Genomic DNA, 65,637 nt, shown 5'->3' with positions numbered 1-65,637 from the left:
ATTGTCAGTCACTGATTTACGTAGCAGACTAGAAAAAAAAGAATAGAGAAGAATGTCATCTAGACGAGAAGAAATAAGGAAGCAGTAAAAACGCAATAATCATAGAATGTGTATTGTGAAATATTATTCTAAATAAAACTATAAAACATGGAGTATCAACTTTATATAGAGTGGTCAACTCAATAAGAATACAGAATTTACACCAAGGAATAAAATCTTGAAAATTATAGGTATACGGTATACATCCAATATTGTATATTATGTGATATGATATTTATATAAATATTCATGATGAAGAAAATAAAAAGACAATTTTTTTAGTTTTAATGTATTAGTGGGAAAATTCTGTGTGACCAGTTAAAACAAGCACTTAACTGTCTGGTCATAGTGAGCGTAAAACTACTAAGAAATCATATGTTATTTAAGTATAGAAAAACAGTATTTTTATGATAACTAATAATAGACTATAAGAAATTACTTAAAATATGTTACATGTAAATATATAAACACTAACTTAACACTAATAGAAAAGTAAATAAAATTATTATATAGGTACTAGTTACCTTGGAACATTACTTAACATATTACATAATTACTAGATATACATATATTAATACAATAAATACATTAATTTGCAAAATGTTGAATAAGATTTCTTCAAAAATCTAACCCTCTTCCTTTTTATTTATAATTGGAATGTGTAAATTAGCATCTTCAAAATTATCTAAATTTTCCCTTAAACCAATATTATGAAGAACAGCTGTTGCACAAATAATAGCAACAGTTGTTTTGTAAACCTCGGAGAAATGGAAGACGTTTTTACCAAGTCCCAAATAGCCTTTCAACATTTCGCTTTCTTCTATGGGCAAAGTTATACCTGGTTTCTTGTTGATTCCTAGCTGTAGAACAGAAGTCAATAGAATTGGCCTACATCTATATGCATTGTCTCCAAGAAGTAAATCACGAATATCACGCCTTTCCATTAGCATTCTTAAATTACTTCGATTGAATATAACACTATCATGACTTGACCCTGGATATCCAACTATAATATCCATAATTTCCCTTTTGGGACCTGAACATTTAGACTAAAAAAAATTTTTGCGATTTTGAAATACTTCCACATTATTGCATTATTCTTGATTATCTGGCTTATTGTAGGTTGGCTAACACCACGCAAGTCTTCATTTACCATCTGAAAATTACAAGTCGTATAAAACTGTAAACAAATTAGTAATTGAACAACGGGGAGAATGGGTAAACCACGATTGGTAGGTTTTGCAAGTCTTCAATTTATAAGAGGTAAAATAGTTTCTGTAATTGTAGCCTTGTTAAACCTATATTGGCATAAATCCCCCCTCGCTAAACATTTCTATTGGATTTCCTGCATCCCGTATATACCTTTTTGGAACTCGAAGACGATTTTCTTCTTCCACATGGTCCAAAATATCCTCAAACTCTTCTAACATATTCAAAATTCAAAACTGTTTAATCAGACAAAACGGATTTACAAGGGATTTATTTTGTTTACTAAAAAAGTTAGGTTAAGAAACTATCCACAGATTACATAAACTATCCAAAATGACAATCTCCAAAATGAAAATCGCAATCTCCAAAATGACGTTTGCTCGTGTGTTCTGTGGATTCCGCTCTCGAGAGCCCAAGACCGTCTTGGCGTCTCGAGATGCAACTATAAATACCAGCCTGAAGGAATAAGGAATTACAAATTACAAATTTTTATTTAGAAATTTTTTACCTTAGTGTCCTCTACTGGACTGATGTATTACTATTATGGGTCAACGTTTTGGTGGTTGTATAAAGATAGATAAATCAATTTTCTAAATGTTTAATGTATGGAGTATGGATATCCCAAAAATAAAATAAAAGTACAAGAAAGGGTATATCCAAGAAAGAATTAAGGTAAAATCAAAGAGTATTCTACGTTATCTAAAATATAAAAATATGGGAAGCCCCGACAAAAATCTGACACCTGATATCAAAGTGATAAACAAACATCGGCGCATGCGGCAGCGAGCACTTACACTTAATTTTTCAGTTCATTGCTAGATGGCCTTTTACTAGGGATGCACTGCAAACAAATATTCCAGCAAAACTAAAGTGTTTTTTCTTATTCTAAATTCTAACAAATAAATAAACCTGTAAAACTGTATAAATAAAATCGGTCTTCGATTTAAAAAAAAAGATCGATTATACCAAAAAATCGTTTGATAAAAATCACGTCGATTTGATAATAATCGATTCGAATCGTACATCCCTAGTATGGTGTGTAGTTTAAGGTTATGTTTAAGGTTAATCGTGGGTTATTAAACTCGCACAAAAACAAAACAGAAAACAACAAAAAACAATGCAAACAATGCCAAATAAACCTGTAAAAAAGTACTTTTATTATTCAAAATGAAATATCATATAATTCAGTTGGTATACGAATATTTTTTGATTTATTTATAATGTTTGGTGTCAAAAATATGTGAGAAATGAGGTAAACAGTTTAAATGTCTTAATAAATTCGTTTTTAATTTATTAACCTTTCAGGTATCTACCTAATGGTAGGAAGAAATTAATTATGTAATGGTAGGAAAAATAATTTCACTTTAATTATGTATTAGAAAATCAGTAATCTTAAATTAGGATGCATCAATGGAGAAGAAGGCAATTGTAATCACAATACAATAATAGATCTACAAATACCAAGCAATACATTAAATCAAAAATCTCAGTAAGTTTTGTTTTACATGAAAATAATTATCCCATTTAATTATGCATTAAATTTTAGTGTCAGCTTATTGATAGCTCGATTACCAGTCAAATAGTTTCGATGTTTTCTATACTATGAAGAAAATTTGATCTGATTAGATTAATTCAGATGTAAATTTATGTTATACGGTAAGATATTTTTAAACAAACGAAGAAAGTTCTCTTCAGACAAGTTCTGGTCTGAAATTGCAAGTATTAACGAAAAAGTTATACATGTAGTTTTCTATTCATAAATGATATTATTGATTTTATTCTAGGTGAATGTATCGAGTCATATATTATGCAGAATATATTGTGAAAAATGGTAAACTAACTAAAAGTGCTAACAAAATTTCTTAGGAAGTTATCGATATACCTAATTATTAGAAGCTGTAACAAATGTTCAAAGAGTCAGAGTATACTTTATTAGAAGTGTGTTAGATAGAATTATACACTTTAAAGAAAATATCTTTTATTATTGCAGGTAATGCATATTGTGTAATGCATATAATATGTGAAATCTATTATTACATACAAAGATTGAAAATTATTTAAACAGCTACCTGTATGTTGTCTCACAATCTCATTTAGTGAATGGGTTATTAAAAATTGAACATATTTACACACAGAATATTGTGGATATGGATATCTGGAAAGCATGTTATAACCATTTTTATTTTTAGGATTTATGAAATGATTACATAAATATACTAACAACAAATTGCAATGCATCTGTATATTAGAGACAAAGATGAAAGAGAGTAACAAGAATATATGTATTCAAAAGAAAAATATCAAGACCATTTGTAGTAATTAAAATTAAAGAATAAAATACATAAAATGTACCATATGATCGAAAAAAAAACGGCGTCCAGTTGGCTGGGAAATGACGATCAATGACATTTCCTATATAAATTTACATATAAAATGACAGCGACCTTCATTTCATAGCCATCGTTGACGCCGTTTTTTCTCGATCATACGGTAGTTTATGTGTGAACAAATTCTCATTTCATATAAAAATTGGAGCTCTATCTAGAGTATATTTGAATATAAATGTTTTTATGTATTGGAAGGGGGACTGTAGTTTTCAAATATAATAAAGAAAATAGACTAAAAAAACATGTGTGTAAGTTCTTTTTTAAACTATTCTGTAGTTACGTAAATGTGTTTCAAATAGGTTGCTTTTCACAATAAAGTCAATACACAGTAATTATGCTTTACTTTTTCAAAACACACTCTTGTTTTTTATTATCAGAGAGTTATTAATATTAGAAAATTTAGTTACATGAATATAATAGGAGCAAATATTATGTTTCAAGTTTCAAGTAATTAGAATATGATATGAGTCATAATAGCTTAAATATGATTGCTCATAAAATACCTAGTATATACACATTTAGATATATCTCTTTAAATATAAATTAGTATTGCCACCATGCGATTAATGGGAAATACAATATGGTCGTGAAAAAAAAAACGGCGTCAGCGATGGCTATGAAATAAAGATCGCTGTCAATCTATGTGTAAAATTTTATGGAGAATTTCACCGACCGTTATTTTCAAGCCATTCTGGACGCCGTTTTTTCCGACCATACGGTATTTCTAGGTATGGAATTATGTCTCTAATATGTAGTTAGGTAATTTTTTCCATTTGCCTATTGTTAATTATAACGTCGTCAAACTATAAAATTTGCTATATTTTTTAGTTAATTTTTTTTAGTAATATCAAAACATGTTTTGAATAGTTTAATTAGTAATAAAGCTACTAACATGTTCAGTTATTTTTTTTTCTATAAAGCTTTTTTGATAAAAAAATAAGTATACCTGCTAAGACGTTAAATTGCCTGAGAAATTACGATCGATGCCATTTACCATCCACTTTTACACAATAAAATGCCATCGATCGTAATTTCAAAAGCAGAAAACTTGCCGCCGTTTTTTCCAATGAAATGGGCGGTGGGGAGAAAATTACAGATTCCTGTATTATATTAACGACTAACGACATTATTAATCGCATGTACACAAAGCATGTACACTATTAGAAATCGATCTAATTTCTAATATTATCGAGCTTTTAAAATTCGAGAAAGTGATCGGAGATTGTGTTTAAAGTGTTGTGAAATGTTCGTTAGTGCATATTTTTGTGTCGGTAATCGGTATCGGTATAGGCAAATCACGATGGAGTATAGAAATCCGGAGAAGGTGGATATGCTAAGAGCATAGGTACTTTCTGGCAGGGGAAAGCGCTGTAGAAGCTCGGAGACTTTATTCCGAAGAGTATCCGAATAGATAAATCCCTAATGCTCGAACCTTTGTAAGTATGGTTCAGCATTTGAGGGATTCGGGAAAAGCAACGAAGAATTGCTGCAAAACGTTAAAAATTCCATGCTCAGAAGAAGGAGAGCATGTATTGGAAATGGAGGTCGTCATTTTGAACAATTATTATAATAGCATGCAGTCAAGAAGCGAAGGGTATACCGGGTGGTGCATCATCGTTGGAAATATAGGATATCCCATGCAAATTTTGAACTGTCGAGATATTGGATCCCCTTGTGCAAATTTGTAATGTATCTTTAAAAACCATTTACGATTTAGCTCTAAAATTAATAGGGGAGCCAATATTTCCACAGTTGAAAATTTGCATAGTGTTGTTAAGAATTGTAGTGAAGTGATGTTATTAAGTGTAGTGTTATGTGCAGTTTTAAGAGTGGTAAAATGGAAAAAAAGAAAGCTCTGCAGTTGTATCTCTCTGCTATAGGGATATCTTTTTTTATTGTTTGGTAAGTTTTTTTTCTTTTAGTTTATTTTGTGTAATGTGAAAAGTAGGGCTACTGGCGATCACCCACTTAAAAAAAGTAACGCACCTCTGCAGAACCTCTTGGGTGGTGTGGGATTTTTCAAGTACTTTTTAAGTCTTTCTAGTCGATGTGGCAACAGCGGGCGGCGAACAAGCCGAGATCCGCGAGATCTCCCCCCGCGCCGGGGGATCCGCGAGATTCCCCGGCGGCTCTCAAAATGTCGCAATTTTTTTTTTAAACTTTCAAAGTTAAATAACTCGGTTATTTTCAATCTATTTTAAAAATGGTAAAGAGAAAATATGTTTCTTTTGGCCAGATCTACCACCCCTTAAAATATCTGCACTCATTTCTGGGACACCCTGTATAATTTGCATTTCAAAGCAAATATAGCTGCAAAAAATTACGCCTGCATATTTTTGCCAGAAATAAACTGGAAATGTAAACTGAAATCGATCGGCCACTATGTAAATCATTTCGATTGCAGCAATCGCGAGTTGCACTGTCGCTAATTTGGCTGTTTTCCCGCTAGATCTAGCCGTTTTTTTTCGGTTTAGCGCTAAAAAATTTCATTAGGGGGCTAGCGGTTTTTTTAACGCTTTTTTATTCAAAAATTAATAATAAATATGTAAAATTGTCACAAAAAATATTGCATAAATTTAAACGATTTTTTTGAAAATCATATGTATCATATATATTTATAAAGTACCCAGGCCTAGAATCGCCTAGAGAATCTTCGAAGTCTTGTTAAATCTGTCTCATCTAGAATTGCCATGTTAGGTATTTCTGGGACATTCCCGAATTTAGGTATGTTGTCCGGGATCCCGGATTTTCATTATAGGTACTATCCCGGAGAAAGCGCCAATCAAATTATAAAATCAAATGGTATAAAGAGCACAAAGTAAAAACATACATACTTATGATTAATATATCTTATTCCATCACATTTTTCGATTTAACTTCTTATTCCTTCGTTTACATCTAATTATTTACCTTAATTGAATGTTATTTTGGTAATTATAATATACTTTTGTTTATGTTACTGTCAAATAAATCAAGTTTTGACCATGTTCTCTGCCATGTTTTAATTAGATTCGTATTAAGCACAGAAAGTTTATCTATGCTTATCCTAAATCGCAAAACCATATTTTTTTCTTACCTGGGATAACTGGCTGTGATACTACATCTGCAATTTTCAGAAAAGGTAAAGTATCAGAATTATTTTTTTTAAGATTCGATTGATATCGCTATCGATAAGTACCTATTTAAAGAAATTGATTATTCTCCTCAATCGATAGTCACAGCAGGAATTCGCTTTCTCGTTGCTGTTTACAGATCTCCCAAAGAAGTAAATTGTACAGACAACTACAGATATTTATCTATTGTAAAAAATATACGGAACAATAAACAAATACAGCTATTGTCTTCCTCCGACATCGGCCTCAGCTCAGCAACACTTTTGTATCGAGCCTACCTGCTAGGTAATTAATTGAATCCAAAAAACTCAGGGCTTGGATAACAACTGATAATACTTTGGAACCAATTCAAATTTTACTGCTACCTGCTCCGGAAAAATTCCTTAGTAGTATTTTTTGCTGAAACTGCAAATTGCTGAAAATTTAACTGCAATAAAGGCTATAGTGGTATTGTGGATGCAGAAAAGTAGGATTTGTTCATTGTTCACCAGCTTGTACTAAATTCCTAGGCCAGTCTTCCTCGAATGTTGATGTAAATACTCTTGACGAGCAGGGGCGGATACAGAGGAATATATTTAGTGGAGGCCCAAATAAAAAGTAATGTAGAATCTTGATGTAGAATATGCTTTTTAGGGCGCCATTTTTAACCCAAAAGCCTATTATTTTACCCAGTTTATAGATTTTAGAGATTTATAGATTTAAACCAATCCAACACACCTTCATTTCAAAAATTTGTGAACATGCACGAAGAAGACGGAGAACAAGAAATCGAAGAAGAAATGACTGTTGAAGTTGATTTCATCAGTTATAAATGAGACTAAAATATCAAAGAGAAATATAAATATCTAACTATATAGAATGAAATAATTAGAACATAAAACTCCTTCAAAAACGTTAGAGGAATAGGCCTACCGGGGAAACCACGTTAAAAAAACGTGCCGAGTACAGTACTACCGAGTTAGTACCTCATAAGTGGCGTAGAAATGTGTGTATAATATACCGGGTGCGTCTCAAAACTGATGGCTCACCCCTATAAGTCTTTTTTATTTTTTCTTATAAAAACAAGAGATTTGGTATGTTATATGACATAAATTAGGATTGATTGACGTATTCAATTGTTTTTGGTTACATCCTGTTTCACCGGCAATGACTGCAACTTTTCATTTTTAAATGACACCCTCGGTATTTTTTTACTTAATTCGATAGAAAATGACACTCAGAATAGAATGACATAGTATATGTCAACTTTTGATATTTTCTCATATGGTTTATTTGAAATTGTAACATATGCTGTTCATAACGACATTTTAACTCGAACATGACTCGAACTACCAAGTGTGTGGTACCAAATTATTCAAAATCCAAAATCCAAATATCCTAATGAGCCACCCTCGTCCCATTTGAAAAAATTGTGATATGATTAAAAATACGATTTGGGCATTTTTTAACTTTAAGGGCAAAACACTAAAAACATTAGACGATCAAATCTATTTTTCCAAGGCTCCTTAATTACAAATTAGTGTTGTTAACACAGTCATGGCCCTCTAGATTGAAATTTAAAATACCATTTTTTAAAGCGAAAATGTTAAAAGTTTCCTATCGAAAAAGTACAAAAATACCGTAGGTGACATTTATAAATCAAAAGTTGTGCCATTTCCGGTGAAACAGAGGAAGTGTCCAAAAACCATTGAATACGTTAGTCAATCCTAATTTATGTCATATACTAACATACCAAATCTCGTTTTTTTATCCAAAAAAAATAAAAAAGTTATAAGGGTGAGCCACTTTTGAAACGCACCCGGTATACATAGAACATAACTCGATCGTCATTTTGAAACGTATAATATCTCAGAAGTGGTAATTCTTAGGAAAAAAAGTATAAAGACCATTATTGTAGATAATTTTATAATCTACAATTTTGGTCTGAGCTTTTAATTTTTAACTCTATGATGGTCTGAGCTAGTTTTTTAAACTTACCGTTTACGAGAAAAATCCAAAAAAAATATTTTTGACATTTGTCCTTAAATAACTTTTTTAGCAGACGTGGGATCGATTTTTTTAAAAATATAGAGAGTTCTACAGGGTGTCCTAAAAAAAGTTACACATCAAAGTTGTGTTATTTGTAATGGAACACCCTATATACAGGGTGGCGCACCTCATTCGCCTCGGTTGATTATACGAAAACAAAGAGATGTAGAAACAAAATATTTTATGAGTATATATCTGGGGAGGCAGTGTGCACAATTTAAAATTATTTTGAAATATACAGGGTGTTTCAGAACTAAGACCTATAGCAAAGTTAAATTTTTTCTTATGGAACACCCGTTATTTTATTTCAATTTTGGATTCTTTATTATAAGGATCTTTCTCTATTATAAGGATTAAATATCTTTAAAATCTTTGGTTTTAAAGGTTTATTGTAGCATATGCATGCTACAATAGAGTAGGTTATTAACACCCTGTACATTACTTTTCAGAATTAATTTTTGTGCGGAGTTTAAAGGTAGAGAAATAAACTTTAAGGAAAATTGTTATTGCTTCCTTTAATTTATACAGGGGTACCAAAAATTGCTGATCTATTTTAAGGATTTATTTTATATAAAAACTTCGTTATTTCAAATGCAACACCCTGTATTTTTTAAAATAAATCGAAGCAGATCCAAATGCTCTTTCAAACTATATTAGGATTTCCTATACCTATCTAGCTCAGATTTTAAGTAAAAAGCGATTTTTAAATAAAATTGCAATCAAGATGGCTGGTGTCGCGATGGCAATTTTCTAGATGGCAATGCCAGGATGATGGTGTTACCATGGCAATTTTATAGTGACAGTTAGTAACTATTTTCAAAATCGACATTAGTTTATGGACATTATTATTTATAATTTATAACAGTTTACTTAAATTTACCTACAATAGTTTATTAAGTATTATTTTTTTTTTGCGTTGAGGAGGGAAGAAATCTTGCATAAGACACCCAAAGTTGGGTAGTGCGGGATTCCTACCGGCTAAAAAAAACCTCCTCCAACTACCGCTTTACACTGGAATCCGCTCTCGCATTGCTTCAGTGCAAAGGGTTTTCTAGATTTATCTTATCATGCTCTTTGTCTCTCTTCCCTCTCTTTACAATTTATGATATTTCGGACTATCCGATATATTAGCGTCCATTGTTCTTCCCCTTCAACTAAGTATATGATAAATGTGGGTATGTCGAATTCCTTACCGGCTTCCATACGGAATTGTTCCCTAAAGCACTGCCATCGCTCGCACGCAAACAATGTATGCTGGACATCATCGACCTGACCGCAGTAGGTGCATGATGCACTATCAACCCTACAACAATCATACAATTATTTTTAAAACGCCCATGGCCAGACAATGCTTGACTCATGAAGTAATCCACTTCTCCGTATGATCTGTTCAACCATAATTGAATATCGGGTATAAACTTGTATGTCCATCTGCCATATGTTCCGGTATTCCATTTGTCCTGCCACTGTTGAAGAAGTTTTGTCCTCGCTAAATCCTTATAATATCCATCACATGGTATCTATCATACCGTTCCTGTATGAGCAGTTCAATAGGTGATATTTCAGATAAAACCCCTATAGCCTCTCCAGATACCGTTTTGTATGTGCTGCATACTCTAATAGACTTGTGTCTAGCCCTAGCAGGCAACTATTAAGCCCGACCAATCACGTTAGAGTTTTTGACAAACACAAATGAATTAACACACTTCAAATAACCACGCTAACCAACCTGATTTGTCAAGCTTAAAAGTTGTGTGCTAGGGCTAGACGCACTTCTCTCTAATAGCCATGATACTGTTGCGGACCCGTGTGGACTCGACCTAACCTAACTATATGTCCCGCCCTCAGGGTGCATCCATACTATCTTAAAAACGGCGTATCGGCGTAACGGCGTAATGACCTTGAATCGATTTCCAGTAATTCTATTGGCTGAAATTTTTGATAAATGAATTTGACAGATAAAATTTCAGACAGATGAATTTTTCAGCCAATAGAATTACTGGAAATCCATTCAAGGTCGTTACGCCGTTACGCCGATACGCGGTTTTTAGGATAGTGTGGATGCACCCTCAGATGACCTTAACATCGCATTAAAGAATAGACACCATAATGATTCATTCGTTCGAGAAGAATCGAGTCCCACTGGAATGGACTAGTACGAGAACATTCGAAACCTTCTCTATGCACCTAACGATCGATATACTATTCTAGATTTCTTTTGCTGTAATTATAAAAGCCGGCGGCTGTGGCCTAGAGAGGGCAGTTATAAATAGACAAGTACAGTTGACGCGCTAAAATTCAAAAAGAAATTCTTAGTTATAAATCGTTTGTAAATAGTTCTTTAAGTCTTTTATCGTTATTGTTTTTGTTAATTAGTGTTAAATAAATTGTGACTTTCTATCCACACGGAACCGACGAAAAACGTAACAATTGGTGTCAAGTGTGGCGTGTGTGATAAACTAGAAAAATAAAAAGACTGAAAATGGCTTCGAAAAAATTGTTGAAAGACTTGAAAGTGTCGGGATTAATATGCATATTGGAAGAGAGGGAGTGCGAGACAGATGGAAAGAAAAGCTTTTGGCAAGCCAGACTGAGAGAGGTTTTGATTGAGGAAGGTGAGGATCCTGATACATTTTGCTTTGAGCTGGAAGGTGACCTTGACTCGTCATTGAAAAATTTGCAAGACAATTTAAACGACAATTTGAATAGTAAGATAATTAATTTAGAAGATAAAATTATGGAAAATTCCCAGGATTTGCAAGAAACTTTAAATGATAAAATGAATATTTTAGAAGATAAGATCGCAATAATAAGACATACAGGCCAGTTTTAATAATAAAATACTGAATTTAGAAGAAAGTTTATATAACAAGATAACAGAAAACTCCAGGGAATTAGAAGAAAAGATAATAGATACACAGGACAAAATAGCACAGATTGAGGACGATGTTAATAGAAAAATCGAAATTTTAAAAGAAGAAATAGCGAAGTCAAATTCACCAAAATGTCAAGAAACATCGGAGGGACCGAAACTAGTCGAAAATAGGTATACCTCAAAATCAGTTATGAAACCTCCGCAGTTTGACGGAAAAACCGCTTGGGCCAACTACTTTTGCCAATTTGAAGCCGCTGCGAGAGCAAACGGCTGGACAATCGCTGAAAAAGCTACCGCTTTGACTATCGCACTGCGGGAGATGCGACTGATATTCTGCAGACACTGTCACCATCGGAATAGGGAGATTATCAGCAATTGGTACGACATTTAGAAATGAGGTACGGCCAAGCTCATTTGGAACATGTCTATCATTCCCAGCTAAAAAATCGCATTCAAAAGGCAAATGAGTCTCTGCAGGAGTTTGAAGCCGATGTAGCCCGTCTCGTTCGCCTTGCGTACCCTGCTACGCCCGAGAATGTTATGGAGCGGTTGGCAGTACAGGCATTCTCCGACGGCTTACGTGACAACGAGACAAGACAAGCGCTTCTCCTAGCCCACCCAACGCACTTGGTGGATGCTTTAGCACGTGCCCTAGAATTCGAGGCCGCGAAACAAAGTTCTCGGTCTTTAGGAAGAGTACGGGCCATCGACGAATGTTCCGACGAATCTGTGGAAGGGGTTGTTCGGAAAGTAATGGACCAGTACATGGGCAAGAAGGGACCGATTCGTTGCTGGAACTGCGGACAGGTAGGACACGTGCGAAGCCGTTGTAAGAAGAAGAACGAAGAATCGGCTTCGTCGAGGTCGGAAAACTACTAAGGGTCGAAATGAAGGGGCACACGTCGACCTGTACCCAACATGCCCCAACGAAAACTGCTCAAGTCGCCTCGCTACAACACAAATTCAACAGCATTTTTGTGGATGGTTTTGTTGATGGAGAGTCCCGGACCATGCTGTTGGATACAGGTGCGACGAAAACTATCATCAGACCGGACATTCTTAAAACATCGAAGAAGGTTAAAACAACACAATGGAGACTACGTACTGCTACGGGGGGCTCCGCTGCTGTCCATGGAGAAATAAACCTTAATTTTGTTATTGGGAGCACCAGTTTTGAACATCCAGTGTTAGTAGCAGATATCAATGATGAACTTATTCTCGGAATGGACATCATGACCACTAAAGGTTTTGAACTAAACTTCAAACAGGGAATTTTGAAAATAAATGAAGAAGAAGTGGTCCTACATCGAAAATGTGAGGAGACGCTTCGCTTGGTTTGGTTTGAAGGTTGGTAGCAGAAGATGTTTCGATTCCTGAGCGCTGTGAGATATTTTTGGATGGTTGCCTGGAAGGTAAAATGAATAATGGGAGTATTATTCTGTTGGAGCCAAGGAACCATGACAGCGAAATAGGACGAGGGATCGTTGTTGGAAAAGCCCTGCTGCGAGCGAAGAAAACTGTACCGGTGAGAGTAATGAACACGAATTATTATTCTGTATCCTTGAAGAAGGGAACCCTCAGTCATTCGAAGCGTGGAAGCCTCCAAAGTTTCGACTTCAAAAATTCCGGACAAAATGGTGAAGGAGTTAGTAAACGTTAAAGGATTATCTCCCGAAAATAGAAGAAAATTGAGAAACCTGATAATCAAGTATCAAGATGTGTTTGATAAAGAAGAAGCAGGACAGAGAGGTCGTACCAATTTAGTGCAACATAAAATTGATACCGGAGATGCACGACCAATCAAACAAAATCCGAGAAGACTTTCGCTCGCCAAACGTGAAGAAGCTGATAAAATCCTTCGAGAGAAATGAAGGAAGAGGGTGTCATCGAACCATCTAACAGCCCGTGGACATCGCCGGTAGTACTAGTAAAGAAGAAAGACGGTACCACCAGGTTCTGTGTTGATTATCGGCAGCTCAATAATGTTACCAAGAAGGATAGTTATCCCCTGCCGAGGATAGACGATACTCTAGACACGCTGGCAGGGTCAACGATATTCTCTACGTTAGATCTGAAGAGTGGATATTGGCAAGTCGACATGGCGCCGAAAGACAGAGAGAAGACAGCGTTCTCGGTGGGCTCCGGACTGTGGCAATTTACCGTCATGCCTTTTGGATTGTGCAACGCGCCAGCTACCTTTGAGGGATTGATGGAGTCTGTGTTAAAGGGACTATCCTGGACTACCTGTTTAGTGTACCTGGATGACATCATAGAGGTTGGGAAATCCTTTGACGATCATCTGAAGAATTTGGAAGAAGTTTTCAAGCGACTAGGGAGCTCTGATTTGAAACTTAGCCCCAAGAAATGTCATCTGTGTCAAGAAAAGGTACACCACTTGGGCCATGTAGTCTCCTCCCAAGGAGTTGCGGTAGATCCACAGAAGACCAAGACAGTGGATGAGTAGTGACAGTAGTGACAGTGGATGTAGTAGTAATACCTAAAGATAAACATGAATTACGAAGCTTTTTGGGATTATGCACATACTATCGCCGCTATGTACAGTCCAAGAATCCACAGGGCAAACTCCAACCAGCATCGTTATGGGACGGGAAGTGCGCCTACCTTGTGACCTGAAGTTTGGTTGCCGACCGGGAGAAGATGTCGCCGGAGAAGATTATGTCCATAGACTACGCCAAAGGATGGACGACATCCATCAGCGAGTCCGCCTAAATATTCAAAGCGCTAGTGACCGAATGAAGGAGCACTATGACATTCAAGCTGAACATGGAGGGTACCAACCAGGGAATTTGGTGTGGCTGTACAACCCGCAGAGACGTCGTGGATTATCTCCGAATCTACAATCCTCGTGGGAAGGCCCATACGAAGTCATGGATAGGATTAATGACGTCGTATACCGTATCAGAAAATTGCCAAAAGGAAAACCGAGGATAGTTCATTTCAACCGTTTGAGCCCCTACCAAGGCGAAATAGAAGATCGTGCTGGGACCGTGAGAACATGCAGCTTTGATCCCCCTGATTCGGAGATGTCCTTTGACGATTTTATGGCCCGATTCAACAGCAGTGAGAAGGCTCGCTATGGTGTAACCGAAGAAGATCAACGAGACCTCTTTTCCGTGCCTCCTGATTATTCGCTCACTCATTGTGTGGCCCGAGATTTGCGGATGTCCAGAGGAATCGCTGCGACGTTCAATGAGAAGTTTGGGCGTGTCGGAGAACTACACCGACAGGATCCAGAGGTTGGAAGCGTCTTGAGGCTAACCGACAATGAACATGGTCAGGCAAGGCACATTTTCTACCTAGTCACCAAGGAATGGTCCCCAAGTAAGCCGACTTATCTCAATCTATGGAAGACCCTGATTGAACTGAGAGAAGCCCTGCTAAACAACAACATTACACGATTAGCCATTCCGAAGCTGGCGTGTGAACTCGATGATTTGAGTTGGCGTACAATCCGGAACATGATTGAAGTCTTGTTCAGATTTACGGGAATCGAGATCCTCGTTTGCTGCTACAACCCAAAGCTGAGATCGGGAGAGAAAACTGTAGACTGCTATTTCTACCAGACTTCTCAATGTACCAGGGGCCAGCTTTGCAAATACCTTCATTCACCGTGTACATCTCGGGACGAGCATGTACCTAAGAAGGGGGCAGTGTTGCGGACCCGTGTGGACTCGACCTAACCTATATGTCCCGCCCTCAGATGACCTTAACATCACATTAAAGAATAGACACCGTAATGATTCATTCGTTCGAGAAGAATTGAGTCCCACTGGAATGGAGTAGTACATACGAGAACATTCGAAACCTTCTCTATGTACCTAACGATCTATGGACTATTCTAGATTTCTTTTGCTGTAGGTATAAAAGCCGGCGGCTGTGGCCTAGAGAGGGCAGTTATAAATAGACAAGTACAGTTGACGCGCTAAAATTCAAAATAAATTCTTAGTTATAAATCGTTTGTAAATAGTTCTTTAAGTCTTTTATCGTTATTGTTTTTGTTAATTAGTGTTAAATAAATAGTGTTTAAATAAATTGTGACTTTCTATCCACACGGAACCGACGAAAAACGTAACAATACGTAGTATTCTGCGTTGTCTTTGTGTATGTTTTCGATTCTTAATGACTTTATGCCATACCGGGGCAGCATATAACAGCTGCGAGTGTACCACACTAGCAAGCATTCTCATTTTGGATGCCCTAGCTCCTCCCACGTTTGGCATGAGTAAGGCTAAAGCGGTGACAGTTTTTTCAGCCTTGGTGATCGTTTTATTAATATGGTCAGAAAAATTAAGTTTGGTGTCCAGCCACACTCCTAAGTATTTCAAAGAATTACTTGGATGAATTACAGCTCCTTGTATATAGAAATGCACCGGGGATATTTTTCTTTTTTTGGTCAATAATACTGCTTCTGTTTTATGTGAAGCTACGGTGAGTCTATTATTCTCCATCCAATTTACAACGCGCTGGATTGCCAAGTTGACGGTGTTCATCAGTACAGCTTCATCGCTTGCAAAGTATTCATTATTTGATCAAGAGAAATAAAGCAGTATCTGCTGGCGGAATGAATGGATATGTTACTAGTGATTTTATTTTGTAAAGAAAATTGCTTCTGGGCCTCAAGAGCTCAAAGATATCTAAATAGCATATGTAACCGTCCTGATAAGGGTTCCTTTGGAAGACTACTTGTCCTATTTCGCAAAGCTGGTAGTGTGTAAACTATTGTAAGGGTAAATTAAATAAAAGTAAACTGGTATAAATTTAAATAAGTCTATAAACTAATTTCGATTTTGAAAATAGCTACTAACTGTCACTAGAAACTTACCATGACGACGCTAGCCCTCTTGGTTGCCATTTGATTGAAAATTTGCTTTTTATTTAAAATCTGAGCTAGATAGGTATAGGAAACCCCAATATAGTTTGAAAGATCATTTAAATCTGCTTCGATTTATTTAAAAAAATACAGGGTGTTGCCTTTGAAATAATAAAGTTTTAATGTAAAATAAATGCTTAAAATAGATCACTAATTTTTGGTACCCCTGTATAAATTTAAGGAAGCAATAACATTTTTCAGTAAAGTTTATTTCTTCGCCTTTAAACTCAGCACAAGAATTAATTCTGAAAAGTAATGTACAGGGTATTGATAATCAATTCTCTTGTAGCATGCATATTTAAATATCTTTAAATACATATCTCAAAAACGAATGATTTTAAACATATTTAACCCTTATAATAAATATCTTTTTTTGGGCCCAAGAATCCAAAAATGAAATAAAATACCGGGTGTTCCTTAAGAAAAAACATAACTTTGGTATGGATCTTAGTTCTGAGAAACCCTGTATATTTCAAAATAAATCAAATAACAAAGTTTTTATGTAAAATAAATATTTAAAATAGATCAGCAACTTTTGGTACCCCTGTATACTCTACCTTTAAACTCAGCACAAGAATTAATTCTGAAAAGTAACGTACATGGTGTTGATAATATATTCTATTGTAGCATGCATATTTAAATATCTTTAAATATCTCAAAACCAAAGATATCAACCATATTTAAGCTTTATAATAAATACCTTTTTTGGGTACAAGAATCCAAAATTGAAATAAAATACCGGGTGTGTTCCATACGAAAAAATATAACTTTGGTATGGATCTTAGTTCTGAAACACCCTGTATATTTCAAAATAATTGTAAATTGTGTACATTGACTCCCCACGTATACCCATAAAATATTTTGTTTCTACATCTTTCCGTTTTCGTATAATCAACCGAGGCGAATGAGGTGCGCCACCCTGTATATATATATAGTTTTAATTCTGTAATAATTAAAATCAGTGGCGGCTCGTCAGGTGCAGTAGGTGAAGGGGCACTTCACCGAAAAAAATACTCAAATTAAAGAAAAAACTTTACTGCTTAAAATATTAATTTAGTTTAATATATTTATATGTATCTAAATAATAAAATGGTATTTTTTTATAAATTATTTTTTTTTCGGGCGGACCTCTGCATAATAGGTCCACCGCATCGTTAATTCCGGCCGAAAAAGTAGCATTATTGGCCCGCGCGCGCCTATATGTTTCGACGAAGCCACAAGTGTCAAAGTGAAGTGAAAATATTTGTGAGCCAAGCGGCTGCACGGTTTCCATGGTAACGTGACGTCAGCCTAGCGGCAGCATGTAAATCCCCCGCCCCGATATTTTTTATCGGCGACCGATGTGACTGAGTTTTTGGGCAATTCGCTACGTCTTCCTTTACGCTAATATTCGGCTACTTCGCCGAGTAATTAACCGTCATGTAAAGACTGTAAATAAGTTGTTGTTGATTATTTATTGTTGTTTGTTAATGGTTTTTGTTGGTTTAACTTGTTAATTTTCTTCACAAAGAACTTTTAAATGAACTTATGAGTGAAAATCCGTTTTATGACGATATTACTGATAAGTTTGCATTAATGAAGAACAACAGAATTGAGCTGATTTACAAAAATTAGTAAGGTTAGTAATATAAATAAGTCAAATTTATTTTGGTTAATATTGCTTAGATATATAGTAAACAATGTAATAATTGAATAATAATTGAATGGCTCCTCGGTTGTAACCAACAATTTTTTCAATATCGAAATTTTAGTGAAAAAAAAGAGGAAAACACGTTATATGTATGAAAATTACAACCTTATTTCACTGAAATCTCCAGTTTGAAACAAATGTCGGTTACAACGTTTTTCGGGGAAGCCATTCAATAATTACAGTGTCCGCCATAAAGTTGGATCCATACCTATGGACGTTTTTTTTTTGGTATTAGAGTTTATAAAAAAACTTTTAGTGGAAATCAATTCTGCTTTAAAAACAACTTAAAATGTACCAAGTCAAAGTTGAAACATAATAATAATAATTTAACCAATTTTTAAAAATTTCTTTTAAATATTTTGTATTTTTTGACAGCTCCCAGATGTTACCTGTCAACTTTGACGTGCATTTTAAGTTGTTTTCAAAGCAGAAATGATTGCCACAAAAAGATTTTTTAAAACTCTAATATAAAAAAAATGTCCATATTGATCCAAGTTTATGGTGGACATTGTATATAACGTTTTTTATATTTAATTTAAATTTAATTATATTTTCACTGGAATGCAAAATAATGTGTATATCGAAAACTGGTTGTATCTCTTTTTACTTAATGCGTTTTAGCCCAAACTAAAAGGAAAATATTATAGGTATTAGTGTATAAATAATAACAAAAAAAATGTTGACAAAATGGTGAATACACCAAAAATTTTTCAAATAATAATTTTAAAAATGTTGACAAAATGGTGAATCTGCCAAACAAATTTTCAAAATTTTTGCAATTTAAAAAAAAATCTTCACTTATTTTTATACCCACGAGCCGCCACTGATTAAAATATGTTTTAAACGTGTATGTTTTTATTAGGGTTGAGTATTTTACTTTACATCTTTTAATTTTTGTTAAATTAACAAAAGGTACATCGCAACCATCTAGATTTATCAAAAAGTAAATATCTACTGACGCAAAATCATAAAAATTAAAATATCTAGGAAAATCTTTGTCCGAGGGGTAGGCAACCTTAATAGTATTTTGAAGATGATTATTATGAATTCTCTATTGAATACTGGAATAATATACTGGGTGTTCCATTTAAAGTAAAGTAGTAACTTGCTTTTAGAAGTGACCCATCTTCAATAGTAATTTTGTCTCATCCTGTATAACTTCTCTGGTCAAATTTTAATTTGGTTTAACATACAGTTGTTAGTGTAATTAAATATCGGACTTTATAGGGTAAATTACAATTTAGGTAGGTACCTAGCCGTTATTAAAATTTGAAATATATTCTTTATTTTCACAAAATGTGATAAATGTCAAAAACCTTACATTTTAGGCATATGCTTCTTTAATGAAACTCACCTTGGTTTTTATTCTAGAATCCGAAAATTCATTAATATATAGGGTGTTCCATTAAAAAAACTCATCTTTGATGGGTAACTTTTTTTGTTGACACCCCTATAAACCTCTATATAATATTTTCATAAAATGCTTTCAATTAACCTACATGTCCTCCCAAAATTCAATTTCGATATAAATTACCGTTCTTTTTAGAGCCTCCGCGTTGTATGAGAGGCGCCACTCTGTATTGTAGATCGAAAAATACTGGAAATCAGTAAAAATTGTTATTCTCAACGTCTTGTAAATCGAATGATCTAGCGACCGGATATGATGATGGTAGTTTTTTAGAAAAAAAATAAGAGCGGTATCCGTCCGCAAGAACCTAAAAAAACGAGGTTTAATTCTTAATATTAATTTTTAACCATATTACGCTAACTGTAAAAATATGAAACTGTTTTTTTTAATTCCTCACTCAATTTTCGATGAAATGTTGACCTTGGGAATTTTTTTACACGGTACCGCACATCGAAAAAAAATAAAAATTGATTTTTTACTCAAAAATCGATTTTTTTTTCATGATCAAGACAATGTCACTACTGTGATTGACGAAGATAAGACAATTTTTGAGCAAAAAATCGATTTTTAATGTTTTCGATGTGCGGTACCGTTTAAAAAAATTTCCCAAGCTCTTAATTTCATCAAAAATTGAATGAGGAATTCAAAAAAATTAGTTTTATATTTTTACGGTTATCGTAACATTAAAATTAAGAATAAAGCCTCGTTTTTTTAGGTTCTGGAGGACGGATATAGCTTTTATTTTTTGTTTCAAAAAGCTACCATCATGCCCCAAAACATATCGGGTCGTTAATAGATCATTCGATTTACAAGACGCTGAGGACAACAATTTTTACTAATTTTTAGTATTTTTCGATTTATCTGAATATCTGATGAATTTATCTGAAACTTGCTGTATCGAAATATTTTATGGGTACAAATATTTCCTGAAATTATGAGCCCGATTCCTTTCTGGGGTCGATTCGGTATTCTTATTATCACAGGACCTTTAACGTTAACGGTGTAACGGTAACATGAAAATGAATACCTGTCCTAATGGCTCCCTCTGAATAGCTTATTACCAACTCAGGTATGGGGGTAAGGAGAAACATCTCTTAGGACTTTATTTAAAAAATGGGATTTTATTTGAAAAAGTGGTCACCAAAATGGGAAGAATAATGGTTCACTAAATTACCACAGTCAGTGAAGCTAACAAGCAATAAATAGCGAACTGAACTTTGCGGTTATAGAAACAGCGAAGTTTAGAAATCGCATATTTATGGCTCTATAATTATTTCCTGTTCTAAAAATGTCTTTCAAATGTGGCGCTTCTTTCAAATCTAGAATTTTTGCTACAGCAGCGCCATCTTAAGTCTTCCCTCTTTTATGATCACTTTACAATACAAGAAGGTACCGTATGATCTATGATCGTATAAAAACGGCGTCAGCAATGGCTATGAAATGAAGATCGCTGTTATTTTATATGTAAAACTAGCGTGTACCAGCGAATTAATCATTTGTAATGGTGATGATAAAGCAAAGCAAGAATTTCCATTAACATACAAACTGGATAAAATTTTCTCACATTTATGTCACCATTAGAAAAAACAATATGGCGACATTATTATATAACTTGGTAATATTTGAGGGGTAGTTTCATCTCGTTGGAATTTGACTTTCGAAAAATCCGTTTGCCAAAAATAAGCTTTTTACGTCAAGCAGTTTAAGCAGAATCGTGGTTAAGAAATTACCCAACTTTTGGAACACCCTGTATGACTTTTTAAAAAATTTCAAAATATGTAGAAAAACCAAATAAATTATGCTTGTCCAAGCGTTTTCCCGAAAGAGTAACCGTTTTTTAAATAACAAATATTGTAATATTTGAGGGGCGTTTTCACCCTCTTGGAATTTGAGATTCCCCTCCTCCTTATCGAACCTCTACACCCCACAGTCAATCCGTTTGCCAAAAATCAGCGTTAAACGTCAAGTAGTTTAAGCAGAATCGTGATTACTCAATGGTCATATTTTATGAAACACCCTGTATAAATTTATAAAAAATCTTAAAATATGTAAAACGACAAAATAAAATATACGTGTTTAAGAGTTTTTCCGAAAAACTCACCGGTTTTTAAATAAAAAATATTTTAATATTTGAGGGATAGTTTCACCCCCTTAGAATTCGAGTTTCAAAAAATCCCTTCTTATCGAACCTCTACACCCTAAAGTCAATCTGTTTTCCAAAAATCAGCTTTTTCGTCAAGCGCTTTAAGCAGGATCGTGATTAATCAATGACCAGATTTTTCGAAACACCCTGTATACATTTTTAAAAAATCTTAAAATATGTAAAAAAACAAAATAAAATATACGTGTTTAAGCGTTTTTTCGGAAACTTGACCGTTTTATAAATAAAAAACATTGTAATATTTGGGGGGTCGTTTCACCCTCTTGGAACTGGAATTTCAAAAATCCCTTCTTACCGAACCTCTACACCCTAGAACCACTTCTTACGTTGAGTGGTTTGAGCAGGATTGTGATTAATCAGTATGTCAGTCACTTAAGGATTTTATATATTAGTATAGATTATATAGGAAATGTCATCTATCGACATTTCCAAGCCAACTGGACGCCATTTTTTTTCGATCATACGGTATTTCTTCTTACCTCTCCCCATCATAAATTCAGGAAATACGTTAAAACCATATATTATCGTTTCCTGGTATAGCGTGGAAAATGATGACGTGACATTCAAGACTGGAAAATTCATTGAACTAGATAAGCACTGTGTTTCCTTAGTTCAATGGAAAAATCAGACTTTAAGCTCAGGCTCATGGATCAACGAAACCTCTAAATGCAAGTATGAGAGATAGATGGTCGCTATATAGTCGCGTCATTGATGACGCTACTGGCTATTTCTTCAGCTGCACCCAACTTTAAGTCACATTCCAAATAGGAAACAGAATTTTAAATAAACCACAGATTCTCCTTCTTCTATACTTGTAATTAAAATAAATTACACTGTACATGTCATTATTAAAAATTACTTAACAAGAAATAAATATAAATAACAAAACTAAATATTTGATACTTTATATACAATAAAAATAAAAATATAATTTTCTATGAGCAAATATAAGTCGGCTTAATTCACGTTGTATTTTCAACTTTAAACAGGAATCGTTCAATTTAACTTTATTGACATTTAATTAATTATTTGAGAAAATAACAATGAATTAATTAATAGTTAATATGAAAAAATGATAAATTTACAAACTTGATTTTGCTCAGGCGAAAGAGCAATAACAATAACAAATAAATTTGATAAGATGCTTTCTGAATCAAACACATTGATCGGGTTTCCATTCTCAGAAAAATGAAAGGTGATGGCTTCTATGTCCTGGTCCCCCTAAAAATAAATAAACGATAAATTAAATATTAGGAGACAAATAACCCTTTTAGTTAAAAATATTGTACCTTAACTTAAAGGGATGATACTTTAACATAAAGGGACTATAATATACAGTATATCCCCGGATTGTCTTCACAAGAGGAAAAACTTTTTTATTTTTGAGATTTTTAGAAAAATGCATTCTTCATAAAAATGTTTGCTCCCCCACCCAACCCAAACCAAAATGGTTAATCCTGTTTATACTCTTCCAAATTTCCATATCCTTTCTTTTAAAGAAAATTAGAAAAAACATGAAAATATAGTTGAAAGTTCTAAAAATGAAAATGGCGTTTCTATGGTAATATAATTTCGTTTTCATTCTTTAATAGGTTATTGTTACAGTTGAGAGTTGGAACCTTTGGTGTTACACAGCAAAATAAAATACTTAATCACCACAACGTGTAATTATAAACTTCAGTTGCTCAGATGCTAACATGGTTAGCGAAACGCGCGTCCAGTGTAAAAGTAAAAGTGTTTTGGTGTATTATGGTAATTTAGTGTTTTATTTAGATTATTGTTGATAAAATTTTAATTAATGTCACATTTTTTGCTGTTTTAAAATGCAAAATAAAAACACTAAATTACCACAATACACCAAAACACTTTAAAAAAAGTGTTTTGGTGTATTGTGGTGATTTAGTGTTTTTATTTTGCTGTGTAACACCAAAGGTTCCAACCCTCAACTGTAATGTTTTAAAATGTTAAAGAAGTACAAAATTTATTTAGTTCAATGCTACGGAAAGGGTGATAGTAGGTAGTTATCGGAAAATGTGATACTTTAACAACAGCACAAAATAATATGACGTTAATCAAAATTAATATTTTTATTTTAATATTTTCATTTTTTTCTAATTTTCTCTAAAACGGTATGAATTCATTCACACATGAACGGTATGAATTCATTCACACAGAATTCACACATTTTTATGAAGAATGCATTTTTCTCAAAATACCAATAATAAAAAAAAGTTTTCCTCTTGTAAAGACAATCCGGGGACATAATGTATATTATAGCAGGTGCGTCTCAAAGGTGGCTCACCCCTATAACTTTTTTTATTTTTTGATATATAAAACGAAATATTGGTATGTTAGTATATGACATAAATTAGGATTTATTGACGTATTCAGTTGTTTTCGATCACTTCCTGTTTCACTAGAAATGCCTACAACTTTTGATTTTTAATTTCCAGTATTTTTTTTAATCCCAGAATTTTTTACTGTATTTGATAGAAAATGACATTCTGAATAGAATGACATATCATATATCATACGTCAACTTTTGACATTCTCGCTTTAAAAAAATCGTATTTTAAATTTCAATCTAGAGTGCCATGGCTGTGTTTTTAACGCAAAATTCTGACAAAACTTTTAATCAATTAAGAAGCCTTGGAAAAATAGATTTGATCGTTTAATGTTTTTCGTGCCTTGTCCTGGCCGGTTAAAAGATGCCCAAATCGTATTTTTAATCATATCTCAATTTTTTCAAATGGAACGAGGATGGCTCATTGCCTTATTTGAAAAAAAACATTTTTTACAAGTAATTTGGTACCACACACTTAGTATTTCGAGTCAAATTTTTGTTACATTTATGGCTATGGCGCTCTAGATTAAAATTTGAAATGCTTTTATTTTTTAATTGAAAATGCCAAAAGTTGACATACGAAGTAAAAATATCAAATGAAGTAAAAAAATATACCAAGGTTGATATTTAAAAATCAAAAGTTGGAGGTAAGTAAGTAAGTAAGACCGAAAATAATTGAATACGTCAATCAATCCTAATTTATGTATATAAACATCCTAATTTATGCATATACTAACATACTAAATCTCGTTATTTGATCTAAAAAAATAAAAACATAATAGAGGCGAGCCAATATACGCACCCAGTATAATCATTGTTAAAAGATTAAATTAATTTTTGTTTTTTAAATTATTAGATTCAAAAATTAGAATAAATATATTATGTACATATATGATATATATATATGAATTATTTTAGTAAAATTACGATATAATAATAATATAAAAAAATAAGCGTAATTTTTTTCCAAAATACGTAACGTATTTTTGTCTACAGGGTGCTACAAATTCGAGGTACGAGCATTGGTGTCTCGGTAACCGTAATAGATACGAACATGGTTAAACTGGGGCAAAGTTGCGTTTTGGGATGTTCACCAAGATGCAATTAAAAATGTTTTAAAAATTTCAAGGATTGCTGAGTTTTTTGGAAAAAAACGGATTTTTTGAAAACTAATTTTATTTTTTCCTGTCGTTACTTTTAAGAAAATCAATAAACTAATTGCATATTCTCATAGCCACTTTAGAAGGGCTATCTGATAGTATTTTTAGATTTTCAAATTAGCTGATAATTTGTGAGATACTGAGGCCAACTTAATTTTTTTAAATACGGACCTGCCTTTTTTATTTCAGATTTTGAAAGAACTCAGTCTCCTGAGTACAATGATATGCCACACTTAATATTTTTTTTTTGTTTCGGACATTTGAACACAATTTATTCAAACTCAAGTCCGGCTCTGTTTTTCTTTTGAAATATTTAATCTATTCATCGTTACAATATTGATAAGCTTTCAAACTTAACAATGACGTGGGGTAAACATTAAAATAATAAAAAATAATATACAAATGAATACATTACTTCACGTCATTTGTAAAAGTGAAATCAATACATCTCATCATCTCAACATTTACAAAATGCTTACGGAAGTGTAAGAAGAAAGTTCAAAGAGCTATAAATAAAATTGAATGAAAAATAAATTTGTGCAATAGGGAAGGTGGTAACCCTTTCGAACATTTAGAGCATTAGAAAATAGTTTGTAGAAGTTGATTTATTTATAATAACTACGATGAATATTACGCATATAATTAGATCGCACACTAAGATTTCAAATTCACAATAAAAAAAGTTAAAAATAATATCTTTAAATTGCTGACCTGGATATAATTTATTTGAATCTTCCAACTGGCTCGATTTTCCTTGTTCAATGTTAATTAGCTCTGATCAATATTGTTGCAATGAATCTAATCAGATTAAATAATTAAAAAAAAAACAGAATCGGACTTGAAATTATTTTAAATAATAATTAAATAGTTTTTTTGTTGTTAAGGCACACAAAACAAAAAAAGTATAAAGTGTGGCATACCATTGTACTAAAGAGACTGAGTTCTTTCACAATCTGAAATAAAAAGTGCAAGTCCGTATTCAAAAAAAAATAAGTTGGCCTCTGTATCTCACAAATTATCAGCTAATTTGAAAATCTAAAAATACTGTCAGATAGATAGCCCTTAGAAAGTGGCTATGAGAATGTGTAATTAGTTTTTTGCTTTTCTGAAAAGTAACGACAGGAAAAAATAAAATTAAATTTTAAAAAAAATCGTTTTTTCCAAAAAACTCAGCAATCCCTGAAATCTTTAAAACTTTTTTGGCATCTTGGTGAACATCTCAAAGCGCAACTTTACCCCAATTTAACCATGTTCGTATCTATTACGGTTACCGTGATACCAATGCTCGTACCTCGAATTTGTAGCCCCTGTATAAATATACTTTTATTGACAATCCCTTATAATATGTTTTATTGATAATCAAAAAATGAAATAAAGCAGTTAGTAATTTGTAGGCATTAATTTCATTGGGGATATACCGTCTAATCAATAAATTGTCTAAATTGGTCATTGACGAGATTTGCGACATTACCTGTATCCATAGAGTTAAAAATTAAAACTTGTATCACTGAGCATTAACAGATAATATCCCTCTGAGAAAAATAGAAATGCCAGTGTACAGGGTGGGTCAAATTCGACGCTTTTAAATGGAAACACCCTTTTCTATAGGAGATAGACGAAAACTAATATCGATGTCTGGAGCTCAATTTTCATCAAAAACATGATGGCGAAAACCGCACATCAATATCTGTTACTGTTTCGGAGTTACGGGGTGTTTTTCAAAAACGTGCATTTGTAACAAATCGCTGTAACTTTTTTGCTATGGAAAATTTTGTATTTCTATGAAAACATTTTCAAAGCACCTTTTTACGTAGAATTTAACGGTTTAAGTATAATTATTTTAAAATTAATAATTTAAGAGTTATCAACAGAAAAAATGATTTTTTATTTGGGACACCCTCTATATTTTTAATTAACTGAAAAGAATTTAAAATTACCTTTCCAAAAATATAGCACACTTGATATTTTGTTATAATCTCCTTCGAAATACAGAATTTTTAAAAGTTCGCTACTTTTAACTAGTAGGCTTTGGACTCCTTATTGATGATATGCCCTTAATGGAACTCGAAAACATATTTTTACAGCAAGACGACGCACCGTCTCTGAACGCTGAAGTTATCAGCAAATTTTCAAGAATAATTGAATAGACCAAGATTCAAGCTGTTGGCCGTCGAGGCCGCCTGACTTAGTGCTCATGGATCTAATCCTATGGATATATTTGCGGAAGAATAAAGTTCCTTATTCTTCCGTATAATCTAGACAAGAATTAGAAACACTTAGCAGTTATGAGAGGGTATCTTTCACCCCCACTGAGTTAATGAATTCCGCGAGAAATGTTCAAAAACTGCTCCGTCTATCCATAACAGAAGACGCTCGATATGTCGAACATCTGTAGCAAAATCTCATGTCTTAGTTTGCTATTTATTTTTATTGTTATTAGATATACATAGTTTAAATGTGTTGATGTTGGTTAAATATATTTTAAATTGTTATAAAATTCTGCATCTCTCATAGCAAATATTATTCTCGTTTCAATTGATGCTCACAGCTAGAATTTTTTTGCATTACAGCCGGTACCGTTCAAAGCCTACTTATTTAAAGCGGGCGAATTTTTATATACTCTATATCTCAAAGAAGAATCGAGCAAAATATCAAGTGTGTTATATTTTTGGAAAGGTAATTTTAAATTATTTTCAATAAATTAAAAATATACAGGGTGTCCCATATAAAAAATCAAATTTTCTGTTGATAATTCTTAAATTATTAATTTTAAGAAAATTATACTTATACCATTAAATTCTACGTAAAAAGGTGCTTTGGAAATGTTTTCATAAAAATACAAAATTTTTCATAGCAAAAAAGTTACAGCGATTTGTTAAAAATGCTCATTTTTGAAAAACACCCCGTAACTCCGAAACGGGAACAGATATTGATGTGCGGTTTTCACCATCATATTTTTGATGAAAATTAAGCTCCAGACACCGATATTAGTTTTCGTCTATCTCCTATAGAAAAGGGTGTTTCTCTCTGTACATGAGTTACAATGTTGCGCCACGGTCGCGCTGCACTTCGAAATGTTATGGCTACTCATTTTTGAAAAATATAGTTTTTATAAAATAGGTATAGTTAATGGCGTCTTGAAGAAAATGTATACTAGAAATGTGTAGTATTTTAGGTTAGGAGAATTTGAACTTTTGTGTAATGATCTGGTGTGTTTTTTACAGCCGTCGGAAAGTGAATTTACATCTGCTATCTGCGGAAGATATTCCATAAAAATAATTTTCAATGACACAGATTGCTGCTAAAGAAACCAGGTCCAAGCAAGGGTTTATAAAATTTAAATCCAAGAAAAAATTACAAAAAGAAGAAGTATCGATATGTTTTAACAGTAAGTTAAATGATGCACTAAAGACAAGTTGTTTCTAAAAATACTTTATTTAATAAATACGTTGAAGTTAACAGCTCTAGGATTTACATTGGTCTCAAACAAATGTACTGTTTGAGATATATTTTGTATTTATAAGTTTACAATAATTGTTTAAAATACAAGTATATTTTTACGGGTACCTACTAAATACTATTGGATGTAACTCCTCCGCCCTAAGGTGGAAAAGTTTTAAGGAGTTTTTGAAGGTATTTTTATGGCCTAGATAGTAATTTCACTATTTAGGTGAATTTTATGGTTATTTTTAGAAAATTACTAATTGTTGGCCTTAAATACATTTTACACATATACAGGGTCCGGCAATAGTACGTCGGGCATCTGTAGCTCCTAGAATAAAAAACTTGGGAATTTTGTTTAAGTGCAAACCTAAAGTATGTATGTAATATTTTAACTTCTATAGGGTGGCTCAAAAAAGCGTGAGTGGATCTGGATAATTTTTTTTAAATGGAACGCCCTGTATATTATTGCATTCCTTTCAGATCACTTTACATAATCCTAAGATATGAGTAAATCTATTTCTATAGTTTCAGAGATATTAAAAAATAAATCAAAAATATATATTTTTCAACCCTTCTTAAAAAAAATATTAAAAATACAAGAACTGTTCTGAAATCAAAATTATATTAGATATTTACTGTAGATGGTCTGTTCTTACTTTGCTATAAATATGTCAATCGTAGATTATACAGGATGTTCAATATTTTACGCCAAACTTTCAAAAATATAAAACCATTTTTCTTCATTTTTTTTTTAAATGGAACACCCTGTATATTATTTTTTTATTTGATGGAGAATTAAAAAATGAACATTTTTTGTATTTAAAGTATTTCAAAATTTTTAATAGTTTTCCGGATACACGCAGTATTATTTCATATGGCGCTCTCAATGGTAAAATACGACAGAAAAATCATTGGGTGGCTTTGATAAAAATTTACTGTGGAAAATGCCATATGAAATACAAAACCGGGAATATCTGCGAAACCGTTAAAAATTTTGAAATTCTCTAAATGCAAGAAATGTTCATTTTTTAATTCTCCATCTATTGAAAAAATAATATACAGGGTGTTCCATTTAAAAAAACAAAGAAACATTATTTTATATTTTAGAAAGTTTGGCGTAAAATATTGAACATCCTGTATGATCTACGATTGCCATATTTATAGCAAAGTAAGAACAGACCATCTAAAGTAAATATCTAATATAGTTTTGATTTCAGAACAGTTCTTGTATTTTTAATATTTTTTTTAAGAAGGGTTGAAAAATATATATTTTTGATTTATTTTTTAATATCTCTGAAACTATAGAAATAGATTTACTCATATCTTAGGATTATGTAAAGTGATCTGAAAGGAAGCCAAAAATGCAATAATATACAGGGTGTTCCATTTAAAAAAAATCATTCAGATCCACTCACACTTTTTTGAGCCACCCTATAGAAGTTAAAATATTTTCCGGAAATACATCCTCATACATACTTTAGGTTTACACTTAAACAAGATTCCCAAGTTTTTTATTTTAGGAGCTACAGATGCCCAACGCACTATTGCCGGACCCTGTATAAAATATTATACTAACGATTATACCGCGTGGTGCATTTAAAAAACCGTGTGGAAATTTTGAAAAAATCAAATATTATCTCCCCAGGTAATTTTATGCAAAAGTTGAATTAGACTTTTTTGAAGAGGCGAAGGTCCACGGCCACACAAAAAAAGGTTTTTTTGCGTTTTTTGCGTTTTTTGCGTGTCAAGAGCTTTTTGCAATTTTACCGTTTGAAACGCTTTTTTTTTATTTGTGCCCATTAAAAACACGCAAAAAAAGCGGCAGGTCTGCAGTTTCTATCAAAATGTCAATTAGTAACGTCGCAAGCTCGTGGATTCCCGGCCCGGTCAACAATCAATCCTGCGAGAAAGAGATAGGCGAGATCGGCGCGGTTAGCGTTGAAGAGACGAAGATAAAAGAAATTGGATCGATCGTTCATCGGACCGGAGCATATATTTGGCTAAAAACATAATCTACTGCTAGTGCCAGTGGTGTGTGTAAAAATAATTATTATTATTTCCCATTTATTTTACGAATTTTAGTTTATTTTTGTATATATTTATTTATGTTGTACTTTTGTGGTTACTTATGTGTTATAATTATAATATAATAAATAATTACAATTATTATATAGGTAATAGAATAGTAAATATTACTAGTTGCTAACGCAATTTTAGGACATGATTTATGAAACATTTTGAAGTGAAACTGAAAAATTCAAGGCCGTGACATACGAGGTAGTGAGACGGCCCTGACACACGAACTAGTTGTAACGAAACGCGTTGACGGGTTAGAAATACGTAGTGACGCGAGGTGTATGTGTGAGCAGTCCACCTGTTTATCAAAAATATTGATATTTTAATACAAATTTTGTAAAAGTATGTCAAATTATTACGTGTAAAAAACCATTTATTGCACGTAAAATATTATTTTTATTATTTTTTTTATTTAACGCGAATAAAAGTATTACACGCAAAAACTATTTTTTACGCGTATGAAACTATTTGTTACTGATAGACAACCATGTTACACGTAAAAAACTAATTGTTACGCGTCAAAAACTATTTGTTTCTGTTAAAGAACCTTTTTTACGCAGAAACCAATATTTTTTACATGTAAAAAACTATTTGTTACGCGTAAAAAATAGTTTTTTACACAAAAAAAAATATTTTTACGCATATACCGGGTACGTCTCAAAAGTGGCTCACCCCTATAACTTTTTTATTTTTTCAGATAAAAAAATGAGATTTGGTATCTATACTAATATCAAAGCTAATATATAAAATCCTTAAGTGACTGACCTACTGATTATTCATTATTCATTACCTATCACGATCCTGCTCAAACCACTCAACGTAAGAAGCTCAATTTTGGTATACAGATTGATTCTAGGGTGTAGAGGTTCGATAAGAAAAGATTTTTCGAAATTCCAGTTCCAAGAGGGTGAAACCACCCCTCAAATATTACAATATTTTTTATTTAAAAAACGGTCAAGTTTCCGAAAAAACGCTTTAACACGTATATTTTATTTTGTTCTTTTACATATTTTAAGATTTTTTAAAAATGTATACAGGGTGTTTCGAAAAATCTGGTCATTGATTAATCACGATCCTGCTTAAAGCGCTTGACGTAAAAAGCTGATTTTTGGAAAACAGATTGACTTTAGGGTTTGATTTGAGAGGTTCGATAAGAAGCGATTTCTCGAAACTCGAATTCTAAGGGGGTGAAACTATCCCTCAAATATTAAAATATTTTTTATTTAAAAACCGTTGAGTTTTTCGGAAAAACTCTTAAACACCTATATTTTATTTTGTTGTTTTACATATTTTAAGATTTTTTATAAATTTATACAGGGTTATTCATAAAATATGACCATTGAGTAATCACGATTCTGCTTAAACTGCTTGACGTTTAAAGCTGATTTTTGGCAAACGGATTGACTGTGGGGTGTAGAGGTTCGATAAGGAGGGGTTTCTCGAATCTCAAATTCCAAGAGGGTGAAAACGCCCCTCAGATATTACAATATTTGTTATTTAAAAACAGTTAGTCTTTCGGGAAAACGCTTGGACAAGCATAATTTATTTGGGTTTTTTTACATATTTTGAAATTTTTTAAAAAATCATACAGGGTGTTCCAAAAAGTTGGGTAATTTCTTAACCACGATTCTGCTTAAACTGCTTGACGTAAAAAGCTTATTTTTGGCAAACGGATTTTTCGAAAGTCAAATTCCAACGAGATGAAACTACCCCTCAAATATTACCAAGTTATATAATAATATCGCCATATTGTTTTTTCTCATGCTGACATAAATATGAGAAAATTTTATCCAGTTTGCATGTTAATGGAAATTCTTGCTTTGCTTTGTCATCACCATTACAAATGATTAATTCGACGCGAACGAAGTCGCTGGTACACGCTAGTGTTAGTATATGACGTAAATTGGGATTGATTGACGTATTCAATTGTTTTTGGTCACTTCCTGTTTCACCGGAAATGACTACTACTTTTGATTTTTAAATGGCACCCCCGGTATATTTTTACTTTATTCGATAGAAAATGATATTCTGAATAGAATGACGTATCATATGTCAACTTTTGACATTCTCGCTTAATAAAAAATCGTATTCTAAATTTCAATCTAGAGTGCCATAGCTATGTTAAAAACACTAATTCTTAATCAAGGAGCCTTGGAAAAATATATTTGATCGTCTAATGTTTTTAGTGTCTTGTCCTGGCCGGTTAAAATATGTCTAAATCGTATTTTTAATCATATATGAATTTTTTCAAATGGATCGAGGGTAGCTCATAGCATATTTGGAAAAAGCATTTTTTACGAATAATTTGATACCACACACTTGGTATTTCAAGTCAAATTTTCGTTACGAACCGTAAGTTATAATTTCAAATAAATCATATGCGAAAATGTCAAAAGTTTGGTTTGGTTAGGTTAGGTTAGGTTAGGTTTGGTTAGTCAGAGTGTTATTTTCTATCAAATAAAGTAAAAAAAGTACCGAGAGTCAAGAACGGTAAACTAATAGGATTGCTCATCCTCATAAGACGTACGTTCGCCTCTTCCCGCGCTTCAGCTGACAGTTGTGACGTCATTGTAGCCCTTGTCAAAGCCTTCGTGACCTTGTCATGATAGTGTGTATTATTAGTTGCCTATGGTAAACATATAAAAATAACAGCTGAGAAATTTTGAGTTAATTATTTTGTTAATTTTAAATGCGAAAAAGGTGTCTTTAAAGTTTTTAGAGCTATAGAGTGTATAAATACGTTCATTTTGTATTGTGGATTGTGACAAAGTGCTTACTAAGTGCCCACGATTTTGTTTATTAATTATTTTAAAGCAAAATATGGAAGTACTCTAAAAAGAATGCTTGCAAAAGGTGATGCTGGGAACTGCTGTTCTTAAAAATGCATTATCCGAGTATTTAATACGATTTATACAGTTAATTTTCTATACTGCATACATATAAGGTGTTTAAATAAATAAACTAAATAATGAACGTTTTGCATTCGGCAACCAATAATGCACGTGTGTGTATTATTGGTTGCCGGATAAGGACTAATAATCATGACAAGGGCTACAATGACGTCACAAAGCGACTAGTTTTCGCATGCACCTGGCGGACACTTTTGGCTGAATGAGCAGTCCTATTAGGTTAACTGTTCTTGACCGAGAGTGCCATTTAAAAATCAAAAGTTGTAGTCATTTCCGGTGAAACAGGAAGTGACCGAAAAAAATTGAATACGTCAATCAATCCCAATTTATGTTATATACTAACATACCAAATCTCGTGTTTGTATCTGAAAAAATAAAAAAGTTATAGGGGTGAGCCACTTTTGAGACGCACCCGGTATATACATAATATAATATATTTATTACTTTTTCAACATTTCAAACTACACTTTTTCAAACATTTCTTTCAAAATTTTGAATTTAATAGAATCTTCCTAAACAGTAGATGTTCTCTATAAAAATATTTTTAGATAATAGCCTAAAATGAAAAAAATGCATGCTATTTAATTTATTTTTATTGTATTATTACGTCTCATCTTTATTGGGTCTCATCTTACAAATCGCTACAGACGCTACAGAAAACAAATTGATTTGCTTTCATTTGCGTTTTTGTGAGACACCCCGAACGCTACACGCTTTTGGTCGGGCCACTCCTATAATATAATCCTGTTGTTTGTTTTAGTCGAAAAAGACGCTTCACGCTAAAAACGCAAAAAACGCTTTCTGTGTGGGCTTAAAGTTGTACTTTTCTCTAGAATTTCGTTTCATTTGGAATCGAGACTTAAAAGTTATTTGCAAAAATCTACCTTCAAATTTGTAAAATTTTTAATACGCTCCAGAGAAAGCTACAATTAAAATACCAGCAAAAATGTGATTTTGTCATTGTCAAATTTGATGTCACATTTTGCTTTTTGTATCTGAAGGTTAGGTTAGGTTAGGTTAGGTTGTAACTCAACTTGAAACAAAAAAGTTATTACTCAACAACTAACAAAAAAATGATGCAATTAATAATAATAATCTTTATTCATTCTTCAAGTTTATTAACAGATATAAGACTAGTCAGAAAAAAACAGAACATAGAAAAGAAAAAATATTTAAATTACACCTAAAAATTTAAAAATTAATTTATCGATTAAAATACATTATCTAATAAGAATCTTCGCAGTTTGTTTTTTATAATTATCTTGATCCAGTGGCGCATCTAGAGACTGAGTCTGGAAGGGGTAGTGGGTAATAAATAGAGTACTAGATTTTAGATTTACATTAAATTTTTGCCGAAATATATTGTGACTGTGGAAAAAGATAATTTTGGACTGTGCTGAATTTTCTATTTTGATTAGCTTTATTAATTTCCGTAATGGCAATTTTATTTATAAAATATTAATATCTTATTTATAAATTTCTTTCTGGGAGGGATCATTACCCCTATTACCCCTCCCGTTTATGCACCCAATGTTGTTCTGGTCCAAATTTGGTTCAAGTTTATAAATAATCTTATTAAAACATTTTATGCGTCAGTACAATTAAATGGAATTATCAAGTTATTTTCCTGGACGGCTGGTGGTTATTACGTTCTTTCCGTGTATGTGTATTTTGAATCTGTTGAATTCTTTGATATCAAAGAATTTAACAGATTATTGCTCCGCTGAGTTTATGCATTTTGTAGGGATCAATTAGACCTATTATAATGTGGTAAAACCTTAAAATTAAAAAAATTGGCGCTTATTATGCTTTCCCCTGGATCCTTCATCTAAATACGACTTATCGTAAAGTAGCGGTGAGTGAGATATCCTACGTGCAATGGTCGTACCGTACTACCACCGAATATTAACTTTACCACTTTATTAAGATTAAACCACAGATCATACAGATTATAAACTTTGTTTTTTCTTTTTTGTTTTTCGTGGTTCCAATTTTCGGAATCGGGCACTAGTTACGTTACTAGTTTGCGCACATAGCACGCCCATTTGTGGCCTCTAAAATTGTGCACAGCGCCTAACCGGCACAGTTATTAGAGAGATATCGGAAAACCGAATAGCGTCATGCAGTATTTACGCGTACCTTATCTGCTCCTTATCATGGTTACGATTAAGTTACGATATGCGCGAGTCAATTTTTAACGCAACACCCGCTAATAACGTTACCGCCTAACGTATAGCCTATAAATAACGCTTGGTGTAATTGATCCGCAAACGTAATTTGCGGATCAATTACACCAAGCGCTATTTCTAAATAACGTTTAAAAATTGCTTAAATGGGCATATGCGGGTATTTGACAACCGGGGCCGGCCGGCGATATCTGGCGATATCTTTTATTTTAGGTTATGTTTGAATTGTTAATTTGATATTTAAGTAGCTGGGATTAGTTTTAATTAAATAAATATGGCCCAGAATATGGATTCCACCCTTTCCAATATTAAAGAACCTATAAAGAGGCTTAGTTTTACAGCAGATGACGACTTAGCCCTTCTAGGAGAATTTGTTGCTTGTTGCCCTAAACCCACTGGCAGACGCTGAACAATATTATATTATATTATAATTATACTGGAAATAAGCACTTTAGCCCTTTTTTGCTCGTTCGCTTTAGTTTTAAAATACCTAGTAGACAAAACAATTCAAAGTTTTAAATTCAAAGTTAGGTTAAGTTTAAATAGCGGACGCGACGCGAACAGAATTCTTTCCGTTCCGATAACTATAAATGAAGAGAGTTAATACCACCTCACGTAAAGGAAATAACACCTGGCCTTATTAACGTCCATGAACGCTATTCGGTTTAGCGATATCTCTCTATTATGCTGTTTATTGTTATTTTACGCGAGTTTATTTTTGCGCACAAGAAATTTTAGTCGTTTGCACATCGTCATAAAAAACAATTTTCGTACCACGAATTAGGGATAAGATTTTTATCTGTATACATATAGTATACCTAATCTGCGATTAAACTGTGGTACTACCGAAGCGCAACTATCAATATCAATAGTAAATAAAGTTTTTTTCGGCTAGCCCAATATATAAAATGAAAAAATATTTCAATAGTTCAAATAGATGTTATTATTATGCTATTTTTGCAGAAGAATAAAGATGATGGTTTTTAGTATAACAATAGCTCAAATAATCTTACCTTGTATAAACTTAAAGAGACGTTTGGGATGTACCACCTGAAAATTATGTGACAGTAATTATTAAAAGTTTATGTTTATTAAAAACCCAAACCTTTTGAAAAAAATTGTATTTCGGTTAATTTATGCGACACCAATGAATTAATTTTAATGGCAATGCATAATGAATGAAGAATAGTAGATAAATAAGTAGTTAATTGTTAGTTAAATTAGACTAAAAACCAAGCAGGTTTTTGAGCAGGAAGATCCACAATCGACCTTCTCTTTAATTTCATTCAAATTTTAGGACAGAAAGATCATCTATTTGTTGATTTGAAGAAAGTAAGGCTGTCACACCGCTAGTGAGGCTTTGAGAGATGTTGAAAGAAAGTTATATAAACACCGACTAACAAATACTATTAAAAATCCTTATACCGTGACTCAAAGATATAGTATTAAATCAAACCAAGGTTTAACAACAGGATTTACAGTCAGTAAAAAGTCTCAGAACAGGATGTTGTTTCTTTTCAAGATTTTCATGGAGAGTGAATGAAAATCGTAGAAACGGGAGCGCACTAATGTGGTACTTACCAGTGGATCATAATACTACCGTTTATACCCTTTATTTTTTTATCTTTTTTTTATCTTTTATCATTTTTTCACACACTAAACCAATGAATACAGAACAACAAACAAAAAATTTAATATAAAAAATTCCATGTGAATGCGATAAATTTTACATTGGTGAAAAATCTAGACCCTTAAATGTTCGAACTAAAGTACATATAGATTATTTAAGAAAGGGAGATTTTCACAAATAAAAGATTTGTCAGCATTCATGGGACACAGGACACAGAATAAATTTTAATAACGCCAAAATTAGAATGAAAGAAGCGGTAGCATCTAAAAGAAAAATAGAAGAGGCTTTCTTAATACAATCTGAAAATAAATGTATTGCTCATGCATCTGTAGATGCTAGTAATGTATGGCAAGCGCTTCTTGGATTTTAAAGAACAGAACATAAATAAACATAACATACGTACAAATTGAAATTAATCATGCAGCTTTGGGCTTTTTGGTTTTACCTTATTAAGTAATTGTTATCAGGTAGTAATTGTTAATTTTGAAGTTTAACTTGATATAATGTCATTTTAACAGAACGTCAACGGTTTTTGTAGACGTATCTAGGGATCGGCAAGACAAGAAATCTTGTCTTGACAAGCAATTTCTTGTCTTGTCTTGAAATATTTTCAAGAATTAAAAATATCTTGTCTTGACCATTTCTTGAGAGTTGATTTCTTGTCTTGATTCAAGAAATCTTGAAATTTCTTGATATTTGACAAAAGGGGAACCCCCGTTTAAAATTCGTTTATTAAAGGGGAACCCCCTGTTTAAAAGTCGCGGTGAGATTGGTTAATGTGATGTTTATGCTTTATGCGTAAAATCGAGGGTCAGGCATCTAATTTTACGGAGTAGGTGCGTTTTAATCAGTACGGACGCAGTCTCATGTGCCTTAATTCATGGCTCTCAAACACTAGTTTAAGCTTTTTAAGCAGCATTTTTACCAACCGTAAATAAAAATTATTTTTTAGAAGCTGTTCTTGTTATCGTGTTTAATGTGTTTGCTATTTTGATATGAATTTTTATTATTTTTTTGCAAAACAAATATTTTTGTACTTGGATATTTATTTTCATGGAAGATTTGTTTAATATATTAGGATTTAGTTGGTAGCCTTAAATGCCATAATTATTATTATCATGACTTTTAATTTCCAGCAACTGTTTGTGTTTGTTTTTTGTTTCTCCAATATGTATTTTTTTCTTATAAAACAATAAATGTATACTTATTGCAGTTTTTTTAAATATCTAAAGAAAATAGTATTATGTGATATGTTATAGCCTAAGATGTTGATTTAAAGACTAAAGAGAACTTTCTAAAACGGGTCTACTTCAGTGGCGTACATTAAAATGATTTTTTTTATTTTAAAAGTTTTACGTTAATTCAAAATGTCTGTATGCCACTGAAGTAGACCCGCTTTGCAAAGTTTTTTTTATTCTAATATCGTAGGCCATAACATATCCAAAAAATTATAAAAAAAAACATTTAAAAATAAAAATAAATTATTAGGCATTAAAAAAGGTTCCAATTTAATTTTTCCCACAGTATGCCATCTTTGGACATCCGACTTTGGACGTACTTATGTCAACTTTGGACATTGGACATCCGACAAAGTGCCGCTTCGTACAAGTATTTTTGCCTAATAATTTTTTTATCCATCAATTATTAATGGATATTCATATAATATACAAATAAGTACCTAAGTAAATGAGTATTTCTTATTTATTTTATATTTTCAAGAAATTTCAAGATTTTCATGATTTCTTGTCAAGAAATCTTGATCTTGAGAAGTACTTTCTTGTCTTGTCTTGAAAACCAAAAATCATTTCTTGTCTTGATCTTGTCTTGAAATCAAGACAAGATCAAGAAGTTGTCAAGAAAATGACGACCCCTAGACTTATTACCCCTATTTTAAAAAACTAAAGTGATCTCGAATAGTTGAATTTAAATATTTTAAATAGTTATTTTTTCTTTATTTTTTGTATTTTTTTTTTTGTTTCCGACGACGGAAAGAGATAAACTTTCCGAAACATTAAGCATTTTTTTGTTGGTTAGGCAAATTTGTATATCTGTAAACTTAACTGCTGACAAGTAGTTTCCGTTTGGATTAACGCAGCAGTATTTACAAAAAATAACTGTTTTATTTTGTAGATTTTATTGCAGTGTCGAAATACCCATATAGGATTTTTTTGGAGAGATGAATCCGCCGCATATAGGTATAGACATTTTCTATATATACAGTGCGAGTCTTAAATAAGTGCAAACATTTTTAAGGGTAGTATATTTCGACCCTAGAAACACGTCTATGAGGTTTGTTTCGCAAAAAAAAATGAAAATTTAGAATATTTTGAAAAAAATGTTTTGGAGTACCTATTTTTTAGTTTTTAGTTAAAAAATATAATTTCTTGATAATATGGCAACATAGGTAATAGATTAGGTACTTAAACTTACAAAAAGAAAACCTAGAGAACTGAGAGGTTCTCAAAATTTAGCAAAAAATATATTTTTTTTAAATTTCAAAGTTAAATAACTCGGTTATTTTGGACTTATTTGAAAAACGGTAAAGATAAAATATATTTTTTTTTATTTAGATCTAATAGCCCTAAAATATTTGCACTTATTTAAGACTCACCCTGTATACATAAAACAAAATCGTGTGAGTACGACCAAGAACTCAGGAACGACTTGACTAATTTTAATGATCTCGGGTTTGTCGTCTCCACCTCGAATAGCAAAGTAGCTATTTTTTTTTTATTTGTTGTTATAAACGTTTAAGTTACAAAGCAAGTCTCTATGTAATAGTAGTAATAAATTTCCCGCCCGCCATGCGCGATATCCCGTGTTCGATTGCTTGCCGGTACCTTTGCCGGTACATATGAAGACTGTAAGTAAATAATGTTCTAAGTGCCAACAAATCGGTTTGTTATGTTAAGGATTTACATTGATGTAGATATCGGTCCTAGGTAGAATGTAGAAGGTCGGGGAGGGGGTTAATCACCGCGACCTTACAGATCTACTGTGTGTTCCCCTTTCTTGAGTTATAACTCATCATACGCTCTTAGGGCTGTGACAAAAACGAGTATCTGAGACGGCTCCACAGAGGCTAGCTCTCCATCTCCCACATCAGCCATACTAAAATTTATAGCATGAACGGTTGACATCTCAGCGCACTCAGTGATAAGATGTTTGGTGATTCCCCATGGTCCCCACAGAATTTGTATTCGTCGTTGTTTCTCAGCTTCGATCCACTGAGATGTTCGTCGAGGGGATAGTGTCCTGTTAGAAACCCCGTGACAATCCGAAGATTGTTCTTACAAATCAACGGAAATCTTTGATTTTTCTCGGTCGTAAATTCTAACAAACTTAGGTTAGTTCTTCATCACTGATAGAAGTCGTACCAAAGTTTATAGGTCAAATGGTTGTCGTCTCGGCGCACTCAGTGATGAGGTGTTCTGGTGTTTCCCCATTTTCGCCGTTGTTTTTCTTGGTCCTAAGTCCTAAAAAATGGCTTCAAGTGTTTTAGACCGTTGGAGGATTCCAATTCCAGGTTATTGATGGAGTCTGCCAGATTTCTATGTTCCGCTTTAAGTTGGTTTCCACTTGGAAAGTAAAAGGGTTCTGGTCCAGTTAATGGACTGTTTGCTCTTTTTCCAGCTAGATTACTTGCTTTTTCATTGCCTTCTATCCCAGCTTCTCTAGGCATTTTGACCATTTGACCAACTTCGAGTTGGTCTTACTGAGTTGATCGCTTTTAGTTCTGCTTGACTATCGGATAAGATGGCTATTTCCTGTTTTCGATAGTTCCTATACAGAGTTGTTCACCACATACGACACGGAGTATTGTAGCTAAACGATAAGAATTTTACAAATTGTAAGTTTTGGGTCTAGAGTTACAATTTAAAAATATTTTTACAAGATACAGAGTGTCCCAAATAAGTAAAAAATATTATTGTTGTATTTTTTTAAATAGAACACCCTGTATATTCTTCTATTTTTAGAATATACGATTGAAATAAAGGTAAATGTGATTAAGATTTATCACACTTAAACCTTACCGTTTTTAAAATATTTTCAATTTTCTGAAATTGCAGTAAAAAATTTAAGGCTTCATTTCTCCAAGAGTATCAAAGTTTTTAATACTAAATATTTACTGAAGATTATTTATTGATCAGATATTGTGTTGCAATAATAAAAATTATACCTTATAATTATCTCTTATACAGAGTGTCCAAAAATTTATATTAAAAAAACACTAGCTTTAAACGGCAATAACTTGTTTAATTTAAATGGAACACTCTGTATATTTTACATGAATTAGATTCAGAATTTAATTGTCTATCAAATTGTATTATACAATTTTTTACCTATCTCTTCAAGTTTTCCTGGAAAACGCATTTTCTTATAATTTAGACCTCATTTATCACTATACCCATGGAATATTGCATCACTATACCCATGGAATATTGCATCACTATACCCATGGAATAACCCATTTTAGATTATTTTTAAAGATGTAACAAATTTACAAATAGTACAGATACAGTATATACGATATAGTTCGCTTATTTCATTAAAAAATATAAAAAAAACTGTTTAAATAATTTTGTGTATTTATATTATATATATTATTATATGTGTATTAAACAATGTGGTAAAAAGTAACACCTGATAAATTTTATATTTCATTTTTTGACGAATGTTTATTTATAATAACAGAGACATTCATTTTCATCTCTTATTATTATATTGATTTCTGAGTCAAATCCACATTTATTTAGAATAATTTATTAATTAAAACCTATGGTAATTAACTGATTTTTGGGCGGACATAATAGCAGTATATTTATTGTATATTTAATTGATATACTATTTTACAAATATTGAAATAGTTTTCTTTTTGTAAACAAATGGACATATTATTATTTTTATCACATGTACAGTTTGTACATATGTTGCTTTAAAAAAATCTAAAATGTCAATATTCCATGGGTATAGTGATAAATGAGGTCTAAATTATAAGAAAATATATTTTCTACGAAAACTTGAAGAGAGGTAAAAAATGGTATAATACAATTTGATAGACAATTAAATTATGTATCTGATTCGGGTAAAATATACAGGGTGTTCCATTTAAATTAAATCAGTTATTGCCTTTTAAAGCTAATAATTATTTAAAATAAGTTTTTGGACACTCTGTATAAGGTAGTATAATTTTTATTATTGCAACGCAATAACTAATCGATAGATAATTTTCAGTAAATATTTAGTATTAAAAACTTTGATATCCTTGGAGAAATGAAGCCTTAAATTTTTTACTCCAATTTCACAAAATTGAAAATATTTCAAAAACGGTAAGGTTACCTTTATTTCAATCGTAGAATCTAAAAATAGAATAATATACAGGGTGTCCCATTTAAAAAATACAACTATAATATTTTTTACTTATTTGGGACACTCTGTATCTTGTAAAATTATTTTTAAATTGTAGCTCTAATAGTCCTTCAACAAAACCAAAACTTACAATTTGTAAAAATCTAATCGTTCAGCTACAATACTCCGTGTCGTATGTGGTGAACAACCCTGTATAAGATAAGTTGTACGCATCTTTCGATAGCGTAGATTTCTGCTTGAAGGATGCTGGGGGCCCATTGGTTCGGAGTATTTCGTTTTCGGCCCAAATACTCCTCTTGGTTTCGGAAGTACACCTGGTATGGTTTTTGCTGAGTGGCTTTTTGTTTTGCGTTATGGTACATGCTGAGCAAACGTTTCTCCCTTCCAATCCTTTTTATCGCTCAATACTAGAGTGAGCTGTTTCTCAAAGTTGTACATTTTTGGAATGTCATTCACTGGGAGTGGAATTTCCTTTTTGAAGGTGTTCCACGTCCTTGACCTGAGAATTATCTCAGTATACTATTTCCGTCAATGATCATTCTAATCATTTTGACATTGACATATCTACCGACGACAATGTGCAGTGGTGTTAGGTCTAAAATGACCTCCATTGCTGTTGGGCATGTTCTCATGACACCTGTGATGCAGATGCATGCCTGACTCTATACTTTGTACAGGTTTTGCCTTGTTGTACGTTCTTCTAGTTTTGTGTACCCAGCATAGCTAATCATGGGTCTTACTATCATGGTATACAATCAGCGCAAAATATTAGGGGTGCAGCCCCATCTAGTTGCTTATATTAATAAGTTTCTGCATATCAAGAGAGCTTTTGTAGCTTTGCTGTTAATGTTCTTAACATACATATTCGTGAGAAGTTTACTGTCCAGAGTTATTCTCAGATATTTGACTTCCTGTGATGGCAGTATTTTCTATTATTTATATTCTTTTTTTTATTTATATTTTTAAACTAAATATGTTAACATACTAAAGTTTGATCATGAGTAAGTGTACATACTCTATAACTTATATTTTTAATTTATCTTTGCAGTTCTTTTAGTATGATCGAAAAAAAAACGGCATCCAGTTGATGGTATGACGATCGATGACATTTCCCACATAAATTTACATATAAAATGACAGCCATCATTCCATAGCCATCGCTGACGCCGTTTTTTTCTCGATTATACGGTATTATTATAATGGCGAGAAATTTTCTATTCGCTTGAAGCCGGTCGTTTCAATAACTTGGTGGAAACAATATTTCAAATTATTATTTTATGAAAACTAAATAATTAATAACTATATATTTAACCATTATAAATATTAAGATTAAAGTTTCTATAAAAATAATAATAGCAGTAAAAAGATTTAAAGTGATGAGTGGAAAAGTGAAACTGCTGACCTTATTAACTCTTATTGTTGATGTTAATGATATGAGAGGCAACGAAGTAATGCTATTAACCATATGGTAAAATAGTTATAATAAATGAGTATAAATGAATGGTAGTATTAATTTAAAATAAGAGTATTTATAAATCTTTTAGTGGGTTAAATAAAGACAAGTAGGTCTTTGTAAAAAGTGTTAATACATTTATTAAACATATAGAATAATAGAGATATCGTGCAGCCATCGTTATAATTTCCTGCAAAACTTATCGTTTGCAATAAAAACGTATTATCAATATAATGTACACTCACGACATTCAACACTCACCGGCACGAAAAACGCTCATCTTAAAATTCAATATACCTATATGTATACACATAATATAGATTTTTTAAAGATTAATATATTTTGTTCTAGTGGGCCGATTTTGATTATTTTTAAGCAGTTTGTAGCTAAATTATTTGACTTTTTAGTCACCATCTATCTGTGAATTATACGAGGGGAAACAAAATGTTAATATAGTGGAGTACGTTAACTAAGCAAAAATCACTCTATCATCTAGGTATATCTTTCCTCAATAGTTAATTTGTTGATTCATCTCAATAGGTTTATTTTTTTTGGAGATATTCGCTTTTGAAGAAGACACTAACATTTTTTCGTATTTTTTTACATTAAGACAATACCCTTGTTTTTGATCATAATCAAGAAACCTCTAAAATAGTGTTTATGATTTATGTAATGTCACTGTCTTTGAAAAATCATATTATTAGTCTGTTGGGCAGTTACTCTAGCAGATATAGTTTTAAGTCCAAAAGTTGATATCTGCCATGCAATAGTAAGCAGCAATAGCCGATACTTAAGAACTTAAAACCATCTCTAATAGAGTAATATTATAAATCTTTTATCTATGACTAGAGTAAACGTCAATAAATAATAATAGTATGACTTTTCAATGACTGACATTAAAAAAACAATAAACACTATTTTATAAGTGTGGTGATGAGGATCCAAAATCATTGCTAAAATTGCTGTAAATGTAATCGTTATTGCCTTATTCCCAAGATAGTATCTCCAATGAAAATAAAGCTATTGCGATGAGTCACAAAACAAGCTGTCGAGAAAAGACGTACCTATGTAGGTAATATAATGATTTTTAAAATCATTGTTTTATTAATATATTCCACAGGGTGTTTCAAACTTTCATCAAAATATTAACATTTTGTTTTCTGTCGTATAATTGACAGATGGAAACTTTCATTTTTAATTTAGAAAGAGATACTAAAAAGTCAAATAATTTAGCTACAAATTGCTTAAAAAATCATCAAAATCGGCCCACTAGAACAAAATATATTATAGTTTAAAATCCACCAAAATTTTAAGGTGTCCGTTTTTCGTGCCGGGAGTGTATATGCATGATGAGATGAGATACTGATAAGTTCTAGAAAAAATTAAAAGACGCTTTACAATCCAATCCAATATCCAATGTAAATAAATGTAGTTCTAAAGCATCTGTGGGTGTTAATAACGACCTTTGATTATTCAAAAAATAACATACCACATAACATAAATCTTAGTAAAATATACAAAATATTTCATATTTAGAACTTTTGTAGATATTTTGGTTTTATCTCATTAGGTAACTGTTACTTTGAAGTTTGAAATTTGTGAACGGTTCATTAAAACGTCAACAGTTTTAACAGACTGTCAAATAATAATAGTTTTGGTTCTTTTAAAAGTGTTATATTTATTATTTTTATTTTATTTTGCGCCTTCTGATGAATGGATATAGGGTGTCAAGGGCGTATAGGGTGTCCTAGGCTGATCATTGTTTTACAATGAGATCTATCAATTAAAAATATTTTCAATATGGCGGCACTTCCGGGAATGCCGGAAGTTGACAGCAACTTTCTTATTTTAAATGGGTGTCCCCATTTTTATTACATACCTAAATTCTCTGTAAAACTTTATGAATTTTGATATGAAACACTCTATATCTAACCGTTTTTGAGAAAAAAAATATTTAATTTTTTTTTTCTCAAAAAATTGCATGTCAAAACAATGTGTAACTAAAGTACGTCTGCTGGATCTGTGTCTATGAAAGGAATGCGGACAAAAAACATTTAAATAAATAGCAATATATTTTATACGTCGACTTGACGAGTACGTCACCGCAAATCGCTCCGCCCACACATTTTATTGGCTACTTGCAAATTTGTCGAATTTTTATTGATGGGACGCGTCGTCTAATTTTTTACGAAAAACATCGAGTTAGAATATCGTTTCCCCTCTCACGGATACCGCGTAGCTAAAAAACGGACAGACGTACTGTACAGCCACTGGGACATAAAGAGAAGACATGTGGCTCTCTATTTCAAAAATAAAATTGTTTAAATGTCATAAAACATTGGCCGTAGCTGTCATGGAATTGAGAGATTAAAAAATTATCATAGAAAGTTGTTTCAATTTCCCTATACCGGGTGCGTCTCAAAAGTGGCTCACCCCTATAACTTTTTTATTTTTTAAGATAAAACGATATTTGGTATGTTAGTATATGACATAAATTGGGATTGATTGACGTATTCAATTCTTTTCGGTCACTTCCGGTTTCACCGGAAATAACTACAACTTTTGATTTTTAAATGGCGCCCTCAGTATTTTTTTACTTTATTCGATAGAAAATGACACTCTGAATCGAATGACATATCATATGTCAACTTTTGACATTTTAGCATATGGTTTATTTGAAATTGTAACATGCGGTTCATAACGACAATTTGACTCAAAATACCAAGTGTGTAGTATCAAATTATTCGTAAAAAAATGCGTTTTCCAAATATGCTAATGAGCCACCCTCGTTCCATTCGAAAAAATTGAGATATGATTAAAAATACGATTTAGGCGTCTTTTAACCGGTCAGGACAAGACACTAAAAACATTAGACGATCAAATTTATTTTTCCAAGGCTCCTTGATTAAAAATTAGTGTTTTTAACACAGCCATGGCACTCTGAGTCCATTTCACGATGAGGGAAATAATCATAAGTAAATAATTCTTTTCAAATGGAAACCCACTTTTTTATTTCACTAGTGAAAAGGTCTTTTAATTCGTTACTTTTTGATTATTCATGTTCCTATACCTAAAATAAATCGTTTTTCAGTTTTTATTATATTATTGAAAACAAATTTAACAGCAATTTCATGAATAAAACCAAATTTGAATGTGTTAATTAGGTATGTTAGTTTTCGCAGTTTAGTTATGTTTTCTGGAAGCCAGATTATGATAATGAAAATAATATTAAATATAGTATAATTACTTGGATTATTTGGTGGAACAAATCCATATCCAGATGCACCTACAACTACACCACTAGTTTCACCATTATCAGGCGGGGCCGGAGGAAATACAACTGGACCTGGGTTCTGTCTAGGATCTCTAACTGCTACCAGAGGACTATCGAGGCCGAAACTTCCAAAAGAATTAAACCCAAAACTTCCAAACTGTGCATAGGTTAAAGATACTGCCCAGGCTAGACATAATAGGTATATTGTCTACAATAAAAAAAAGTTACATTAGCAACATTATATTAAATATGTTTAAATCAAATAAGTACTTATAATACATTATATAGCATATTTTTTGTTTTGCTTGATACATTATTTATAGCATACTGTAATTAATTTTTAACATTGAAAATGTTTCTGTTATCCTATATAAGGGAGCCCAAATCGAATTAAAATGCTACATTTGCCACACCATGACGTCATATATACAAGGGTATAGGAAATCTCGGCGCAGCGGCGGCAGTCGGCCAGCGCGCGCAAAAACTATTACATCGCTAATTGTTTATTGATATATCTTTATTAGTTTAAAAGCAAAAAATATGGGGTTTGCTTTGATACCTTGTCAAGACATAAGCGAAACTTTTAAATTGGTTCTTTTTTTCATTTAGGCCTTCGTTTTTCTTTAAATGAAAGTTATATTAAAAAAAATCTATTTTTAAACCAAATTTTCGCATGATTGAAATGATTATTCATGTTTAAAGTTTTTTTTGGTCATAAGCGCTAATGGAAATGTTTTTTGTAAATAATTATAAAAAATTACTCCCTACGAAGACTTTATTGTGTACTGGATCAAAAAATAAGTATTTGTTTTCTCTATATGGTGGTATTAATATATCGATTTTTGATGATAGTGCCTTTTTACCCGGTCTAATTTTGTACTACTTTCGGAATAAGGGTCCCCATATCATGTACTGTACTTCCATCCCTGAAAAATTCAGCTTGTGACACCGAAGTGAGAGGTAACGTCAAAATAAGCTTTAATCTACCTACATCATAGGTAGGTGTAGGTACTCTAGGTATATTCTACCTAGACAGTAGCTGAACTAGCTGACAGTAGTAATTAATTTGTTATCCGATAAGTAGTTGTCATTATATAAGTTTAATCATCTTATACCTCCTATAACGGTAGGTTTTGGATTTTTCCTGATTGGTTTGTTAAACAAAAATATACTGGGCATATAAATGTCTGTTACAGGTTAATTCGTTAAAGAAATATGTTACACACATATTATTTTAATAATAATAGTATAATAGTAATGGCTATATTATGTTATAACACATACATATGTATTGAATGTACTTATTTTAACCAATGCATTGTTTTGTTTTTTTAATCTCACAAATAAGAAATGTTTTATAGTTTTTATTATAAAAAACAGTGATTATACAATTTATTTACACCCCTTACACTGTTTTCTGTAAGGGGTGTAACCAGGAGTATATTTCGTAACCTCTTACGATATAAGAGGGCACAAAGTGTTTTATTACTTAATGCTTAAAATTTAATAATATATTTGTACATAAAATAAAATAGACTAGAAAGTCAATTAATTAATATTGACGTAATTACTAAATAAGTACAAGATTTTTTTTCTAATTATTTTAGTGTATTTTTAGTCACCTAATTATAAAGGAGAGATATCCAACCATTGCATTATTTTACTCACAAATAAATGTTTTATGGTTTTTATTATAAAACAACGATTAATTTATTATACACCCCTTAACCCAAACACTCCAAGGAGGATATTTCGTGACCCCTTATTTAAAGTGGACAAGCTTTATTAGTCAATGTTTTAATTACCCAGCGTCTTTAATAAAAATCTAATGTAATTTTTCATAGAAATGATCTGACATAAAAAGCAAATTTTATCAAAAAACTTTTTGATTATCTACAAGGAGTAAACCGCTGACAAATGTCTGTATACTAATGCCAAAGTAATGCCAAAAATACAAATTAAATACCAAAATTTCTCATATAATGCCCCACTAATGCCAAGCTGATTCCAATATAATACCACTAATACCACGAATAATATGTAACACATTTGTTTCACGAATTAACCTGTAACAATACTGGTAGGTACGTGCACAGATTTTTTCCTAGGTAACTTAAAAGTCGTTAAAAAGTCTAATTATATTTAAAGAAGATATAATTCCAACAAATTACATTATAAGGCCAATAATGCACAAGTAATACCATTAAAATTTTAGCGTTTTTAACTTGTGTAACATATTTCTTTAACGAATTAACCTGTAACAATAGTGGTAGGTACGCGCACAGATTTTTTCGCTAGGTAACTTATTAAGTCGTTAAACAGGCCTATAAAAGCTATAACAACATAGGTAACTAATATTTATAATTTAATTCGAGTTTTAATCTCAAATAATAAATGTTTTTACTGGTGTATTTCTGAAGTGTTCATTATTAAAAGTAGATATTCTTCAAGTTATGCGAAGTAATAAGTAATGTTTCCGGTGAGACCGCGTATATGTCACCGGATTCTGGTTAGTATAAAGACTTTTTCTATAGAAAGAGTTTTTTCTATATTTTCCTTTCAAAATAAGACTAATTTCTTCTTATTCTTTTAAATATTACAGTGTTTCTTTTTCCTAAAATGTTATACTTAATTTTCGCTTAAAATTAAAAAATCACAAATGGAGGAAAATATACGTTATTGAATAAAGTTTATACAAATCACTTTACCATAACAAAAAAGTAAAAACATGTCATGGCGGAAGATATTCAGGTGGCATTTCACACATTTATCTATTAAAATCGAGATTAAAATAATAAACTTGCGTAACATGTTATACACGAGATAGAAAGTTTCAGAATCGATTAATACGCAATACGCTACGCAGTCAACTTATTCCTATGCGCGGATGAGCGTCTTCAAGACTCTTCCTTCGGCCAGGGTCACGACGCCGCCGAAGAGGAATCGGCCTACGTTTGGCTAAACAGGCTGGACACGGTGGAGTACGATATTGGCGAGTCTGAATATTTATAAAAATTTGCAAAGTAAAATATGTTGGAAAAATAATTAGTCCATACATATATAAAAGCTCAAAGGGTTTTTTTGTTGCATCCATCCCGCCGAAAGCGCTTTACCAATCTTGATGATTCTTTTTTTAAATGAAAGGTATATATGTGTAGATTTGTTATGAAGTATTTTTATAGTGCTTAATGGCTATTTCTTTGTGTAAAACGACTAAATACTAAAACATACCTGAAAACACCTACACACAATACCTCCAGAAATAAATTAGTTGTCATTGTCAGTGGTGTGTCAGTTAGATTATATATTACGTTTTTAGATATTTTAGAGTGAGTTGATGCCGCCAGCTTTAGATACATAAATATTAGCACAAAGGTTCGTTTAAACGACATTAGTGAATTAGCTACACAAAGCGATTTTAGGAAATTCATCCTCTTAGAGAGTAAAATTATCTCGGAACAGTTTGTTGTATGAAAATTCCTTACTATTTCGTCTAGAAGAATGAAATCCTACAAAAAGAATTAGAAGAAATTTTTGAAATTCATCAACCAAATGGGTAAAGTTAGTAAAAATTTATATAAAACTTGGTGACGTCTGGATTATACACATAAAAATTGGCACAAAGGTAAAGCGAATTTATGAAATTTATACCCTTAGGGAGTAAAATAGGGAATGAAAGTTTGCTGTACGAAAATGCAATACTATAACATTATAAACCAGACAGTATAAAATTTTATACAAGGGTTTATTTAGTGACATCATAACGAAATATATCTTCCTCAATTATCCTTCAAAGAATAAAAAATAACCTATAAAGAGAGTATTAGTGCTCTTAATAAATAAAAAAAAGATGAAAAATAAAAAACATCTATATGCTCACTAGCTCTCTATAAAGAAGTAAAAAATCATTTAAATCAATGCATAAACGATTCGAGGTGTAACGCGAACGTAGTCGCGAGAAAAAGCTAGTAATTTATTAAATTATTTTATTTAACTCATTAATTTTCATTGAAAAGGAATTTTTGTAATTCGCCACTATATTAGTTAAAAACTAAGAAACTCATATCAAATTTAAGTTTTGCGATTTTGGCTTATACGTTTTACAAAATCTGAACACATTTTAAAAGAAAAAAAGTTTTTGATAATATTTGCGTAGATTGACTACAAGTTGTATAACATAAATTTCTACGACCGGTCTACCTAGTGGTCTGCAGCATCGCCTTGTGGTGCAAACGTGGGCATGTTAATCTGTGACGTGACGCACAACAGCCAAGAAAAACAGAAGCGTGGCTAAGAATTTAGTAATTTAAAAAAAGTCTGTTAGATACAGTAGTAGGTATTAAAAAGTTTTGTGTTTAAATGGGGTTTGCCTTTAACAGTTAAAAAATTATATCGTAAAGTGTAACTTTCCGTAAGAATTCTTTATCTGTCATTGATCATGATCTGTCATCATGTTAACCTGATGTTTTGTATGTTATTTTGTTTTTTTCGAGATATTTTTGCTTGCTTGTTTTACGGATAGGTGCGATCGCATAATTATTATTGATAGTGTTTTATTTAATGTTAACACTACTACTTTTTCAGTGAATCTTTAAATCTGTTGTTTTTTGTTAAGTTCGTTATTTAAACATATGTATGTAATACACTCATATTAACACTAATCATATTTTTAAGTTTTTATTCATCATTTTCAATGCCCCCCCGGTTGCATCTTTGTAAAGGACTGTGAATTTTTTCTAATTTTTTCTTGGTTTTAGGACAGGTAAACAAAGAGAAAAACGTTTTTTTATAAATTACATTGACGTTTCGACCTGGTAGGGTCTTTATCAAAATTTATTACATGAAAGTAAATTTCGGCGCATTTTTTCAGTTTTTAGCTTAATTTTTATTGTTTTCTTTTATAATTTTATCATTTTCATTCTCAGTGAAGAAAATAATCCAATATTGATATCCAACACACATAACATAAAACATCTCGATATAGTCGTCACAATTTTTGTAAAGAGAACGTAGACACACACATTGAAATGGATTTTACAAAACTGATGTGTTGTTTCAGTTTAAAAAAAGTCAGATAAAAAATATATATTGAGAGGTCAAAGAAAAGAATAAAAAAACTGCAATTAATTAAGTAATTAAATTTAGTTTCGCAAAGTAAACATCGATTTTGCAGCCCGTATCCCCTATAACTTTTTTATTTAAAAAAAAATACATTTGGTATCGTAGTATATGACATAAATTAGGATTGATTGACATATTCAATTGTTTTCGGTCACTTCCGGTTTTACCGGAAAAAACCCCGCCAAGTAAACTGTCGATTTATAAATGGCACCCTCGGTATTTTTTTTACTTTATTTGATAGAGAGAAAATGACACTCTAAATAGAATGACATCTCATACGTCAACTTTTGAAATTTTCCCATATGGTTTATTTGAAATTGTAGCATGCGGTTCATAACGACAATTTGACTCGAAATACCAAGTGTGTGGTACCAAATTATTCGTAAAATAATGCTTTTTTCAAATATGCCAATGAGCCACCCTCGTTCCATTTGACAAAATTGAGATATGAATAAAAATACAATTTGGGCATCTATTAACCGGCCAGGACAAGACACTAAAAACATCGACGATCAAACTAATTTTTCCAAGGCTCCTTGATTAAAAATTAGTATTTTTAACACAGCCATGGCACTCTAGTTTGAAATTTAAAATACGATTTTTTTGTAAGCGAAAATGTCAAAAGTTGATATATGTTATGTCATTCGATTCAGAGTGCCATTTTCTATAGAATAAAGTAAAAAAATACCGAGGGTGCCATTTAAAAATCAAAAGTTGTACTCATTTCTGGTGATACAGGAAGTGCCCGAAAACACTTGAATACGTCAATCAACTCTAATTTATGTCATATACTAACATACCAAATCTCATTCCTTTATCTGAAAAAATAAAAAAGTTATAGGGGGTGAGCCACTTTTGAGACGCACCCGGTATATAACTTATTATTTATTAAATAGTAAGTCCTAGGCAATATGTTCTTTAACTAAATTCTAATTTTCTGAACTGAATGAAGTCACGGGACCATATTATTTTATAACTTCGGTTATGATAGCTTTCAGAAAGTGATTAACGCTTGTACCCTATTCAGTTTAAATAACAGGTACAGCAACAGTATGATATTAATAGCAATTTTACAACAGTTAGGGTCAGTACTTTATTTTACGATTAAATCGTCAGTATTACTACCTTTGATTTGATAACCGGCCAATTATAGAAATAGGCAAACTATGCCACGGTTATATACTGAGGAATTTAAAAGAGAAAATTGGTTTACGCTATGCATTATAACGAGCTCACCAAGTAAAAAACCTGACATTACATTTACAACATTACAGCTTGCTTTGCAATGTTGATTTCTAGACATTGCGTCGCGGTTAAATAAAGCTTTCTAAAGAAACATTATGTAGGAAGACCCCTCTATGTAACGGTGATTACTAAATATTATTTTTGTGTCTGTTAAAAACTGACTTGTTGCAGCTCTGTTTATGGATACCCCGTCAAAAACTGAAGAACTATACAGTAACAACATTTCGCTAATAAAAGTAGGAAACAGACAATCTGAAACTTCAATAACCACAAAGGGCCTTTGACAGGGTTGTAGCATCTCTCTTTTATTTTTTAATGCCTATGTAGGGGTAGCGACTAGAATACAGGACGAGAAGACTCTATACTCTATATACATACAATATTAAAAGTGAGGTTTACAGCTAAGTCTCAAGAAAACTGAATACCTGGTAGTCCATAATGAAGCGGCCTTTGAAGTTTTTATTATGGATGAGACTCAGGTCACGCATATGGAAAACTTTAAATATTTGGGGTCAACCGTAACCAAACAAGACATTAAAGAAGGTGAAACCAAAATCTGCATTCAAGCTGGCAAAAAGATTAGTAGATACCCGAATTCATTTTGGTGGGATCGGCCTAGCTCTTAGAACTAAGAAACGTCTAGAACGAATTTTTGTTGAATCTGTGATTGTGAAGTATACGCTCTAGCAGCTGAAATAAAGCAGAGATTTATATAGCACCCGAAATTAACTATCTCAGAAAGAGTTCAGGCATATCGAAATTAGACCGGAGTACGAACATAGAAGTTAAACACAGAACGAATGATACAGAGTCAGCTATAAATAGAACAGAGATTAGAGGTCTAGTCATCTAATAAGAATATCTGAAGATCGACGATCAAAAAGACTGAAAGTTTCAGTGGAGTCCTCCACAAAGAGGAGGGCGATGTGGACCCTTTAGACCCAGAAAGAGATAGAGAAAAAACAGCAAAGTATTTCTAATAATAGTTCTAACCTACACCCCTGGCCTGGAGATTTATTTATTTTGTATTTTGTGCAATAAATTGTGAAATGTTTTGCCAGATTTTACTTTCATTTTGACCATTGACTTGTTTTGTGTCTAGATTAATTGATAGATTTTTGTTAATAATGTAAATATCATATTTCCTTTTTGTGATAAAGTTGAATTTTAATAAATGGTGGAGAAAAGACTGAACGGTAACAAATTCTACCCCTAGTGAGATAGATTTATTCTTGAAACATAAATATACAGGGTTCGGCAATAGTGCGTCGGGCATCTGTAGCTCCTAGAATAAAAAAATGGGAATTGTGTTTAAGTGCAAACCTAAACTATATACTAAGATGTATTTCAAGAAAATATGTTAAAACTTCTATAGGGTGGCTCAAAAAAGTATGAGTTGTTCGGGATAATTTTTTTTAAAAGAAATACCCTGTATATTATTGCATTTTTTGCTACATTTCAGATCACTTTATATATACTTTCAGAGATATTGACAAATAAATAAAAAATATCTATTTTTCAGCCTTTCTTAAAAAAAATATTAAAAATACAAGAACTGTCCTGAAAACAAAACTATATGAGGTATTTACTCTAGATAGCCTGTACTTATTTTTCTATAAATATCGTAATCTTAAATCATACAGAGTGTTCAAAATTCCGCGCCAAACTTTCTAAAATAAAAAATATTTTTTTTTCGTTTTTTTTATTGAAACACCCTGTATATTTTTTCAGTAGATGGAGAATAATTCTCCATCAGGACATTTTTTGTATTTAGAGTATTTCAAAATTTTAATGGTTTTGCAGATATTGAGCCATCCTATAGAAGTTAACATATTTTCCTGAAATCTTAGGGTACATAGTTTAGGTTTGCACTTAAACAAAATTCCTAATTTTTTTTATTTCAGGAGCTTCCGTTTTTTTACCGTTTATGTGGAATCATAGATAGTTGACTAGCTTTACTGGATTTATTATTATAAATAGAAAATTAAACTTTACATGGTCAACTTTTCTCTTGCGGCTCAGTAAAATCGCCTTTGTTTCTTCCACAGCTATTTCCAGTCTGTCCACGTATCCATCTGACTATGATCTTTAATGTATCATCCACAGTTTGCATTAGATCGAGGTCGTTTATTTTTTGTTCGTTTTAGTTTTTTTTATTATCACAGCAAGGTCATCGGTAACAGATCAACTGTGTCCCACCTGGTACAGAAAGCTCCATGACACTGTCGTATAGAATGTTACAGACTTGGTCCCAGCACCGAGCCCTGTGGGACGCCACCGAATACCTTTCTTTTTCTCTATTGAGAACTATAAATTTATTATCGAGATAGCTTCTTATTACGTTCACCAAATAGCCACTGGATTGCCACCTTTTTGCAAAGTAAAAGAAGGACGTTGGACTGGACACATTGGAAAAAGGACCGGGAGGGCGGGGTTTATAACCAAACCGGTAGTTGGAAACCGTTGATTTTTGAAAAGCTCTTTTTAAGATCAAAATCGTTAAAAATAAATAATTAATCATAAATCATTTCAGATTAAACGGCGAGTTCTAAATAATGTTGCCGATTCTAAACAATAGTATACTCTTTTATTGGGATTAAAAATGAGACTTTTTGTGGCTAGGCTGGGCGTTTGACATTACAGGCGAAGTACAAAAAGTAATGTTTACTCCGAATAGAACATGCTATTTTTTCAAACGTTTACAAATAATGTTTTAAACAATTTCACGAATTTCAACGTTGCAAATAATATAACATATATAATTAAATTTGGATGAAAGGAATATTGCTGGTTCCTCTAGATAATTTTCTCAGGGAAAATACATAAATAAAAAGGACATTTTAGGTTAAAAAAAGTCAAAAGGGCAATTTGTTCCAAAAAACGACTGTCCTTTTAAAAAAAGAACAGGTGGCAATCCTACTTATACTCCATCTTCTAAGTTCTTTAATAATATAATTATTTCCCATGACGCACAGTTAAATGCATTTTTAACGTCAACTAAAATCAAAGCATTATGTCATGTGACTTTTCTTTTCACGATATCCGATATTTTTTTCATTGCATGTGTGGTAGATTTTCCTTTAACGAATCCATATTGGTTTGGGTGCATACCATATCGTTTCTTCCTAATTTCTTCCAAGAGTATCGCGTATTGATGAGTTTCTCGTAGACTTTTCCGATTACATCGATGAGACAAATTTAACCATATTTTGGTGGATCATTTAGGTGCTTCCGGAGTTTCTCTATTAGAGTTAATTTGGATCTCGTCCATTCGTTAAGAAATTAATTTCTCTGAAGAAAGTTACTACTAGCGACAGATGCCCGACACACTATTGCCGGACCCTGTATATTATGAAAGATATATAATTATATCTTTCATATATATTACATTATTTATCATTTTTATTATATTTCATATTTTTATTATATTTCATACTCGATTTCATATATACATTATATTAACGATACATAATACAAGCAATAAAATAAACCAGTAAACTATATTTGTTGGTGCATAAAAATAGATTCACATTTCTTTAGAATATTTTATAAAATTAACTTTATGTTATACCCATTGCTTATTGTGGCTTGAAGTAAAGTTTTTAATATTCTGTAAAATGTGTTCCATTAGAACTACTTTCTCAAATCGAAAACGATCATCAAATTCTTCGTCATCGCATAATTCAAAATAGTTTTCGATCTTTTATGAGATATGTTCTAATGACTTGTATGGTTAAAATAAAAATATCAAAAAAATATATCATCGAGTTCTACTAAATCCTTAAATTAAACGTAATGCAAAAAAAAATCTAAAGAACCTAGTTAAATAATGTAAGAAGAATATAGTATGATATGATGTGTGTTTAATTAATGATCGTTTTCTATTATTAAATTAAACGGCGTGTTAGCTTCTCTAACCATGGTTCAATACATAACCAAAGTTGAAAGTACTCCAAAACTCTGATTAAGCCATGATAATAATAATAAATAATAAATTTAACATAACCGGGAACAAAAGCACTGGCCCCTAAATTGAAGAAAGGCACCAAAAATAATGACAATTATTATTTTTCTTTCTACAGCTTGCTAAAAATTCGAGGTACGAGCATTGATATTTCGGAAACCGTAATAGATACGAAGATGGTTAAATTGGGGCAAAATTGTGCCTTGGGATGTTCAACTAAGATGCCATCAAAAAAGTCTTAAAATTTAAAGGATTGCTGAATTTTTTGAAACAAAAACGGATTTTTTTGAAAAACAATTTAATTTTTTCCTGTCGTTACATTTTAGGAAATCAAAAAACTAATTGCATATTCTCATAGCCACTTTATTAGAGATATCCGATAGTATTTTTAGATTTTCAAATTAGCTGATATTTTGTGAGATACAGAGGCCAACTTATTTTTTTAAAATACCTGCATTTTGTATTTCAGGTTTTGAAAAAACTCGGTCTCCTGAGTACAATGATATACACACTTTATACTTTTTTTTCTTTTGGGTACCTACCTTAATCTTCAATTACAAGTCGGACTCTGGTTTTTTAAATTATTTAATCTGATTATATTCATCGCAACAAAGATTCAAATAAATAATATCCTGGTCAGCAATTTAAAGATATTATTTTTAACTTTTTTATTGTGAAAATGAAATCTCAGTATTATAAATAAATCAACTTCAACAAACTAGTTTCTAATGCTCTACATGTTCGAAAGGGTTACCACCCTCCCTATTGCAGAAATTTATTTTTCTTTCAATTTTATTAACAGATCTTCTTCTTATACTTCTGAATGCATTTTGTACTCTTTATTGTAAATGTTGAGATGTACTGATTTCACTTTTACAAATGACGTCATGCCCCCCCTCCCGCCCCTTGTCGACTGGTCCAGGAACATCGCTGGCCAGTATACTGCTCTACCATTTCCAGTTCATCTTTTAAGGTTTACGTCTACTAGGCCGTTACAGGTAAGTATTATTGGTAATATAAAAGTCTTGCTCAAATCCTATATGGCTTTTAGTTCTTGTGCCAGTGCATCATATTTTGTGATTTTCCCTTTCTTGCATTTTTAATATTTTCGTCTAGTGGTATTGTGATGTCCAGCAGGTAAGCATGCTTTTGTTTTTTATAGAAGACTACTATATCAGGTCTATTATGCTGCGCAGTACGATCTGTGATGATGTCAGTATCCCAGTATACTTTTACGTTTTCGTTTTCTACTATTTTTTCAGGTAAGTATCGGTAGTACGATGTAATTTCATTTAAAAGATTTTCATTTTTGCAGATTTCTTGGTGTAGAATACCAGCCACCCGGTTGTACCTGTCCAGATAATGCCGCGGTGCAAGATAGGTACATCCAGAGCAGATGTGTTGGATTGTTTCCGGAAAGGCATTGCATAGTCGGCATCTGTCATTAGGTAAGTCCTTTTTGGCTATTATTTTTAGGACATTTCTGGTTGGTATTTGCTGGTCTTGTATAGCTATAATAAATCTTTCGGTCTGTGCTCTGAGCTCTCCATCTCTGAGAAAACGTAATGTCAGATTTCGGTCAACGTCGGGGTTATATAAGTTGGATGGATATCATAAAATAACTAACTGAAAGAAATGAAAACTCCTATGTTAAAGCCTGGAAACACGCGCTCGATGCGATCCAAGCGGGCTACTGGCAGAACTAAAAGTTCGCGCCATATTTTTAAATGGACCTTTACTGCCAGTTCATAAGTTTTTTACTTATATTTGGTAATTTCAATCTAGATTATGAACTTATTTGTAACAAAATATTTTACAAAATAAAATTAATGTATTTTGATACAAATAAATTAATAATCTAGGTTGAAATTATCCCTGAAATTAGAATAAAACACGAAAAATGTGTAACTTGATTATTTTATTATAACATTGTTAATAAAATTACATATAACACATTCAACACTATACAAGTATATATAAAAGTTATCAGAATTTATACAATCAGTTATAAGTAATTATAAAAAAGGTTATAAATTATAAATAAATAAATCATTATATAAAAGACATATAGTTACGTGTATATAATTTGGTATAACTTAAATCTCAACTTTAATGACCTATTCAAATAGAAACATCTTACAATTCACATTATATAATACACAAAGCCAAGGGATAAAATTGTTATTAAATCTATTCTCGATGACTCGAAGCATTTTTTTTACAAATAAAACAGGACATATAGGGCTTATAAATAATACAAGGGTATAGAAAATATATAAATACGTAAATACAAATATATTTTCAACCTAATGATTAATAATTATATTCGTTTAAATAAATAAATAATCTTTTTAAAATTACTTGTTTGTCTTTGCAAATTTGTATATTTAATATTTATCTAAAAGCGTACACTTACATAAATTACTGCACAACCTTTAAAATCAAGCTTTTAATATGTGTTATACAAATTCTTGATTCGATATAAATTCATTTAAATAAAACTTTAAAATTAATGATCTTCCAAATTTCTGAGACAGCCATTTTGTTGAAAAAATTTGTTTTGATTATGAGAAATTTCATAAAATTATCACAGGGATTAATTAATCTTATATATTAAACTACTTGGCTTTTTAAATTTCACAATCCTATCGTCCAAAATACTCTAAATTCGCAAAAATCCGTAAAATATTCCCATGAAAACAAATCTCCACTCTCACTTCACAGAAACTGACAGACATTGCCAAATATGGAATGACGTTTATTTTTCAATTTATTTTACTGATCTAACTGATCCGGGTCACTTAGAAATTAAATTTTTATTAAATTATTTAATTATAATTGTTTCTGACGAAAGCAACTTCATACCAATGTTTATTCATAGGGTAACAAAGCACATCACTGTTAAATTATCAACATTATATATAAATATTTATATTTTTCAACTACTCCAACTACTCCAATTACTCCACAGAGAATCAAACGAATTGTTAATTAAACCCTTTAAACTATACTCTGTGGATGACTTGATAAAATCATGATGAAATTAAAGTCCCTAGATGAATATCTAGGGACTTTAGATGAAATTTCTACGCAGCACCATCTATCCCTCTACTGGCAGAAACTCCGCCGTGTTTCCAAAATTCAAATGGCAGTTTCATCCGCTTGATGGATATCTTCCGTGCAAGGCTTTCCCTTTCCACTCTTCGGTTAGTTCCTCAGCATTCCTAGTACCTGCAGGTAATCTTTGACCTGCTAAGTTTAAAGGTGTGAAATTCCTGTCGGCGACCTTAATAGCTGAAAGGAGAGGGTCATTTGATTGGTCAAAGTAATGTTGCAGAGTTCTGATGTGCTTTTCATGCATAGCAATGAGACTAATAATACCTCTTCCACCTTTGTCTCTTGGCATGTAGAGTCTAATGGTTGAAGCATGGGGGTGGTGTATTCGGTGCCTTGTCATTGATGTTCTGACTTTCCTATCGAGAGATTCCACGTCGGTTTGTGACCATTTTAGAACTCCGAATGTAAGAATTACAGGTACAGGTGCTGCCCACACATTGATCGCAGCTATTTTATCCTTCGCATGAAGCTCTGTTCCCAAGACTTTACAAACCCTCTTCATAAATGCATTCTTCGCAATCTTCTTTATTACTCCATCATCAATTTTTAGAGCTTGATGGATACCAAGATATTTGTAGGTTTCATCCAGATGTAACGGCGAGAATGTTATGTCGTTAGTTAAAATAATCTCGGTAGATTCTTGGATTTTCCCTTTTTTACAGTGCAAGTAAAAGTATTTCTATTATTTATTTTATTTTATTTTTATTATTTTATTGCATTTGATTTTCCGTATTCATTGTTTTACCCCACGTCATTGTTAATTTTAAAAGGCAGGTCCGGATTTAAAAAAAGTTGACCTCCGTATCTCACAAATTATCACTTAATTTAAAAATACTTTAGATAGCCCTACTAAAGTGGTTATGAGAATGTGCAATTAGTTTTTTGATTTTCTAAGATTTTCTAAGATTTACAGGAAAAAATAAAATTTATTTAAAAAAATCCGTTTTTTCCAAAAAAACTCAGCAATCCTTGAAATTTTTAAAACTTTTTTAATTGCATCTTGGTGAACATCCCAAAGCACAACTTTACCCCAATTTAAACATATTCGTATCTATTACGGTTAATGAGATACCTGTATATGCTGATTGTAAAAGCTCGCCCTTTTTAAAACTTATTAAAACTACTTATTTGTTAAAAATTGGTATTATAAAATTATCGAATTGAGATATTTTTATTGCTTAAATTATTAAAATTACTACGTTAATAGTTATACATTGGCTGCATATACTACACCAACTACTAATTACTACCATGTAAATTTTTACTCAACTGATAAATGTTAGGGGCAATCAGACCGTGAAACTCACGAAATCTTAATAATTTACCGTTTATTGTTACAACAACGCATATATGCAATTGATCTACCCACGTGTTTAGCCCACCACTTTCAATTCACTTTAACACGCATGAGTGACAAAGACGTTTTCTAATCACACGTATGAAAAGAATAGATACTTAGTATAGTATAAAGTTATGTGAAATGAAATAAAAAACTATATTTAGATAGGGAATATAATTTCTTTTACAAATCATTAACTCATATAATAAAGTAGTTATTTTTTTTCTTCTTGTTCTTAAAGTAGTTAAATATACAGGGCGAGTCTTAGATTAGTATAAATATTTTAAGAGCTAGTAAGTCTCGATAAAACAAATATATTTTTTCTGGCGTTTTTCAAATATCTCCAAAATAGCTGAGTTATTTTTCTTTGATAATATAATTAGTGAATATAAAATTAATGGAGTTCATTATAATATGAGAGATTAACGAAATAATGCATCAATAAAAACATGCATAAATAAAAATATCCGTAAAAATTGAAATAATTTTAACTGTAAATATTTGTAAATTGGCTTGTCATTTCCAGAACCCACTTAATTGGTTGCATATAACTGTACCTGATAGGAACTGTATCAGACCTAGGCCTACCAACGTGCTTACTTTGGTATTATAATATGTACGGATCATGGTTAAATTATGTTAATATCCTACTATTATAATTAGTGTCATATTGTGTTTAAAAAAGGCAAATAACTACTAATATAACCGCACCTTTCACATTGACCAATAAGAGAAAAGTTACATAGATAGCCCCTGCTGCATTCCGTTAGCAATACCTAGCGAAAGTCTGCCTTCTACCTTGACACTTGAAGGTTAGTACTCAATACTACTTTGTCACGTCCGCGAATATTTTATAATACTCGCTACCCTCATCTTTTATAAAAAATAAATGAAAATTCTAAATGAAACAACGAGTGAGTCTTAAATAAGTGCAAATATTTTAGGGGTGGTATATTTCGACCCCAGAAAAAAGCCAATGAGGTTCTTTTCGCGAAATTTTTTTTTGGAAAAATTTGGATTTTTTTGAAAATCTTTTTCGAACTTTTTTTAATTTTTAGTTAAAAAACGTAATATCTTCATAATATAACATAGGTAGCAGATTAAATTTACAAGAAAGAAAACCCAGAAAGGATTCAGCGGTTTTCAAAATGTAAGCAAAATATTATTTTTTTTTTAATTTGGAAGTAAAATATCTCGGTTATTTAGGACTTATTTGAAAAACGGTAAAGGGAAAATATGTTTCTTTTATGGAGATTGCACTTATTTAAGACTCACCCTATATAGTGATTGGATCGTATTTTTTTAAAAAAAACAGCGTATTTTTTGAATCAAAATAAGTTCATTGGGCACAATTTACCTCTATACAAAAGTGATTCGTTTGTCCGTTAGAGGACTTCAAACTTAACAAAAAATAAACACATTTTTTAAGATATTATAAGAACCAATATTAGTAAACTAGTTATTAGTTTTCAATATATTTTTTTTGTTCTTGGCTTTTGGTCATTGGGGTTTTAAAGATGTTACTAGATTTTGTTTATATTTATTTTATTTTTATTGACAACGTTTCAACAACAATTGAGTGACACAAATTATAACTAAGTTGGCTATGAAAGCAATCATAGAAACTAAAAAACATTCGAACGCCGTTAATAACAAACCGAAATAGAACAGTTTTACAATATGTACAACAACATATTGAATAGAAGGAATTAAAGCAAGATCTGTCCAAGAGTCCGAATATTCAAAGTGCTGTGGCTGTGACAAAAAAAAAACAAAAAGCTCAAAGTGCGTATTCTTCTTAAATTACATGTTTACTTTGTTTTATTTTAATTAATTGACTTAATTATTATAATATATAGTTTGTTTGTTATATTGATGTTTTAAGTGTTTATTTTGGTATTGTGATTTATGAACTTTTTTCAGATAATAAAAATTTTGAAAATGCCCCAAAATTAAGGGGGAAATGTCAAGATGTTTAAAGAAAACTAAATTTATTTAATTGACGAACCTCTCCCCAAGAAAAGATGAAATACTTTTGAATCTGTTAAGAGACTCAGGTTTAGTGGAATTCAAGTAAAACTGTCTTATTTAAATATTGAGAAATAATCTATTTCCTTTCAAAAAACTGTTTTGCGTAATCGACGTTACACATAAGTGAATTGTTTAAACATAAACTAAAATATTTAAAAGAACAATATAAATCTATTAACATCTCGGCAATCTATTTTAGGTTTAAAAATATTTATTCTTTATTTTCCATTACCTTTTTAGTTTATATATATTATAAAAATTTGTTTAATAAAATACCTACCCTAGACTCCTTTCTAACTATGAATATATAAAAAATAAATTGAAAATTAATAAATTACCAAAAAATATCCGTATATTAATGTTATCCAATAATGTAGGCACTAGAGATTTAACATTATACAAACAGTTTCCACTAATCAACAAACACAAACTGAAAGTTCGATTTTTCTTTGACACTTACAAGTTTCATGATGATAGGCATCTATTCTAATGGATACACTAGGTGGGTGAACTGCTGCATACAGATACGGGGAAACTCTTTAGCGTAGAATTATATATATATCTAATAGTAGCCTCGTAGTCGAGGCCAGCCATTCGACATCGAACGAATCGTCGACGACGCCGGAAGAACAACGTAAGACAACTGGACCTCGATCCACGGTGAAGGCTAAACACAGCACACGAACATATACATTTTTTTTTGAATTTCAGCAAAAAAGAATTTTGAATAAACAGTTTAGCTTATTGCGTAAAAAAATAGCTAGATTCAAAATTTATAATATACATATAAAATATGAAAAAAATAAATCAGTTCAAGTATAAAGCAATTAATTGAAAGATAACCACAATTTTCGCGCGAAATAATATTTGTGACGAGTTAAATGATAAACTTGGAACAAGTTGTTTTTAGAAAATGTTTTATTTAATGAACTGAAGTTAACAGCTCTTAGATCTACATTGGTCTTAAACGAATGTACAGTTTCGAGACGTATATATAAGTTTACAATGACTACAATGCAAGTACATTTTATGTGTACTAAATCTAATGTACAGGATGTAACTCCTCCACCCTAAGATGGTGATATAAATTTTTGAATGTTTTTGTGGCCTATATAATAATTTCATTATTTAAATGAATATTATGATTCTTATTTTTAGTAAAATAATTACTAA

At 31.8% G+C, this 65,637-nt stretch overlaps 1 protein-coding gene and 1 long non-coding RNA gene across 3 annotated transcripts in view; one reads left to right on the top strand and one right to left on the bottom strand.

Annotated features, from left to right (window-relative positions):
- The window catches only part of LOC115891291, a 2,008-nt gene extending 1,233 nt beyond the window's left edge, over positions 1 to 775 (top strand). The window contains exons 1-2 of the long non-coding RNA XR_004051795.1: positions 1 to 230; positions 322 to 775. The exon at positions 1 to 230 is cut by the window's left edge and continues 1,233 nt beyond it. This is a non-coding gene — a long non-coding RNA (uncharacterized LOC115891291). The remainder of the gene's footprint in view (positions 231 to 321) is intronic.
- Positions 776 to 22,701: 21,926 nt separating this feature from the next.
- Positions 22,702 to 65,090, bottom strand: LOC115891329. Of its 2 annotated transcripts, XM_030911775.1 has the most exons (4): positions 64,925 to 65,090; positions 47,621 to 47,855; positions 36,934 to 36,970; positions 22,707 to 23,022 (listed from the first exon to the last, which is right to left on the bottom strand). In XM_030911775.1, exons 1-3 carry the CDS (start codon positions 64,943 to 64,945, stop codon positions 36,945 to 36,947), a joined length of 282 nt encoding a protein of 93 aa, XP_030767635.1. In that variant the 5' UTR covers positions 64,946 to 65,090; the 3' UTR covers positions 22,707 to 23,022; positions 36,934 to 36,944. The 2 variants fall into 2 exon arrangements, with proteins under 2 accessions (XP_030767634.1, XP_030767635.1); XM_030911774.1 differs by lacking the exon at positions 36,934 to 36,970 and having other exon boundaries at positions 22,702 to 23,022.
- Between the last annotated feature and the right edge of the window lie 547 nt (positions 65,091 to 65,637).

This window comes from Sitophilus oryzae, unplaced genomic scaffold, assembly GCF_002938485.1.
Source record: "Sitophilus oryzae breed Bouriz unplaced genomic scaffold, Soryzae_2.0 scaffold_980_pilon_pilon, whole genome shotgun sequence".
Taxonomy (NCBI): domain Eukaryota; kingdom Metazoa; phylum Arthropoda; class Insecta; order Coleoptera; family Curculionidae; genus Sitophilus; species Sitophilus oryzae.
The sequence above is the reverse complement of the archived record's forward strand: the minus strand, read 5'-3'. Positions and strand labels throughout refer to the sequence as shown.

What these genes read in the sequence shown, in the direction of transcription:
- LOC115891329 (XM_030911774.1), bottom strand. Translation starts at nt 64,945, where the DNA reads ATGCCTATCATCATGAAACTT. An exon ending in TGCCTATCATCATGAAACTT is followed by an intron (nt 47,856 to 64,924) that starts GTAAGTGTCAAA and finishes TTTTTATTGTAG; the next exon opens with ACAATATACCTATTATGTCT. An exon ending in TGTTCCACCAAATAATCCAA is followed by an intron (nt 23,023 to 47,620) that starts GTAATTATACTA and finishes ATTTATTTTTAG; the next exon opens with GGGGACCAGGACATAGAAGC.